This window comes from Gorilla gorilla, chromosome 1, assembly GCF_029281585.2.
Source record: "Gorilla gorilla gorilla isolate KB3781 chromosome 1, NHGRI_mGorGor1-v2.1_pri, whole genome shotgun sequence".
NCBI lineage: Eukaryota > Metazoa > Chordata > Mammalia > Primates > Hominidae > Gorilla > Gorilla gorilla.
In genome coordinates, this window is record NC_073224.2 from 122,062,781 (window position 1) to 122,134,869 (window position 72,089).

The 72,089-nt window shown below is 43.3% G+C and overlaps 1 non-coding gene across 1 annotated transcript; it reads right to left on the minus strand.

The window, feature by feature from the left end:
• Positions 1-23,948: 23,948 nt before the first annotated feature.
• Positions 23,949-24,070, minus strand: LOC115932368 (small nucleolar RNA SNORA40). The gene has a single exon (XR_004068656.1). It is a non-coding gene; the product is annotated as a small nucleolar RNA SNORA40 (small nucleolar RNA).
• Positions 24,071-72,089: the final 48,019 nt, after the last annotated feature.

Below are 72,089 nucleotides of genomic sequence, written 5' to 3' on the forward strand. Positions count from 1 at the left end.
TCTTAGGAAAAATCACACTTTCTGAGTCCCAGTTCTCTCAGATGTAATAAGAGAAGGTAGATAGAATGCTACCTAAGGGATTTTTTTTTTTGTCCTGACATTTTGTGATTTTTTTTTCACACAAAAATAGAGGATGATATTTTGTGAGTTTAGTATAACCACAAAACTTACAGATCTGCAGAACTTTAGTCTATATCCTCATCACCTTCCTATAGAGCCATGAGGAGATTCTTCTAACAACTCAATGTCTCTTCCTAGGTCAGTCTTTCTGGAGTGGTCCTTGGGCCTTTCAATACCCGAGTGGTCCTTCTAAAAGATACAACTAATGCCTTTTTCCCTTAAAAAAGTCTTAATTGGAAACGATTTACCACTTTTCCTCTTAACTATGGGTGGCATTTTTCTATTTCTTCACATGTCTAGTAATTTTTTTTTTTTTTTTTTTGAGACAGAGTCTTGCACTGTCGCTAGGCTGGAGTTCAGTGGCACGATCTTGGCTCACTGCAACCTCCACCTCCCAGGTTCAAGTGATTCTCCTACCTCAGCCTCCCGAGTAGCTGGGACTACAGGCATGCACTACCATGCCCAGCTAATTTTTGTATTTTTAGTAGATACAGGGTTTGTACAATTTTTGTATTTTTAGTAGATACAGGGTTTCACCATGTTGGCCAGGATGGTCTCGATCTCTTGACCTTGTGATCTGCCCACCTCGGCTCCCAAAGTACTGAGATGACAGGTGTGGGCCACCGCACCCGGCCTGTCCAGTAATTTTTTATCGTGTGCTAGATTTTGGTGGATGATACTTTGTAGGGAGCCTGGATTTTCTTGTCTTCCTTTAAACGGTGGTGAGCTTTGTTCTAGCAGACAGTTAAACTACTAGCACATCTTTTTGGTCCTGTTAGGCTTGGTTTTATTCTTTGTTAGGGCAGGTCTATTTCTGTTTTGAACTTAGTCTTAGGGCACGCCTCTTAACCCTAGAATGTGTTCCCTACTTTTAAAGTGTGGTCTTTCTTGTATCACCACTGAAATCCTGAAGTGCTCAGTGAGGTTTCTCCACTCTGCCTGGAACTCTAGAGTCTCCAATATTGCATCATCTCTAGAATTACTGTCCGCTCTCAGCTCTGCAACTGGTGATCTTTGCTAAGCAATGGTCTCACCCAGTACATATATACTTTAACCATGGATCAAGAATACTTATCCAGATTTCTGCCCCCATCCCCTAAAACACGTACACCATGTGCAGTTCCCTCTTCCTTCTTTCCCTGCCCCACACATCCCAGCTGCTTCAGCAGCCCAGAACTTCTCTTCTGCCACCTCAGTTCAGCTTGAGCTCTACCTCAAGAGCTCAAGGAAAGAAAACCTCCCTAGACAGAAAGCCAGGTTGATCATGTGACTTACCTTGTATGTTTCTCTTCTCTCAAAAATCACGGGGCCCTGCACTACCTGCCATCCAGTGCTTGAAAACATCATCTCATGTATCTTGTTTGATTTTATGATTGTTTTTGACAGAAGGGCAAGTCTAGTACTAGTTAGTCTGTCATCCATTGAGAACTAAATCCCCATATTTCACAGCAAGAAGTTTGTACATAACATCTAAAACTGAATATTTTTATTTTTTGAGACAAGGTCTCACTCTGTTGCCCAGGCTGGAGTGCAGTGGCACAAACATAGCTCACTGCAAACTCAACCTCCCTGGCTCAAGCAAGTCCTCCCACTTCAGCCTTCTGAGTAGCTGGGACTACAGGTACAGGCATGTGCCACCATGCCAGCTAATTTTTGACACGATCTCACCACGTTGCCCAGGCTGGTCTTGAACTCCCGGGCTCAGGTGATCCTCCCATCTTGGTCCCCCAAAGTGCTGGGATTACAGGCAGGAGCCAACACACCCAGCTAAAGCTGAATAATTAAGAAACAACCATATAGGCACATTTTCAATATATACAGGTAATCTGTAGACAATCCAATGCCAGAAATAGTCAAAAGTAATTCTGTCTACTTTGCAATGGGACTGGCTGGGGTGAGGGATGGGGCTGGGTTCAACTGCTTTTTTAAGAAAAAGTCCTTCTGTACAATTTGATTTTCTAAATCATGTGTAGGTATTATCCACTCTTGTTTATCTCTGTATAAAGCCCAACCAAACTCTTCAGTTTAGCATACAAGGCCCCTCACCCACTTCGTCCCTGCACTTCAAATTCCTCAACAGTGAACCTCTCCCCCTTTCCTTGACATGCCATGCTCATGGCAGGATGCCTTGGCTCTGCTTCGTTGACCCTACCCATTTATCTCATCATTTAGATCCCGAGGCCTTTCTCCTCATCGTGCTTTGGCCCTTGAGGGCAGTGGGAGCCCCGTGTTGGTGCTTGGCAGACGGCGTGCCAGGAGCGCTGCCGCCTTTCCATGTCTCTCTTAGTCATGTCACCTAAGAAATGGAGTGCATTTCCTCCATAAAGGAAATGGAGTGCATTTCCTCTCCATTTGTCAGCCTGGCTTGCTGGGTCTCACACATTCACTGCATTTTCTCATGGATAATCTAAGAAACAAAAACTGCTCAGTAGTCTACCTAATTCACAATGCATCTTCCTGGTAGAATAATCAAAATGAAATTTTAAAAAGTGAGAGTGGCAAAAAGTATACTTGATAAAATATTGTTTTTTAACCAAAAGATGTGTAAAATAATAAGATTCTAGGCTATATTGATTTATATAAAATTTGACCCAGGAAAGTCAAAGTTGGTAGAATTAAAGGCCTATGTACATCTATCACCATTAAAAAAGCTTTATTCAGTACAATTTGGTGTGAACAAAACAAACAGATCAACCAGTGAAACTGGTACTATACAATGCCAAAGGAAAGAAAAGAATAGATGGCAAAAATAATTCTGATAACATAAAAGTGAAAGTCAAAAAAATAGGAAACTATTGAATTGCCTTGCATTAGAAAATTGATGAAGGAAATAAATTGGCTCAACAGAATTTATGCTGAAAAATATTTTCTTAACAGGAAAATATCCCCAGGATGAAGATGATGGGTTTGTAACACCCACTGTGTTCTTCTATTTCTCTGCATTTTTGTTCAAGGCCATCCTTTTGTCTAGAAGATGCTCTTCTGACTTGGCCTCCTCCCAACTTCTACTCACCCCTTGGTGAACTCGTGTCATCTCCTCTATGAAGACTTCCCTGCAACCCAAGGCACCTTCTCTGTACCTTCTTTGCACTCCCACTATCCCTTGCACATCTTTTATGTGGCTTGACTGTGTTGTATTTTTTGTTTTTTTCGAGATACAACTTCCCTCTGTGGCCCAGGCTGGAGTGCAGTGGTGTGATCATAGCTCACTGCAGCCTCGCACTTGTGGGCTCAAGTGATCCTCCTGCCTCAGCCTCTAAAGTACTGGGATCACAGATGTGAGCCACTGTGCCTGGCTGATTGTGTTGTATTAAACATGCATCTGTCTATGAGCTTGAACTCTTCCATGTATCTTGATGTATTTGGTTTTTGATCACCAGTATCCAGCAGATTTTTTGGTTCAATACACATTTGTTCAATATGAGTAAGTTTTGTAAGAGGGGAGAAGAGGAGATGCACAAAGGTGACTAAGATATAGCTCCTGTCCTCAAGAAGTGCGTTATCTGGCAAGCAGATGGCCAAGGGAAGTTTTAAAAATGGCCACAGTGGGAGGCCATGAGAGGCCCTGTACCCAGGGACAGTGAGCTCAGAGCTGGCTGAGGGAATCTAGGATTTCTTTCTTAAAAAATACAGTGGGAAGTTGGCCAGATGCAGTGGCTTATGCCTGTAATCCCAGCACTTTGGGAGGCTGAGGTAGGAAGATCACTTGAGGCCAAGCATTTGAGACCAGTCCGGGCAACATAGAGAGACCCCCCACATCTATGTGAGCATGGTGGTGTGTGTCTGAAGGCTTAACTATTTGGGGTCCTGGCAGGTTGAGTCTGCAGTGAGCCATGATCATCACTGAACTCCAGTCTGGGCAACAGAGCAAGACCCTGTCTCAAAAAAACAAAAAAAAAAAAAAAAAAAAGAAAGAAAGAAAGAAAAGAAAAAAATGGTTTTTCCCTTGCATTATAACTTTTAAAAAATGAAAAATTTAGACAAAATAGAAAATCACTCATATTTCTATCACATAATGTAACTATTTTTTTAAACTTCTTTCTCTGTAAGTTTTGGGGATTGAAAAAAACTTTTTATTTTGAAATGATTATAAATTCACAGAAAGCTGCAAGAACAGTACAGAGATGTCCTGTGTACCCTTCACTCAATTTTCCCCAATGGTGACATCTTACATGTGTATAATACAGCCTCAAAGCCAGGGAAATGACATTGGTCCAATCCCCAGATCTTATTCAGATTCCACCAGTTTTACATGATAGAGCTTTTTGCTAACAGAGTTATAATGGGCTTATATGTGTGGTCCATATCTTATTTCTTGAATTAACTTTATCTCATGCAGCTTTTTAAACATTATTGCATAAATCATTTATAAGGTCTACATAATGAACATTCACCCACCTCAAGTAGCAGTTGGCTAAGTTTGTCCCCCCTTTCTGATGTTTCCATTACTTCCAGTTACACTGTTAGGAACAATGCTTCTGTATTTTATATTCTTCTTATATACATCTATGTTTTATATTCTTAGAATAAATTATCTAAAGAAGAAAGGAAGGAGATACAGGATGATAAATGCTTAACGGGGCTATGTAATACTTTTTTCTTAAGATAGGAAAGAATTAAACATACATTGGTTTTGGGTCTGACCAAGTACAGAGGGAGCAGTGGAAGATACAGGGGAGAGGTCTTCTGACTGGAAAACACATAGGAGGGGATGGGGACATGGGAGGCTGAGAGCATTCATGTCCTCAATTTTTTACCCTTCCCTGTCTGCAAGCCCTTTGCCGTGTAACTTTGGAGTTCTTCCCATAAAAGCACAGTATTTATTTCCCTACTCTGCAGGGCTTGCTTTGGCATGCAGAATGAAGCAAAGGGTCAGTGTGCCAGTTCTGAGCCTAGGCCTCAAGGGGCATTGAGCGTTTCCAGGGCTCTCTCTTGAGCCTCTGTCATAGATGTGAAAATGCACCCGAGCCAGCCTGTTGGAGGTGAGAGACCAGGGAGCAGTGCGGGATCTCCCCAGCTGCCTCTGCCAAGGGTGGCCTAGATCAGCCAACAGCCCGCAGCCCCTCACACGTGATGTGTCCAGCCCAAATCAGCAAAGCTGCCTGACTGACCCGAAGCACAGAAGTGGTAAAGTTTATTATTGTAAGTCATTGAGGTACAGATGACTTTTTACCTGGGAACTTTGCAGCAGAAGCTGACTGATACATGGTGCTCAGGATAGAGGTAGAGGGAAAGAAGGAAAAGAGGTTTCAGATCTAGGTAAGTCCAGGCATTACAGAAAGAGCTGCTTTTCTGTGGATGTGGTTGTGTTCTTTGCAAAGACTATTTCTTTTCTGCCTCTGATGGTGGGTGGGCGGAGGATGACCATGCATCTTAAATGAGCCACTTAAACTGAGGAATTAAACTCTTTTTTTTTTTTTTAAGATGGAGTCTTGTTCTGTCACCCATGCTGGAGTGCAGTGGTGTGATCACAGCTCACTGCAAGCTCCACCTCCCAGGTTCAAGCAATTCTCCTGTCTCAGCCTCCCGAGTGTTTGGGACTATAGGCATGCGCCACCACACTCAGCTAATTTCTGTATTTTTAGTAGAGACAGGGTTTCACCATATTGATCAGGCTGGTCTCAACCTCTTGACCTCAGGTGATCCGTCTGCCTCGGCCTCCCAAAGTGCTGGGATTACAGGCGTGAGCCACCACGCCTAGCTAGGAATTAAACTCTTAAAGTTTTCTGTCTCAGCTACCAGGGCCAAGATGTAAGAAAAGGGAAGTTAGACTTTTGTTTAAAGAAAGCATGAGACAGGCCACCCTATGAACCAGGGCTGCCATAGACAGTGATGCAGGCTGTGCCCTGCACAAGGGCTCCTGGCCAGGGGCAGTGTGAGATGCATTCAGTGCAATGAAGCATGGATAGGAAGAACATGTCTGCATCAAAGTGCAACTTATACTCTGTGTACCAAAAAGAGTTTCACTGATAAGAATGAGGGGAAAATAGCACCTACAATTAGATACAGAATTTCCTCAGTATCAAAAAGCTAAGTTGTTTCTTTTCTGAAGCCCTTGATATACAATAAAAATAAATCTTATGCCCCACAGATAACGCTGGTTTAGTTTCGGTATCTTGGTGCCACCAGGAGCTGCATGCTCTCTTTTTGAAATGATGATAGTAGGTAAAAAGTAAGGAGTCTCTCCTGTTTCTCTTTACAGGATGGTTTTCCTGCTCTGTTAAGTGGCGCTCATCCTTCAGCTCCACACTCAAGGGGCAAGGACTCCTGTGGTTAAATATTCTGAGATCAATGCCACAGAGGGAAGCCACTCAAAGGGAAAGTCTTGGGCCTCTGGGTGTGGGGCAGGACTTTCTCGAGTTCCCATGAGTCAGAGAGTCTCAGGAAGGGAAGGATCAGCAGAGTCATTCGGACCACCCTTTCATTTAACAAATGAGGAAAAAGAAGCCAGAGGGGGAAGGGACTGGCCCAGGGTCACGTAGCTCATAAACGACACAGCGGCAATGAAAACCCAGAGACTTTTACTTCTCTCCCTTCATTCTTTTTCTCCCATTCTCATCAAACCCGAAGAACAGGAATGGATGGTTGTTATAATACTGGGCCAGGAGGAGAGGCTTTAAATCAGAGTCCAAGGCAAAGTCCCTTTCAGAAAGCTCTGCTGGCCTGAGAGCCTTCCTCAGTGCTTTGCCCACGTGGCACCTCATGCCTCAGTGTACTCTGGTTATATCTCAGGTCCCCCTGACCAGGAGAAATCTCCTGGAACAGTCAGAGGCAGGTCACACCTGAGGCCGAACGCCCTGGGCCCAGGGTTAGGATTCACAGAATTGCGTGCTGAAACCTCCCAACAGTGGTTGAACTCTGGGTTCTGACACATGAGTGGATCAGGACCGACTGGGTCTAGATTTCTAAAATGCCTTCTGAAATGCTGCTTTTCCAGCAGTGGCAGAGAGCAGGGTGAGCAGTGGGGACAATATAGGGAGGGGAAGACTGTGCTCTCAGACACCAGGACAGCCAGCCCAAATACACACCAGAGCCTGGGCCTGGTGGGTTCTAGTCCTGCCCTGTGTAACTTGCTGTGCAGCTTTGGGCAGATCCCCTCCCCTATCTGGTCCATGGCCTCCCAATCTGTGACATGAAGGCGTGGACCGGATGGTCACTGAGGCCCCTCCCAGCTTGGCCATATGTCCAGGCTTGAACCATGTGTAGACTCAAAGCAATTAGCCAAGAAGAGGAGTCTCCAGACACTTCCTCTTGCTCCACCCTGCCTCTGTGTCTGGTTCCTCTCCTGGCATTTTCTATTTTCTGCTCTGTCTGGACAGAAGGGCTTGCTTGGCTCTGTCTGTCTTCCAGCCTTCCCTAGGAAATTGTCTTTGCTTGGAGCACAATGACGCACAGGGGTGCCCCCTGCCGCTCAGCTCTGTGCCATGGGCTCCCAAGGGCTACAGAACAATGGGGTGGAGGGGGAGCCTTTGGGTCAAAGTCTTGGGCAGCTGCCAGGCAGAAGGGAAGGGTAGAGGCTGGCCCTGGTGCAGGGTCACAGAGCTCTCCCTTCTCTCTCTGCACTTTCTCCTTGGCCTGGGTAAGCAGAAGGTCCTGGATGCTGCAGCCACAGAGGTGGGAGGCAGAACAGCAGGGACCTGAGAAGGATAGGAGTGACTCTTCAAGAATGAGGTCTGGAGACCAGAGCAGGAAGCCCTCAGAATAGAGAGAACATGGGCAAGGTGGTCAGCAGGCTGGTGGGCAGCCCCGCTCAGATCCCTCCCCTAGAGCAGAATGGTTACAAAACCTGGGTATGGGGGCCTATTCTGGAGTGGCCTGGCCCAAACAGCAAGTTGTTGTGAACCCCCATATTTTAATTTAAAAATCCAGTGCCTGTCACATGATGGACGCTCAGTAAATGTTTACTGAATTAATGTGAATCCTGCATTCTACTGCATCATCTGTATAATTCCTGATTTTCGAGCTCTTGAGGGCTTCTCGTACCCCCAGCTCACTGCCTTGTACCCTCTGAGAAGCAGGGCTGGGATGGAGAGAGTTCTGCATGTGTTGTCGGGCACCCTGAGCCATCGCTGGGCCAAGCCATTGTACCTGCCAGGGCTCTGGTTTTCCCATCTGTGAGACAGGATAGAGAGGCAGGACCGCAGGCCTCAGCCAGCTCGGGAATGGCAACTGCTGGCACTCCAGCGTGCATCAGTATGTCTGAGATAGCCGGCGAACGGAGCACTGGGGCAATGTTTGAAGGGAAACTGAACCTCACTAGGGTGAAGCTTGTGCCAAAGCAGCAGGAAAGCGTGTTCCATACTCTGTGCCACCTCTGATTGTGTCTTGAATATTCCATGCTTTTATGTTTCTGGGTATGACCAGAAGCTTGGAAAAAGTTCCTTGCATTGTGACCCATATGTATATCTGTGTTTAAAAAAATGCTGAAGTCTGCATCATGCTTTTCAGATTTGTTAATTCATTTGATTATTCATTCGTTTATTCATTCATTCAAAAAACATTCATTGAACACCACAATGTGGCAGATGGTAGGGTCCCTCACTGGGAGGAGACACTCAGTGAAATAAACAGACAATTACACTGCAATGCACAAAGTGCTATAATGATGGCATGAACAAAGTGTTTAGGATGGTTTGCAATGGCACTCACCTTTTCCTCTGGAGCACAGAGTATGTCCATGTGCTCATCACCATCACTCTCTGAAGAGGGGACAGTGTCTATGGAGGAGGACCCTGAGGCTCAGAGAGGTTAAGTGACTCACACAAGATCACACAGTCCTTATCTTCTGATGCTAAACCCAGTGCTCAAGGGATTACTTTGTATGTTACCCCACAGCTATGGATATAATGTTATGACTCGCCTCCTTTTGGGGTTCTTTTAGTGAATCACTATTGCTTTATTAAGTCTCTTTTGTCCTGCTAAAAAAAAAATTTGTAAAACTATCTGCTTGACCACTTTCTTTATGAAACTGGTCAGTCTGATGGGCTTGTGTTAACCTTTAAGAAAATGAAAATATTTTAAGATTTTCTTTTTTGGCCCTATCTTGGGCTGGACAGTCATTCCCATCTCTTCCCTCCACAGAGAGCCATGGTGTTTAGACCATCCAGGAGAAACCTCCCTAGGTTTGTGAGCTGTTGGGATCATTGTTACCACTGTGGGTCCCTTCTCAGCCTCCTATGTATCAAACTGACTTTGCTTTCCTTTCAACCTTCCAGAAATTAGACCCACAAAACATAGAGATGGGTCACATAAGTCAAAACGGAGGCAGAGGCTGGTGAAACCCTTTACCCTCTGACAACAGTGTTCTTCGGGATTCTTGAGAACAGGTGAACACATTTGAATTGAGCCCTGACTATTCTGTGACTCTGTCCCTGTCCTTGAACCTCTCTGAGCTTCCATGAGCTCATCTGTCATAGAGATATATCAACAGTCACACAGATCACAAAAAGATGCCAGGGTTTACAAAGCAATTTGTAAAAAGTGACCTCCTTGATGAATGGAGGGTGCCCAGCAGGCTTCTTTAGGGTGTGTGAGCAAGGCAGCATGAATATTGGAAAGAGTCTGGACTTTGAAGTGAGAAGATCCAACTTCAGACTCTGAAGCTGCCTTTTATGAGCTATGTGACTTTGAGCAAGTTTCCAACAGCCCTAAGACTCAGCAGCAAAACTAGGATGATGATGGCACCTTCCCCATCCACCTTACCCCCAAGTTGTTAAGAGAATAAAAGCAGCTGAAGCCCTGCTAACCAGGCAATCTGGGCTGCATGCTGGTCAGTGCCAGGACCAGGGTTGAGTTTCTCCTTCAGCAACCGCAGTCCTCCCAGAGGATGGGAGTCTTGTGTGCTTCAGACAATAAGATCCTGCCAAGACAAGAAAAGGAAGCTGACAATTTCTCCGTTCTTTCAGCTGTCTCTCGAGCTCCCTCCACAGGCCCACATCACCCCACTAGCCTTCTACACTCCCAAAACACTTTTCAGAAGGGCTTGTCTCCCTTCCTTCTGGCACAGCACCAATGCTCTGTCTAGTCCGGAGGTGGACTTGCTGCTTCACACTCTAGAAAATGCGGGGCTGTTGAGTGACAGTGGCACCCACCACGGGAGTCCCACTTTTTTACCCTACAAAGCTTATCTGGGCGGATGCCAGGTTCCTAGGTTTGGGTTCCCTCCACTATGAGGGGCTCAGCCCACTTGGAGTCAAAAGGAAACAGCCCAGCTACCGACTTGCATAGGAGACCCTCTGGGAAGGTTTGCTGGTGGAAAGACCATCTCTGGCTGCTCCTCGAGTGTTGCCGGGGTGTACTCTGCTCTGCCTGCAGGCCTCCCCAGCCCAGGAGGACCCATTCCACCTGTTGGAGATTTGCTGGCTACCTCCAGGTGGCCAACGAGGGTGTGGCAACTTCACAAATAAGGAAAACCAGGATAAGAGGCAATGTTTGCCTCTGTGAAACAAGTTTGCGATAGTTTTGTGATAATTCTGATTAGGCTGTTCCAAAACCATTGTTTTGCCAACAGCAGCTCTCCTCCATTTTTTTCTTTCTTTCTTTTTTTCTTTTTAGAAATCAAAGGCCATGACTGTTCACCTTTCCTTTGAAGTATTATGTCTATTTGCTTATTTGATTCAGATAGGTTGAGAACCATATGGCTCTCCTTTTTAAGTAAAATTTTCCTTCTTTAAGCCACCGATCCATAGGAAACAAACATCTGTGGAATAAAACAAAGTACCCCATACAATGAATATTGACTAAATAGAAAATAGGCATTCGTATTTGAACGCAAGATACATAAGTTATATCAGTAATCATTGACCATAAGCTGACTGTCAACATAACCTGAGGTGGTAAATGCTCCACCAGTGCTCAGGTTGTCTCCAGAAATTCCATCAGGTCTTCTAGGAAGATGGCATTTTCTGTGTGGTATAACCATTCTTAAAAATATTTAACATAAGTACCCACATAATGTTTTTCTGACATATATTGCAAAAATAATTTTGGGAGAAAATCCATAAGCATGTCACATAATATTATACAGAATACAGTTGAGAAAAGTTGCCTACAAGAGCAAAAGCAAAGGCAGATTTTGTGGGTTCCAGGTACCAGGGTACACATCTAGCCCAGCTTAGGACAGTGGAAGACAGTCAGAAATGTCCAGACCCCTGCCAAATTATTGAAGACTTGAGCTCTGAGGGTCTGCAAACCTGTGGAAGATGTCCCCTTCCACTGGAGGGAATGACAAGGCCAGAGCAATCAGTTCAAGCAGCTCCCCACACTTCGGGTTTCTGCCTATAATTCAAACCACAGGAGAGGCACGACTTCACTTTTTCTCTTTCCTCACTTTTGTTCTCATCTGAGAGGGCACTGAAACCCTCAGCCTTCCTTCAGTCAGTCCGGTACAGAGCTGGACCTGACTCAAAAGGCTATCAGTCTGTCTCACACTACAACACCAAGGACAGCCACTGATTGAATACTTCAGTGACAAAGAACTCAGTGTTCTGGGCAACCATCTATTTTATTTTCACATCACTCAAAATAGTTGGTCCTTATATTGAGCTAAAATTGGCCTCCCTGAAATTTTAGCCGTTGGTTCCAATTTCTTTCTGGGAAGCTATGCAGAATACAGTGTATGCCTTCTTTCACATGACTGCCCTTACAAATAGATGAGGATAGGTCTCCCGCCAAAGCATCCAGTTCCTTCAACTTAGGGAAGAGTGTTTATTAGTGATCTGGGGGATTTGGGCCCCACTCCAGAATCCTATTAAAACTGTGGATCATCTCCCCAGAAAGATGCACACACATCTGCATACACCCCCTTTTGCAAACATCCTTCCCCTTCTGAGCCCACCCATGGATCTCTTTAAATGCCAATGGACCCTCGGTAGGCACTTTGCATTGGAACTCTAAAACCAGATGCCGGAGGTGGAAGGGAACTTAACGGCCCAATCTCCTCACTTCAGAGATAAGGACTCCGTCTGTAGGCACTTTGCTCCTGGCTTGCTGGCCCCAGCATCAGGCCTTGGCTGCAATCGAATGGTAGTAGAGCCTTCAGTAGTGCAGGGTAGCAAAAGAAGTATGAGAGCTGTTTTGGTGTTTCCTCCCCAAGTCGGGAGATCAATTAGTGCAACAACTCTGGCCTGTCTCCATCTCATTACTTGGGGCTTCCCCAGGGAAGGGAGTGACTGAACTTGCTTGCTGAATCTGGGCAGAACAAATCTGGTTTGCTTAGCTGCTTTCCACCTGCCTCCTTGGGAGTGAGTTTCCCCCTAACCCCTACAGGCCATGCGACTCCCCTCTTTCTCTTCATTCCTAAGTCTTACCTAGGCGGGACCCTCTGACTGAGATTTGTCCATAAAAATGTTGATCCTCTAGCTCCCATCAGCTGCTCCTTGGCTTTCCTTCTCAGTGTTTCCTGAACTCAATCAGAAGACAGGTGCTCTCCCCATCAGTCTCCTCTTAGAAATGTGGAATTGTGGCCAGGAGCGGTGGCTCACGCCTATAATCCCAGCACTTTGGGAGGCCAAGGTGGGTGGATCACCTGAGGTCAGGAGTTCGAGACCAGCCTGGCTAACATGGTGAAACCACATCTCTACTAAAAATACAAAAATTAGCCGGGCGTGGTGCCGGGCACCTGTAGTCCCAGCTACTCAGGAGGCTGAGGCAGGAGAATCGCTTGAACCCAGGAGGCGGAGGTTGCCGTGAGCCGAGATCACGCCACTGCCCTTCAACCTGAGCAACAGAGTGGGACTCTGTCTCAAAAAAGAAAAAAGAAAAAAAAAAAAGAAAGATGGAATTGTACAGGACACACTGTTTTGTAAGCTGCCTTAGAGATATTTTTTGCTGGCCGGGCGCGGTGGCTCACGCCTGTGATCCCAGCACTTTGGGAGGCTGAGGCAGGCAGATCACGAGGTCAGGAGATCAAGACCATCCTGGCTAATGCGGTGAAACCCCGTCTGTACTAAAAATACAAAAAATTAGCCAGGCATGGTGGCTGGCGCCCATAGTCCCAGCTACTCAGGAGGCTGAGGCAGGAGAATGGCGTGAACCCGGGAGGCGGAGCTTGCAGTGAGCCGAGATCGCGCCACTGCACTCCAGCCTGAGCGACAGAGCGAGACTCTGCCTCAAAAAAAAAAAAAAAAAAAAAAAGACAAATATTTTTTGCTTAACAATATACTGTGAATCTTCTCCATGTCATTAAATATTCTGGATTTTGGAGGAGATTCTAGAGGCAGAGAGGGAGAGAAAGAGATAGAGAGACACAGAGACACAGGAGACAGAGAGAAAAAGGAAGGATGTGAAGGAAGAAAGAGGAGGAGGAAGGACCGCAAAAGAAGAAAGATATAGAGACATAAGAGAGACAGACAGAAGTGAGGGCGAGAGAGAGGGAAGAATCTGGAGTCTGAGGGGAAGCTGAATCATAAATAGGAGGGGTGGGGAGGCAAGGATCAGAACAGCAGATGGGCTTTGGCCACTGGGTAGCTCAGGGATCTTTTGCTGCCCCTTCCACACACTGACAATTACCACACTTGCTGCATTCCCCAAGGGCCATCTTGAGGGGCTGCTCAGTCTCTGATAAGCCCAGAGGTGATGTGACTCCCTGGGGAGCAGCATGCATGGATGGCAAGTTGGCAGGGAAGTCAGATGCAGGCCAGCACTCCAGTGCCTCTCGTGTGACACAGCTTCTTGACCCTCTAGTGTCCTGGTTATCCTCCAGGGATGACAACTATTTTGGCAGTGACCTCATAGAATGTGATTTTTATCTTTAAGCGTCCATAGATTTCTCAACTTAAACTGTGTCATTTTTGTTTTACAAAAGTATTCTGCAAGTTACCCTGGCACCTCTTCTTCTTGAGACGGCTCCCCTATCCCAGGCCTTGTAACCCCAGCCTGGGGTGACTCTCTTCTTTGCTCTGTAGCACCCAGCCTCTCCTCTGTCACAGTTCTTATCACACTGCATTGAAATGATCTGAAAGCTCATTGCTGGCAGGGAGCTGGCATTATTCATCTCTGTCGCCCTGGAGCCCAGCTGGCAAATGATCTGATCAGGTGATTCTCAAACTGGGCCTAGCAGAGTCCCTGCACTTCCAAGGAGGTGGTATGTAAGGCGCCCCGGCAAAGGGAGGTGGTTTGGGGCACTGCTGGGGGGACCCCACGTCCCTAACCAGAGCACCTGTGCTTTTTCTGGTTATGTATTGAATTTCCAAGTGAGTTTTCACTTTCAAAAGAGTTTTCTTTTCTTTAAAACAAAAGTTTCAAGAATCACTAATCTCGTCTGTTTCCTTGGGTCATATGTATTGTATACATTCATGGGAAGTGCAGAGGAAAGTTTAATATCTGAGCACTAACCTGCTTTCTTCTTCCTTCTCTAGTCCCATTTTAGGGTTAACATTCCCACCTCCAACCCTCCCCTCTCATGGGGAAAAGGATTAGAAGAGGATTGAATACCGGTTGTAGAATGAAAATGTTGGTCCTCTGAAGAATTACATCAGTGACAAGAGGGGGATGTTTCTAAGGAACAGGGAATCCTTATGGCCAAATTACTTTACCTTTATTCTCTCAAGTCAAAACCAAACTGATGAATGTGTGTAAGTGCTATAGGTGACACCAGGGTGCACACTATATCGCCTGTCCTGGTACCTTTCAGTTAACTTGGGAAGGTAAGACTTACTACTTGAACAACCAGGATTGTAAATGTTTGTGAGGCAGGCTACAGCTGCAAAATTTCCCTGTACACTGTGCAAGTAAAAACAGAACTGCATGGTGGAAAGAATAACTCTGAGTCCCGATGCCTGGATTCTGGTCTCTGGGTCCAATTTACAACTGTGTGTTCTCAAATACGTTATTAACCCCTGAGTCTCAGATTCATTCCCAAACAGTTCTTTATTCTGATTATCAAATAAGATAGTATATGTGAACTGAACATCTTTTATAAACTATAAAGACCGGTTAGAAATGATTATTATTGGTGATAATGAACCTGAACCTGAAGATGGGGGTGGGACCATCTTATCATACCAGCAGCAGAGGGCCCCTTGTCCAGGAGAAAGGAGGCCTCAGGGATTTCAGAAATTTCCTTTGTCCGGTAGCTTTGGTCTTATTCTCCCCACTGAAAAGAAGTAGGTTCTCTTATTTATAACTCCAGAACTGTGGAATCTCTGGTCTGATTGACCTATGTAGATTGCACGTGCTGATAAGGAATGAAAATCCAAGCAAGCATGGACCAGCTTGGCCTCTTTCCAGTAAGGTCCTGCCGTGGGTTGGCGCTTAATTGCCCCTGGTGTCTATTATGGACTGGTTGCAGAGTGACCAATAGCTTAAATGGAGGAGTGTGCTGGGGGCTGGCACCAGCCAGACACCTTGGGTGGGACTGTGAGGGCCAAGGCTATTTCCTGATTAGAACACCCTCTTGTCCCCCACCAGCCCCTGACCCCTCCATCTCAGGGAAGCAGATAAACTGAGGTGCAAGGGTGACAAGAAGGTTGCTAAGCAGTTTGCAGCTGAACTGTGGAAGCAGAAGCAGACATGCAAAGGAAACCATGGCCCAGAGAAGTGACATGGCAGCTACAAAATGGCCAAACCCAAACTAGACCCATTCCTTCGGTTCTAAGTCCAGAATCCTTCCCATGGCATCCTCTGCTTTCACCTCTCCAAAGGGGACATGTATATTTGCTCTTCACACCCTGCCCTTCCTGCTCATTCATTCCCTTCTCTAAATGCTGAGGATGCCTTACCCAGGCTTCAGGATGATCACGTCTGTAATGTAAGTTACTAGAAAAAAGTGCTCACAGGCCATCAGTGTTGACTTACGTTATTTTTATAATTAAATATGTACATATATAAAACTAGGTATAAATTCCTAAACCATACAACTCTAAGACTAAAATAAATATACAGATTAAATATCATCCAACGATCACAACAATAAAGTTAAGTGTCTCTAATCTAACTTAATGAAGGAGGTGGTTTCGCTGAAAGATGATTGCCTCTCATAAAATGACAGCCATAGTTCAAGTTCTTCAGCATCCAGCTCGCCATGTACTATGTACTAGTCAGCTCCATTTTAATAACTGCAAAAGTGCGGTACAGTAATATCACGTGGCCTTCACATGGAACAAACTCATTATTTCTGTATTGCATCTGCCCCTGTGCTTTACTCAGTTGTTCGTGCCAATGAAAGTGCTGCTACTTATTGCCAAATGCCAAGGACAGGTTTGAAGTGCAGTCCTGAATTGTAAGATGTCATCTGGAATTCAGATAATGTTTATACTTTAACTTAGCATAGTAATGAGAACAATGAATATAAAGATTCTCCATGAAGAGCTCATGGATCCCTTAGAATATGTTTACAGGTGGCTGTTTTGTCCCGGGACTTTGGTGGAGAAAAAGAAAAGCTCTTTGTGAGATGGCAGGTGGGGATTTTGCTCCACACTGCTCCCTCATGGTGGCCTCCTCCTCAACCACACAGTCGCTAGTGTCTACCTACCCAGCATAGTTCTAGAGGCATGTCAGTCAGTGCCTAAGAGGGGAAGGGGAGAGAGGATAGCAACAGGGAATCTTGACATGGCTGGGCTGAGCGTCTTGGGCAACAGGATGAGAATGTGGGTGAGGTAACTTAGGTCTTGGTTAAGTCTGAGTTCTTTATCTCACATGCTCCTCCTTCTTTGCCTCCCACAGCCACTTCTACAGGTACCATGGCTATTGTTGAAAAGTGGCACAGTGTCAGTCCTTGAGGAGGAGTCTCAGACCCTGGGAGGGGGGATGTAGCCCCTCTCAGAGTCAGTGATTGGGACTCCCAAGGCAGAAGCAGCAAGTGGAGTGGGCCCACAGGAGGTGGGCTGCCCCTGGGCTCCCTCCGAAGCTGGAGACGGGATGCCTGCCCCAGGAGCAGGGTTTGGACTACAAGGCCATCTGGAGAGCTCAGGATTCTCCAGCCCCCATCTCTGCCCATGTTAAACTGTTGGCCTCGACCCTGGTAACGTCACCAGCATTCACAGTAGCTTCAGGAGGCTCTTTTCAAATACCTAAGGGCTGGAATCATAGGCTCTTCACTACTATGTCCCCTCTCAAGATAGCAAAATCCTACCCTTTCATAAAGACCCTGCTAAAATGCTGTTTGGAATCACACAGACCAGCATTCAAATCCAAATTCTACCACTTACTCATCGAGCCATGTTTCTTAATGCTTCTGGGTCTCTCTTACCATTAAAGTGAAAGGAATAGTGCCTTTTGCTCAGACTTACGGTGAGAACAAAATAAGATAAGGTTTTTAAGATGCACAACCCAATGCCTGGCACATGAGGCTTTTGATGATTATAAGGCCCTGGTGCCCTCCTCAGGGCCATGGCAGGTCACGTCCTTGTTGAGTCAAATACTTTTGAAACCCCCTGGATGTTTACAAGCTTCCATTCTAGGGCTCTCCAGGGCTAACCGCAACTAGCTATGGCCACACTGCTGGCTCCATGACCTTGCCTACACCAGTCACCATTCATTGGCCCTATCACTGGATCCTCAGAAGATGCTGCCACTCTTCCCTGAACAAGGACAGTCCTAGGTTTTATACCGTGACTTTCATTTTTTTCATTCAGAGGACTTTCCCATGCCCCGAGCTGCCTGTGTAAGCTGCGTATTTGGCCCCTCTCTGGTGTGTGTTATGCTCCAGCCTGGAGCTGTGGTGAAGCCAGGAGCTATTCTGAGATCTTTCCGCTATTTCAGGCTCTAGCTTAGACGTGGGGAGAGAATCCAGCACTCTCTGCCCATGTCTCAGCCACAACTTCCAAGACTGGTCCTTTTATGTTTCTGACACCCTCAGATCCAAAATAGCCCTGACCTGGAGGTGGTGCCTGGGACCAGCTGAGATGTAGCAGTGACGTGCACGTGCCATCCAGCTTGCAGCTAGGCTAGAGAGAGTTCTGGAAGAGTCAGGTCTTGGGGGGTGGGAAGAACTGAGCTCCAGAGAAGCAGCCAGGGTTACACCCTCACCCCACAAGCTGGCAGGCTTTTGGGGGCTGGGGGCCGCTCCATGTGGAGCAGCAGCTGCTTCCAGTCCTGGCCAGATAAAGGGGGAGTGCATTTTCTGCCTGCTGACTTCTCAGGTTGTATACATCTTCCTGGGCTAGCTAGCATTCATTCATCTATTCCACATATTACTGAGTGCCTGCTATATGCCAGTCACTGTTTAGGCTCTGGGGTATAACTGTGGTCAAAACAGACAAAAATCCTTGCTCTTGTGGAGCTTACAAGTAACAAAAATCATAATAAATAAATTGAATTGGCCAATCTAGCTTGCAAAGCACTTTTCCATGCCATTTCTTGGTAGAACATCCAATTGAATACTCCGTGCTAACACAATGTGTGTGGTTCTCTGCTTGGTTGTCCTCAGTTCATCTTTCCAGCAATCCCCTGAGTTAGACAGCACTCCATTTTACTGACAACGGAACAAAGACTCCAGAAGAGACAGTAAATTCTGTGAGGTCCACACAGCCAGGAAGTGAATCTTAACCCAAATATGTCTGACTTGAGGGCCCAAGCAAGATCTTAACCACTGTGCACAGAGAAGCTGGTGGCACCCACTTGCAAATATAGAGGCTCAGTGAGATGCAGAGTTTGGAGAAGGCAAGTTCGTCTGTTGTTCCAAGGAATGATGAAACTTCACAGGTAGAAGAAAGTTAACTTGGAGGTTGCCAAAGACAGGACTCCTTCTACCTCAGCCTGGGTGGATGAAGAACTGGACACTGCTGAAGCACTTTTGGGCTTTAGGGCACTTCCTGCATGTGGGGCAGCCAATACCAGGGCTGAACACTGTGATGACTTGATGGTCCTTCCTGTTTTAGAAGGAACTGTCTGCTCCAACCTGTCCACCTGGCAGGCCCCTCGGGGACTCCCTTCCTTCAAACAACCCTACGCAACTTGGCTCTGATTTGCTTCTTTGTCACCCCAGTAAACAGCATACCTCAGAGAGGGTGCGGCTGCCTCCTCTGCATTCTCACAGCTTCCAGCCGCACATTTGACACAGTGCTTATCTCCCTGTGTGGGAACATCCCTGCCTCATGCCTGCCTGTGCCACTCCACAGTACAGTGCTGGCACATGCGAGGTGCTCAGCCCATGGTTATTGAGTGGCTGATGAAGGAATGGATAATATCTAGCCATTTTCAGTTGCATGGAGAGACTGGGCCAGTTATTCTTTGGCTGCAGCTGCCTCAAAAAGAGAAATGGTCCTCTTTCCTCTTTCCTACAGTCTGGGTCATGATGTTAATGTGGCCTGTGGCTTTCAACAAATATTTGTGGCTTCAGAGTCTCCTTGTTTGAAGGCATTTCTGGAGGCTTTGGCTGGCACTATAATTCCTGAACTGACAATTGGTGTGAGATGGCTGGAGGCTGAAGGAAGCTGGGATGTTGTGGTGTCTTAATCGTAAACTGCCCAACCGCCAAATAAATGGATCATTTCTGGGAGGTCTAGAAGGACATACAATGAGATCCCTTAATGCCATGGAAGATGCCAGGACAATGCACATGTCCATGGTTCTCTGGCTGGGTCCTTCTTCTCTGAAGCTGCTGCTGTCCCAGAAGATCAACCTGTGACAATCCACAGCCTGCCTGTCATTTGGATGGCCCCTGCAATCAGCTCTACAGGAAGGCTTTTCTATGTTTTTCTAACTGCTTCTGTTATTAAAAGACCTACAGTGTCCCACAAGATTACTGTTCAAATGGCTCTCCAGGGACCCTCCCTTAGCATGGAACTTCTTGCCACAAAGGGAAAATAACCAAGCAAAAAATACCTATGGATTCCTCAACACCTGACTTTGGTTGGGTAATCTTTCTTTAAATCGCTATTCCTTCCCAACCCAATAAAATCCTATTTTTTATCTACAGTGCCTACTTTAGGTTAATTCCCATTTAACTTGTGGCCTGAGGGCTAAAAAAGGCAAACAGATTTTTTTTTTTTTTTTTTTTTTTTTTGGTTTAGAACGGAATTTTTAGAAAAACAATGTTTTAAGGCAGTGTATGCATTTTCCAGTTTCACAGTTGCTACCAGCCTCTGCCACATTGTACAGAGAGTGTGAGAAGCACTGCAGTGATTGCTGGTGTGGTGTGAGGCCAGACCTCATGGGTCTGAGTTCAGGAAGCTCCCTCTTACTAGCTGTGCACCTTGACCTCTCTGTACTCCAGCTTCATCTATAAAATGGGCATCATCGTTGTCATTATCATTATCATCATCATGGTACCTGTCTCACAGGTTTGTTGGGAGGATTAATACATCCAAGTGTTTAGGGTATACAGTGAATATTTATTTGGATGCCTGCTGTAAGCCAGGCCATATTAGGGACAGGGGATACATGAGGGAACAAAACAGACAAATCTCTGCCCTTATGGCACCTGTAGCCTGGTGGAGGCATGGGAGAGACAGATTATTTAGTAAGCATCGTGATAAATGCTACGGAAAAAGACGAAGCAGGAAAGTAAGGGGACAGTGCTTGGGTGCAGTTAAAATAGGGTGGTCAGGGGGGACTCACTGAGGAGATGACCCTCCAGGAAAGACTGGAGGGAGGTGAAGAGTGAGCCACCTGGAGAACCCAGGGAGGAAGAGTGTTGAGCCAGATGGAACAGCAGCCACAAAAGTTTCGAGACAGCCCATCACGTTGGAGAAAATGTCAACTATTTTATTGTGACCTGCGAGGTCCCCAAAGGCATTTGAGTTTATGACAGTGCTATCAACTTTTGTTGAAAGTGGCTGTGGAAACTGATCTTGTGACTCTGGTCTTGATTGGCTGAAGGCTGAGGGCATACAGAGAGAGCATGAGCAGTGCAAGAGAGACAGTCGAGAGTCAAGCATCTCCTCTTGAAGGCAGAGACCATGGCCCCCAGCCTGTGCTCGGCTGATACCATCTATAACTGTTAGTGCGTGTGTGTGTGTATGCTTGAAGGCAATCTTGTCCTGGCCTGCAGGGGCTGGAAGAGAGTCAAGAATAGTGATGGAGAGGGATGGGGTTGAAATAAATCAAAGACATCAGGAGGCTTTGTTTTAGGGCCCCATGTTTCTAGTGGTGCTGATGATTCTAGGCCAACAGTTGGTAGCTTTAAAGGGAGTTTTGTTTCCAGGTCATTAGAAGCAGTCAATTGGTTTAACTGCAAGGCCAGCTCCTAATTTGATGCACATCTAAGCAGATTGGAGACATTTTTGCCAGAGTTGCTATTTTAGCAGGCAACAATTTGTGTGCCCACCAGGAAACCAGGTTTGGTATGAAAATAGAGACTTCCCCTGGCATCTAACATTCAGGAGTCAGCAGTAGCTGGCTTTCTAACCGTGTTGCTTCTTGTGTGGAAAACAAGGCTGAAAAATGGGTGGGGAGAGAACGGTGGCTGCCAAGGACGTGTGCTATTTCCAGACACGAGGAAGAATAACACTCTGGTTGAGCTGTCAAGTAAAATGAGGATAACAACACCTGCCTCACGTGGTTATGGTCAGGATTACATGGGATGGCCTACATAAAAGTGCCAGGCACATCACAGGTGTAGGGAAATATCAGTTCCTTTCTTTGTCTCCTCTGGACCCCACAAGACAGCTCCCTGGAGACGATTTTCTCCCTTCCACTAAATCAGGATAGAGAAGAGGGTTTCCTCCCTGTGAGATGTAAGCCCTGGGGGGTAAAGTATGGAGAGAAGAAATCCAGCAGGAGACAACAGTGGGGTATGTGGAGTCCTTAGATAGGCCACTGTCTAAGGCAGGCAGCTGGACCCCATCCTGAGAATGAAACTGTCATGGGAGCTCCAGGTGGGTACAGCCACCCCAGCCCTCCTAGGGGTGCTCTCTGCCCACTGCTGGTTGGCCCCACCAAGCGCAGGCAGCACAGTGAAACCAGACACAGCACAGTCTCAAGTATGCAACTGCCAGGTATGACAATCACAAGTCACAGCTGGCAGGTGGATTGGTGTGATGGCTGCTCATGTTTTCTGATCTCTCAATTTTGTTCTTGTTTTCAAAAAGTAACCCATCAGGTTTAAGGTTCACACAACCTGTGTAACTTTGATTGCAAATACCAAGACCTCACCTCAATAAGCAAAACAAGGAATTTATTCGTCTAAGAATCCTAAGACATGTAGAACAACCAAGCCTCAAGGATGTGGCTAGAACAAGAGACTCAGATGCCACCTATTATTTTGTTCTGTTTATCTCTGCCTGTCCCTTCATCACTGCAATCCAGCTTTCTGGAAACATGACTGGCTATAGCTTCCCCTATGAGAGGGAGTCTGGCCTTGATTTCCTCAAGGTCCGGTTAAAAATTCCTGGGGAAGAAGTTCATTGGTTCAGCATGAGTCAGAGACCATCCCTGGGTCAGTTAGCTGAGGCCAGTGGGGTGGGGACATGCAAGAATCAGGACACTCTTGCCTTACTATGGGGCTGAGAGCAAGCAGGGTAGACAGTTCTATGGATGTCCACAGCTTGTATCTAACCTGGACATCAGATGTTTTACAAGTGTTAGTAGCCACCTAAGGGCTGATGTCACTGTCACTTCTTCAGCAGGGCACAACCCACATCTTTAGATGGCTGGAAAAAGATCCTGGGCTAGGAGGCTTCCTGGGGGAGAAAGGAGGTGTGGGGCTTCAGGTGCACAGGCAGCCTCCCCTTCAGGTGTCTTTTTACTCCTGTCCCTCCCAGTGTCCCACTCACACACCCCACTCTGTTGTGCCAGGTGTTCCTGTGGGTCGTCCTTGCAGAGTGAGCAGCAGAGCATTGGTGTGTGCTCGCATTTCAGACGCTTTGGCTGGCAGAGTTCTTTCCCTGTTATTCCATTCCCATGCCACCCTTCCTCCTCTACCAGCATGTCCTTCCTTGTGGAAAAATAGCTCTTCTAGTAGTAGAAACTGATCCTGGGTCTAAGGGCAAAAGGGGCAGAAGGGAGGTTTATTGGAATGATTCTGGAGTATCTCACAACCCAAGGGGGCTGTGGGAAGGTCAGAGCAGGGCCGCTGTAGGGCCTCTGTGGTGGGAGTTCACGAACTCCATGGTGCTGCTGATCACACGACTCAGCTTCCACTGAGTCAGGCCCCTTGCTGCTCAGAGCTATGCTTCTCCTTCCTGGGGAGGGAGTCGAGGGGCCCCAGTTTGGTCAGTTATGTGCCCTGGATCAGCCAGCTAGTGAGATGTCTGGCATATTAGATACCTGAAGTGAATAATTTTGTAACACCTCCCCAACAAAGTTATTTTCATTGATAATCATGAAATACAGTTAATGTATGCATCAGTATAGCTGATGATGATGCCAAGAAAGAAATGCAAACAGTGAAAAAACAATTTATTAAACTGTGTATATACAGTGATGCTAATAAAATATAAATAAACAATATGATACAAAATAATTATTACAGTATAATAAAGGGAAAAGTAATGAAATAATACTTTTATTACATTAATTTTTTGGAGAAAAAATAAATTTAGACTTGTGTATTGTTCTGTCACAGTAATGAATGATAATATATCACAATTTTCATTTTCAGGCTGTAACTTTTGCAAACTTGTAAATAATTTTATCAAAATTAATCTTTGCCTATTTATCCTCAATAGTCAATATAATAAGGTATGTCACTCTATCTTTGCTCATACTTCTTATTAATTTTAATTTAAAAAATTCATCTGAAGTAACATATAAGTAAATAGAAAAAGTTTTAAACAGAAGGATAAGTTTAGCAGAGACTCACAGAAATCTCATTTTACAAGAAGTTCTAGAAATTACAATGCCATCCATGTTTTCATGTCTCAGGGAATGAGTCTAGTAGCTTTCAAATGCTGACACAGTTGAAAAATTTCTAAAAAAATTAGAAAATTCATCGTTTAAAAAATTGTAATATCTCTTTTATATGTATCAAAACCCTTACTAAACAATGAGTTCTGGGTTGCAAAAGAGGATTTATTTTTTGCACTTCTCTATAAGTCTTTGTTCACAGTTAAACAAAAACACAAGTGCAGTCATATGTTTTATTACTATTAGTTAAAACTTCCAAAATTTTTGTTCTGCAAAAATTAGAGTTACGAACAACTTAACAGCAACCTCTCCCCACACCAAATAATCCCATTAAAAATGGGCAAAAGACCCAAGTAGACATTTCTCAAAAGAAGACATACAAATGGCCAACAGGTATTTGAAAAAATGTTCAACATCACTAATCATCAGGGAAATCTAAATCAAAACCACAATGAGACACCACCTCACCTCAGTTAGAATGGCTATTATAAAAAAAGACAAAAAATAACAAATACGGATGAGGATGCAAAGAAAAGGGAACTCTTATACACTGTGAGTAGAAATGTAAATTAGTATAGCCACTATGGAAAATGGTATGGAGTTTACTCAAAAAACTAAAAATAGTACTACCATACAATCCAGCATTCCTACTACTGGGTATTTGGCCAAAAGAAAGCAAATCCAAAAGAAAGTATATCAAAAGGATACCAGCACACCATGTGTATTCTAGCACTATTCACAAAAGCCAAGATATGGAATCAATGTAAGTGTTTATTGATGAATGAAGGGGTAAAAGAAAATGTGGTATATATATACAATGAAATGCTATTCAGCCATAAAAAGGAATGAAATCCTGTCATTTGCAGCCACATGGATGGAACTGGAGGTCAACATATTAAGTGAAATAAGCCAGGCACAGAAAGACAAATATTTCATGTTCTCACTCATCTGTGGAAGCTAAAAAAGTTGATCTTATGGAGGTAGAGAGTAGAATGATGGTTACCAGAAGTTGGGAAGGGATGTTCAGGGGGAATGAAGAAAGGTTGGTTAATGAGCGTGAACACGTAGTTAGATAGAAGGAATAAGTTCTAATGTTCAATAGTTCTGTAGGGTGACTATAGTTAATACTAATTTATTGTATATTTTAAAATAGCTAGAAGAGAAGATGTGAAATAGTTCCAACATAAAGAAATGATACATTTTTGAGGTAATGAATATCTTAAATACCCTAATTTGGTCATTACATGTTGTATGCATGTATCAAAATATCACATGTACCCAATAAATATGTACAGTTATGTTTCAATAAAAATATCAGCATTCATGTCTGAATATTAGCAAATACTAACATTATTCTACCCATTGCTTTATATCAGGTGTCCAGTTCTTGGTGATAATGATCAAGACATTTATACATTGCTCTTTTGATTTTTGCTGGCAGCATAAGACCAGCATCTTTTGTCATTTCTCCTGGCATTCACAGAATGATGGAATCAAAGTAACTCAAATTCTGTTCCTTAACTTCTCTAATCACTAATATTATTGCTTATTTTGAATCTACTGTCTAGATGCAGGGGTATGTGGCACCATGGGGTTGGGCACGTGAAGTCAGCTTGAATGATTTTCAAACTGTCAGGAACTTATTCAAAACAAATGTGTGTGGCTGAGTTCGTGTGTATTGGGGCGTGACTGTATAACTGGGAGTTTGAATTAACTTCTAAGTAGAATGCAAGCTATAAAGGATAAGTAATAAAAAAGTGCTAATTTGAAGCTTACATGCATATTATTAAAACTCAGTAGTAACAAAGCAATGGTTTAGAACTTAGACCCACAAAAGGTTTTATTTGGGAAGGAGTGCCTTATCACTGACATTGTTTGGAATTGCCGGCACATGGTGATAATAAAAAGCAGACTGACTTCTAGTTGGCTTTATTATTGTTTTTAAATTCTCTACAGATTTCTTTATTGCCTTCCCCCAGGCAGACTGCTTTCCTTGCCCAGCCTTTGGTACACCACTGCATCCAGCTATTGTGGTGGTGGGAGCAGAGGATGCCACATAACACAGAAAAATGCTTCATGGGCTCATTCTGAGTTTCAGAGGCTGTACTCAGAGAAGAGGGCATCAGGTACCGGCTCCATGTGGTGACTATTACATTTTCCTTTTTAGCTGCTTAGCATTAAACACATACATACACACACACACACACACACACACACACACACACACACTATACACTTCTTCCCATATGTCCCAAGATGCTCCTATTCAACATGACCTGATAACCACAAATGCAATGAACTACAGTGCAACGTCACACCAACTACTGAATCCAAGGTTACACCACAGAGCCATTTTTTTCTAAATCTAGATAGCTGGGTAGTCTTCATTCCTTTTTTAGTTATATTGAGATCCCATCTGATATTCATCAGGCTATGGATTACTTAGTAAATGAAACCACTAATAACACACCCTATCCTCAAAATCTATGCCAACAGAATATCCCCAGTCTTAATGATATTCCTTAGCTAGTCTCTGTGTATAACTTCTTTCTTCTCTGCATTGATTCTGCATAACCCCATCTAGTCCATGAAGAGTTCAAATGCTGGCCGTACAGTGGGCATTGCTGAACAGAGGGAGCCCAGTGGGCTGGATTGCTAGTTTCTTCTGGTTGGTGGGAATGGGGGTGCAATGTGGGAACATTTCAGAGAGGCTAGAAGGCTTTCCCCAGTTCCTCTGACTCCTCCCATGGTATCTCAGTTTCCATCTCTAGGATTTTACTCTTTCCTGATCATGCTGTATCTACATATGAAACCTAGTTTATACATGCAAGTGGAGGTATAATTCAATACCTTAAAACATCAATTTCTAAATTTGGTTTTTTGTTATTTCAGGCTAGTAGCTCGTGGGATCATATTAAGACTTTGACTTTGATTTTACGCCTATAGGAGAGACTTACAGGACTAAGTTTGCTGTTCTTTTACATTAGGTTGTCCTGATACACTCAAAACAACCATCTAACCTGTGGTCTCAGCTTGTCTCCTTTCTTTCAAATTGTTTATGGTGCCAGCTACTGGGTCCCCCAATACCTTTTTCCCAGTTTCTAGTTGACCACAAGAAATTCATTTATTGCTGTTTTGCTACTTTTTAGCAAGCATTGCTAATTTCATATCTCCAAATATAGAGTAGATTACTGCCTTCCTTCACTTCCACCTTAATAAAATGACCCATTACATTTTTCTTGAAGGTCTAGAATTCACAGCATACTCTCTAGAAACAATTCATAAATTATTTATTTTTCCTCTTATTTGAAAACATTAGATACTGACTCTAGTTGGTTTTGGCAAAAAATAATGAGGCGAGGACATTTATTGAAAAAAATATAGGCCAGGCACAGTGGCTTACACCTGTAGTCCCAGCACTTTGAGATGCCAAGGCAGGAGGATCACTTGAGGCCAGGGGTTTGAGACCAGACTGGGTAACATAGCAAGACCCTGTCTCTACAAGAATAAAAATTTAAAAATTATCCAAGTATGGCGGTGTGCACCTGTAGTTTCAGCTACGTGCTACTTGGGAGGCTGAGGCAGCAGTATCACTTGAGACCAGGAGTTTGAGGTTATAGCACCATTGCACTCCACCCTGTGTGACAGAGCAAGATGCTATCTCTAAAAAAAGGAATACTAGGGCACCTATAGAGGGCAAATTATTGAATAAGCAACTAATCTATGGGAAGGACAGAAACCAGGGCCATGCTAAAGGCCTTAGTAGTGGGAATTTGTGACCCTTCTGTCTGGAACCCTGCTAGTAATGTGAATCAGCCTCAATGAAAATCAGGTTCAGTGTTTCTGAGGATAGAATTTGAAGTTGGCCCGGTTTAGAACTGGCATCTGACTACAGCCAGGGCAGGATTATGCAGTACAGAAAGGGTCTGCTGGGGGATGGAGGTAGTTGTGCAGCCTGTGTATCAGAGGTTGTACCAAGAGAAGGGGCAGTTCTTGTGAGACAGGCAGCTTCCCCAACAAGTATCCACTTCAGTTTGGGAAATGAAGGTTATTTCCTCTGCTTCCTTCAATCCTTTTGTCCTGCAATGTTTACCACTGTCTGTACACACTAGGACGCACTAGATAGCATCGACTGACTGATTAAAACATTTATTATCTGAAAATAGGAGATTATTAGACTAGGTTCAAGACCAACATGGCTTTTGGATAGGAAGATACTGGTGATTTGGTAAGGGAGAAAAGAAAACAAGTAGTTGATTCTAAAATCCAGAAGTGATAATTAACAAAAAAATTATCAATTTGTGTGACTCTGAGGCTTTTCCTGGCATCCTTAGCTCCGAAAGAGCCCTCTGCTCTCTGAACTTCCACTCTTCTCACCCACATTGCTCATTTGACTCTGAGCATGGTTATCTGCCGTGCCCTGTACATTCCTACATAGAAGTTCTATCTCCCAAACCACACTACAGGATCCCCAGGGAGAGAATCCATGTCTTACATTTATTTTTTTGAGATTCTCAATATATTTTAGTATCACTTAGGGCAGTTTTTATTCCCTGGCCTCTTGATTCTCCATTTGTACATGTTTATTTTCACAGGTGAGTTTTAGACTCTCTTTATCATATTAGCATATTCTTACAGTTTTTGTATCTCTAGTACCAAGCTGTTATCCTCTCATACACTAAACAGGTAATTAATGTACTTTGCTGAGGACAATATGATAAGCCATACAGAGGGATTTGTCATAGACATAAATGGGAGAATTAAGTTTTTCTATTCATACCTTTTTAATTTAAAAAATGTTAACTTGGCATAGCAATGACTGTGTAAAATTGATATTCCATTTAGAACAAGATTTAAATCATTACACAGGTAGAATTGGTTCTGTTTTTTATTCACCATTAATAAACACCAATTTCTGGTTTCCTTCCCTTCCTCCCTTCCTTCCCTTCTCTCTTTTGTCTCTTTCTGTCCCCTTCCTTCCTTCCTTTCTTTCTTTTCTCTTCCTTCCTTCCTTTCTTTTTTCTTCCTTTCTTCCTTTCTCTTTCTTTCTTTCTTTCTTTCTTTCTTTCTTTCTCTCTCTCTCTCTTTCTTTCTTTCTTTTCTTTCTTTCTTTCTTCTTTTTCTGTCTCTCTTTTCTTTCTTCCTTTTCCCTTCCCTTTTCCCTTTCCTTTCCTTTCCTTTCCTTTCCTTTCCTTTCCTTTCCTTTCCTTTCTCAGAGTATTGCTCTGTTGCCCAGGCTGGAGTGGTGCAGTGGTGCAATGCAATCGGCTCACTGCAACCTCCACCTCCTGGGTTCTAGCAATTTTCTTGCCTCAGGCTCCCAAGTAGCTGGGACTATTGTGCCACCACGCCCAGCTAATTTTTGTATTTTTAGTAGAGACAGGGTTTCATCATGTTGGCCAGGCTAGTCTCAAACTCCTGGCCTCAAGTGATCAATCAGCCTGCCTCGTCCTCCCAAAGTGTAGGGATTACAGGCATGAGCCACCATGCCCAGCCAATTTCTGGTTTTCTTTCAAGCTCATGCAGATAACACATTTCTAACTCTAAATGAGATAATGTCTATAAGAGATCTAGCAAGCTCCTTTGTACAGAGTAGGTACTCAGCAAATACCAACTAAAATATAGTGATTATAAAAATAACTCACAGTGAATCATTTTTAGGCTAACCCTTTCATTTAAGGCCCTTTGGAGCTCTTTAACATTTGGATTCCTGAAATCCTTTATAAGAAACTTTTATTTAGCCTAGTGGGTCTCAAAGGCTTGAGGCAGGGCTTGACCAGTAATCAGAACCCTCCTGGAGGTATTTTTTCTGATTCCTTTCCCCACCTTTTCCTTTCACTCTTTTGAGAATCAACAAGAATTATGTTCTCTCTCAGGTGCTCCATGTGGAAAAATATATTGAGATCACTTAGCCTTGTCTTTTCTTTCTGTCTTTTTCTAAACGAGAAACACTTAAAACTATATGTTTATGATTTACCCGAGGAAAGGCTGTCTTTTTTTTTTTTTTGCCTCTTTCCTGCTGTCAGATAAAAGCAGAACTGGAGAGAAAAATTATGTTGCAGGCAACATAGTCAAAATAGTTCCAGAGCTGTGTTGCTAACCCAGCTTAAAGTTTCTCTTTGCCCCAGACTTTTTTCTTCTAAGAAAAGTCTCTATTCTAAGAGACTTGCTCTTCTTAGAATAGCACTGGCAGACGTAGAGCAGTTTACAGCTTGCCTTTTTATAAAGACAGCCCATTTTCAAGAGGAAGAATAAGGAAGGAAAGGTCTAAAGGCAGTGTCTGGGCTCAGATCGCATATTCCTACCTCCTAGCTGTATGATCTCTCTCGGCCTCAGTTTTCCATCTGTAAATGGAGATAATACTAGCTTCTATTTTATAGGGTTATTAAGAATTTAAAAAGCACTTGGCACATAATAAATACTCAATATATATTAGTTCACATTATTTTATTTTTATTTGAGACAGAGTCCCGCTCTGTCACCTAGGCCAGCGGAGTGCAGTGGCACGATCATAGTTCACTGCAGCCTTGAACTCCTGGGCTCAAGCAATCCCCCCACCTCAGCCTTCCTAGTAGCTGGAATCACAGGCATGAGCCATCATGCTCAGCTAATTAATTTTTTTTTTTTAATAGAGACAGGGTCTCACTATGTTGCCCAGGCTAGTCTCAACTCAAACTCCTGGGCTCAAGCGATCTTCCCATCTCTGCCTCCCAAAATGCTGGGATTACAGGCATAAGCCAACACACCTGGCTGCTCTCATTATTTTTAATGGACATCTAATTATTGAAAACTTGCTATGTGCCAGCCACTGTGTGTGTATGTGTGTGTGTGTGTGTGTGTGTGCACGCACATAGTATATGTACAGATACCCACATACTATGTACTATTTATTTATTGTGAGTCTGCCCTAATCTTCATGGAGGAAGTTTCTTAGCCTGTTTTACTCACTGCTGTATTCTTGTACCTGGAACAATGCCTGAGACATAGCAGGCATCCCAAAATATTATTATATTATATATATATATGTGCATATACACACATTTATATTCACACGCATACAATTATATATACACACATATATCTATATATACACCCATATGATTACACACATACACATACATAATTAAAAATGTATTTTCTTGCCAGAAATCTTGGTACTAAACTAGGAGTCCAATTAGCTAGCCAAGAGCAGATTATGAGAGATTTGGTTAGCACAATCCAATTTCAGGAAATATCTTAGTATATAAATCCTGAGGTTTCAAGAAGGTAGAGAAGAGGTTAACACAGCAACTCTGACGGAATCGAAGAGGAGGGAGTGGGAAGTTGTTTCCAGTGAGATGATGCTGAGGGAGGAAGAGAGACAGGGGAAGCTGCCAGGCCAGAACTGGGGAATCTGGGTTGTTAGAGTGTTGGTGCTGATTGGCTGATTGGTGGCGGTCACAACTACCCTGATTCCTCCCTCCAGCGGGGCTGCCCTGGGTTCTCACAGAGTTTGTTTGGGAAGGGGGTGAAGGCGGGTTTGCACCCTTTGCTGGTCATTTCCAGGGCTTTCTCTGGACCCTGCATCTAGTGAAGCAGTAGCTACTTCTCTCTAGCCATCCAAAAGTTGCTTTTCTATTTACGTAAGTTTGCTCTGTTTCCCAGAGCTCTGGGAATTGCTTTAAATGACAATTTCTGGACATTGTAAGTCCTTTGCTGAGTCACTGCTGAAGAACTTTCCGGCAAAGTAGTCTGAGACTCCACTGACTAAGGCAACAGGCTACGGCACTAGAGCCCTAGCAACAGGCCCAAACTAAACAGAAATGGATTTTGAGGCTGCTAAGTGCTTAATATGGGGGAGAAAAATCCCAGGTATCCCTGACAGCTGAGCCACCCACTCTCAACCTGGAACAGCCTTCCTCCATGTCCTTTACTCCCAGGAGTCACAGGCTGCAGAGACCTCCAGCTGCAGGGCTCCCCTAATGCTCTCAGTTTCTCCTGGGGCTTCCAGGAGAGCAGAACCCCCACTGGCCTGCCCATCCACTTCTCCATCCTGGTGTCCCTGGAGACAGTCTACGCATAAATGCTCAAACCAAAGAATGTGAGGGGCTGGCATGGATCACTTAATGTGCTATCTGCTCTTTGGAGAAACAGCAGAGATCCACATAAAATGTAGCTTAGCAATCACATACTAAGCCAGTAGATCTCTAATAATGTTAGTCCGCCTCATTTGGGAATTTTTGAGGCTTAGGAGTATTCAGCATAATTCCATTCGTTTAGCAAATTGATGATGTAGAAAGAGAGATTCCTATCCACTTAAACAGTAAACTACTTTGGCAGCAAGCTTTCATACAATAACAATTATAAGCAAATTACAAATGGTTTTATCTATTTGGCAATGGTGAGCCTTTAAAATGAGCTCATTTATGTAAGCATTCATTCATTAAAAACATAGTGAGAGCTTGCTATGTGGAAAGCTGCTAGGCAAGTGGGGAAGGCTGATCTCCATTAGAAGGAATGAATATTTACTTTGCTGCGCATAATGTTGGGTGCTTTTCCAATCTTAGCATTTAATCTTTGCAACAACTTCATGAGGTAGGCATGGAAAAGACTGGTATTTGTTCCCCCATATTCATTCTTAGCTTTATTTTGGTAACAGAACTTTCCTACGCTGAGTTTTGGTAGTATATGTGGCTTCCCAGTTATTGCTGAATAGGATGACTGAAGAATCAGAGGCCTAGGATTGCTAAGCCTTTCTCAGCCTCCCTTGTAGCTAAGTGTGGTCATATCATTCTAGTCAATAGGATTTGAACAAAAGTGACTGTGCAACTTTAGGGGTGAAGTCCTTATAAAAGGAGCTATTTTCTCTTTGCTTGCCTTCCTGGGAACTAGAAAGAGATATGGTTGTGGAGCTGATGAGTAAGCTTTAGTTTATCTGGACAATGGCAGAGCAATGAACAAAAAGAAGCTGGGGCCATGGATGGCTTCGGAGCATAGAGTCTCCTGTCTGTCCTCATCTGTCTGTCCATCTCCTTGTCATTATGTGAAAGAACAAAGGTCTTATCTGAGTCTTTCTCTTTAGGGGATCTCCTTGCTTCATAAGCCTAATTTCTACAGTTCTAATATGGTAATAAGAAAGCTATCCTAATGATGAAAAATGTAAAGAAGTTAGGCAAATGTTCTGAAATCTCTAAGGAATTATATGGCAGAGCCCAGACTCAGACTCAGGTCTGCTGTGTTCTGCTACATCATGTCACCTTCCTTAAAATAAGCAGACAGACACAGTGTGAACCCCCTGGGTTTCTCAAGAAAAGGAGTTCTGCTGTTGCTGCCATGAGATTTTAGTGGTTCATCTTTCAAAACGTCTACCAGAAGGGGGAGGCTGCCACCTTTATTGAATACCTACTGTGTACCAGGAACCCTGTTGTGCACTTTACGTGTGGCATTGCACTGAAGACACAAATGCTGCTCTCAAACTACGCAAAATGACATGTACTTAAATAGTTCCACATGAGAGACAGAGAGTGCTAAGTGAGTGCAGAGGAAGGAGAGGATGTACCTGGCTGTGTGGGACTGGGAACAGCTTCAAGAAGGAGGTGGCACTGGATTTGAGTCTTGCAGAATAGGTAGTATTTGGGGGACAAAGCATTGCAAGTAGAGAAAACACCATGAGCAAAGGATGAGGAGCAGGAGAGCACTAGAAGCAGGTCCTTAGCATGTCCAGAATGTAAGCTCCCTGATGAGAGCAGGTAGGTGACAAGGACAGGTAGGCTGATGTCAGATGAGGGAGGGCCTGGAGTGGCAGGTTAGAGAGTTCAGACTTCATGTATGGGGTTGAGGGATGCCTGTAGAATTCTGAATAAGATGTTGGAAAAATCAGAGCTTCAGAGTTGATGAGCATTTCTAAGCCATGACTGTGTCCAAGGCGCTGGACAAAGATGAATCTACCAGTAATGGGGACAACAGAGTGGAGGAGGACAGACAGGAAACCAGAAGGCCAGCGAGGAAGCTAACTCTGAAGCAGCAGCAGGAGAGAGGGGTGGGGACGACAGAAGAGATGTTGCAAGGGCAGGACTGACAGCACTTGGCAGCCTCCTGGGTGTGGGAGGTAAGGGAGCAAGAGGAACCCAAGATAACACAGAGGTTTGTTTTTGTCTAGAAGCTTGAAGGAGAGAAAAATTACTTAAAGATATTCTGGCTAGCTGTTTTCTTAATTAACACACGGAATGGGAAGTTTTACAATAAGCTAAAAAGTCCTCTCTTTTCTAAGGAATAGTTTATAATTAGATATATAAAAGGTATGGTTACAGCACATTCTCTTTCTCTGAAGATAAAAGCGTAGGCAGAGAATTAGGATTAATTATCCTCTGTGGAGACTAAAGCAGCTCCATCTTGGATGCTAACCTGCCAGGTTGACTTCTGATTAACCCCAGTTCCAGGAATGCCTTTTAGAGCTCCAGTTTATCTATTGTTCTTTGTGTAAGAACATCTACACATCTTTTCTTTCTTTCTTTTTCTAAAAGAGAAACACTTAAAAGAGTTTCTTTTCTAAAAGAGAAAACACCTTAAAGCCTGCCCTTAGGGCAAGTCCCTACTCGTTCCCTCTGAGGCAAGTGTGCCCCTCCCCTGTGGTATATAATCCCTGGGTCTGGTGGGTAATGGTAGGGGGATCCACCATCTTGTCTTGTGGTCAAACAAGACACAGACATGGCTTCTGTTCATTACATCCCTACTAAATGTTTCTTTCTAAGAAACTGGATTTGTCAGCCTCTTTCTTTGGCCTATCAGCTAGAAGACCACAACAACGTTATCAAAGCCCTAGTGTGTGACTCTGGTTGATATATATAATTTTAACTGTCAGATAACTTTTTTTTTTTTTTTTTGAGACGGAGTCTCGCTCTGTCCCCCAGGCTGGAGGGCAGTGGCGCGATCTCAGCTCACTGCAAGCTCCGCCTCCTGGGTTCACGCCATTCTCCTGCCTCAGCCTCCCGAGTAGCTGGGACTACAGGCGCCCGCCACCAGGCCCGGCTAATTTTTAGTATTTTTAGTAGAGACGGGGTTTCACCGTGTTAGCCAGGATGGTCTCGATCTCCTGACCTCGTGATCCACCCGCCTCGGCCTCCCAAAGTGCTGGGATTACAGGCGTGAGCCCACTGCGCCCGGCCCAGATAACTTTTTAATTTGCAAATTTATTCAAAGTTTGAAAATACCTTGGAGAGTCTTAGAAATCTCAGAAATTAGTGATTGGGATATCTCTATATTCATGATATCTATAGGTTTCCTGCATATCCACTCAGAAGGCTTCTGAAAATAGGGGTAATATGAGAAGTTAATAATTGTTACGTCTGGCTTCCCCTTTCTTTGCCTTTCTCTCTTATATCTTCAATCATCTTTTTTCACTGGACACGGATAACTCTTTGGGAAGTGCTAAACTCTCACAGTAAAGTCAAATCAGAGTTAAAGGCAAATGTTTAACCAATCATGTTCAAATACAAGCTAGCATATGAAGAATTTTAGGCTCAAAGACTCAAATCCTCTGCATTCCTGAGAAATCTCAGTTTCTTATTCTGGGAAATGTTTTCACATTGCACTTTGCTGCCACAGCCAAATGGGTATATCTTTTTGAATTTTTATTACTAAAAGGGTTAAATTGGGATTTAGATTAGATTTAAATTAGGAAACTGAAAGAAAACATTTTGTATCCATGCATTTAAAAAAAATCCACCCATAAAAAGAGAGCTAGGTGTCCGTTTCTGATGTGGGGGCAGTGTTCTTGTGGAGGTAATGTAAGGCTAGGTTTGTCCACTTCATTTCTTGCTTTTTGACAGATTCTGTGGTGCTGCTGTTGCCTTGTTCAGGTTCAGAAAACTCACTCAGTGGTGTTGCAACATCCTCATAAGGCAGCTTGTCTTACAGTCAGTCATTCTCAATCAAACCCAAGATCCCCCATCTCTCTGTACCTCACTATCCAGTCTCCTGAAACCTTGATTTTTATCAGATGGGCACCTTGCTCAGCACAGCACCCACTTCCACTGGGCCAATTTTGGTTGACTTTTGTCCCCTCTCATTCTTCCTCCACTGTCTTACATCTTGGCCCCTGTATGAAAGCTATGGTGAGACCAGAGCTGGGGCCCCATCTTTCCTTAGTGAGGACCAGCAGAGCTGTGAGCTCTTGTGTGGGTTGGGGTGCATTGGGTGGCAGGAGTGGGAAGCAGTTGGCATCTTTTTGGGGTCTCATTATTCACCCAGCAATAGTTATTTTATATCAACTGTTTAGTAAGCACTGTCTTGGGGGCACAAAGATAAATTCAAAATAGACTTATCTTCAAAGATCTCATAGTCTGTGGAGGAGACAGACAGAAACAGATGATTACAACCCAGTGTGGAGGAAGAGCAAGGGAGGCTAGAACCAGGGAATAAAGGGAACAGAGGCAAAGGGCAGCTGAGCCCTGATGGTAAATGGAAAAAGCCACCCTGACTCCTTCCAGATCACACCCATCAGTATTGTCAGTATCTTCATTCTCCACGGTGTTTGACTCTTGATAAACCTCCTTCTATTTTTAATTAATTTTGTTTTAATTAAAATATTCAAATTATAAGGTATTTCAAGCATGCATCAAAATAGTGAAAATAATATAAGAGATGGCACCTCAAGTGGTGGTTTTGTGTGACTGTTAAGAGCACAGACTCTAGAACTGAACTGCCTAGGTTCAAATCCCAACACTCCCTCCTACCACTGAGTGACGGTTGGACAGGTTATTGTCCCTTCGTGCACCTTAGCTTCCTCCTCTGTCAAATAGGGGCAAAAACACTCATCTGGGAGACTGAGCAGTGCTGGCACACAGTCAGCATGTAGAAGCATTAGTTTTTATGCTTTCCAGCAGGCAGCATAGCACAGTTTTGTAGTCAAGCTGCTGGCATATAAGTCCCATCCAGTGCCACACCACCTGTGAACAGTATAATATTGAGTAAGTTATTTAAGCTTTCTGTGCTTTGATTCCCTTGCCTATATGAGTCTAAATTATATTAGAATAACCTCATAGGATTGCTTTAAAGGATTGAGTGCATTCATACCTGTAAAGCTTCCACAACAGTTCTGGCATACAGTAAGCTCCCAACAAATATTAGCTGTTATTATGAAACAGAAACTCTTTACCTTCACTGAGCTTTAACAGGTGAGAACATTTTGTCATATTTGCTTCAGATCTGTTTTTCAATGGGATAAAATTACAATTAACATGGAACGTCCATCTTCCCTCCCAATGCCCTCTGCTCATTGCCAGAGCTCTCCACTCTGACAGTGTTTCTTTCCTATCCATACTTTCTTCTCTCCCATTGTCTCTCTCTCTATATAATATAGATGTATTGTATATTAATATAGATAGATGTACATTCATAAATAATGCATAGACTATTTTTATGTTCTCAGCTTTTTGTAAGTGTTGTCACGCTGTATATGTTCATCTGCAACTTGGCTTCTCCCTTTTTTCCAACTTAGTTTCTGAGACTTACCTATGTTTATTCATCTTCACTACTGTGTTGTACTTCATTGGATAAATAAACTAGAGTTAATTGATCCATTCTCACAGGATGGACAGTTACGTTGTTTCCAGTTGCTGCTATCTGTATAGCAGACTATACTGCATCAAGCATCTTTGTGTGCACACCCTCTTTGAAGCACTCTGATTCCAGGGCTCTCATGTTTTGTTTCGCTTTTAATTATTCTTTTCATATTTGACTGTTTCTGTAAGAGTCTGGTAAGTGTCTTCGGTCTTAGAATGTTGAGGATTGTGCCAGATAAATTATATGCATTGTCTTAACTAATCCTCACTGTGATTCTGTAAAGTAGGTGGTAGAGTAGAATGATGAAAAGCGGGAATCCTGGGCTAAATACCTGGATTCAAATTTCAGCTCCTTCATACACAAACTGTAAGGTTTTGAGAAAAATCACTTAATATCTTGGGCCTCAGCTTTCCTTTCTATAAAATAGAGTGATAATTGTATCTCTTCATAGGGTTGTGGGAGGAGTGAGTGAATTACTGCATATAAAACACTCAGAAAAGTGGGTGGCACATAATGAATGCTATGTAGGTGTTATAATTAGTTTTAACTCTCTTTTCACCGTAGGGGAAACAGAAATGCAGAGAAGATAAGCCATGTTTCCAAAGAAATCCAGCTAAGTTAGCCCTACTGAGGCATGGACTGGAAGGTAGGCACATCTGACATTGCAAGCTTACAAACCCACGCCTTCTCACCACACAGCTTCCTCTCTCTATGGAGCTTTGCATTCATGCAATCTCTGTCTCCTCAGTACAAGACTCCGCCTAGGAGACCTGGAGGCAAGAGCCAAGTTTCCTTGTAGACCATCCCTCTCTCTGAAGCTCCAGCCGGACCTCCAGTGGGATCAGGAACTTCTCGTTGGGCTATCACATGGGCGACCTGACTGGCCCTGTCCTTCCACTCATGGCAGCCACAGTGATCTGTTAAAATGTGAGTCAGTTCCTGTCACTTGTCTGCTGGAAACTCTCCACTGGTTTTCCATCACACTTATAAGGAAACCCAAATTCCAGACTCTGAGGTACAAGGCCTTCAGGATGTGCTCCCTGGCTTCCTGTTGACCTTATCTCCTCCCCTTACTTTAGCCACAAGGGCCTCTTTGTGTCCTTGAACTTGGCACTTGATTTTATTTGGGGTTCTTTTGCATCTGCTGTTCCTTCCGCCTAGATCCCCTTGATTCAGATCTTCACATGTTACTCACTCCCTCATTTCACTCAGGTCTCTGCTCCAATGTCACATTCTGCAAGAAATCTTCTCTGAACACCAAAAATGATCTCTTATTTTTGCTTCCTGACCAACCAGAGCTGACACTGCCCATAGCTCTAGAGCAGATCTTTCAGATACTGGATCTTTGGGAGGTCCTAGAGACCTGGGAAAGAGTCTAGTATGGCCACAGTGGAGGGCGGGGAGGGGGCAGGGGAAAAGGGAATGGAGGATGACGTGGGGTAGCAGCTATTTACCACCTGGTAGAGGTGACCTCAGTATTTTCATCAGTATGGCTACATCAGTACACACAACTGTATCACTAGGGCCTAGAGCTGTGCCAGGCGGACAGCAGGCAGTCAACAAATATTTGTTTAATTAAGTAAAAAGGAAAAATGGACAGAAAAAGCAACATTTCAAGGTAAGGAAGTCCAAACAGGTAGCCTGAGGCACAAGGACGAAAGGTAGAGAGGTGTGCCTGGCTATGGGGGGGGTTGATGTTGGAAGCTGGGGGAGTGGAGAAGAACCAGTCTCTCCTCTTCAGGGGTCACTTCTTCTTATATACCTCAGGGAAAAGAGGTTGTCCTTTAGAAGGTGCTCTTCTGGTCTGCTGTGGCTGCACTGACTCTGCTGTTGAGGTTGGTCTGCTCCTCCCGTGATCTGGTTCAGCTCCACACAGGCGGTAGGCAGCAGACAGAAAATGTGAGGTAGGCTCCCTGCTCTGTTCCCCACTCCACCCCACAAGGCTGGCTTCACCAACATGCCACAGCAGTTATACAGGGCCCTGTGCTCAGAAGGGCCCCACATATGGTTTAATGCTTTGCTGTTGCTGTTTTGAAATTCTTGATTTTTGCACAGGCATTTCCATTTTGCACTTGGCCCTGTGCATTATGTAGCTGTGCATTATGAGTGTGCCATTCCATAAGACAAGAAAACAGCCTGCCTAAGTTAACCCCCAGCCCACAAACAAACTAAGGTTTCTCATTATCAGGGAAACAGCCAAGCCCTGGGCCTGCCTGTGTAAGAAAGTGAAGCCCATCACCTAGCTTTAGACCTTCTGGTGGCCACACAAAATTGGCAGAAGCTTTGAAGAGCTGCTTTTCCGTATCTCAGGCGGGCCTCCTCATTTTGTCCTCAGGCAGCATTGAAGCAGTAGGAGGATATAGAACTCTCCAGTATAACAAGCGACCTCCCAGAGGCCTAGGTGGGTAGAACATATGGAGGGAGGGGATGGCCTGTGCGCATGCACACACATGCATGCATGCCTCAGGTTTTTGTTTTTGACTTTTTCTTTTTTTTTTAATTTTGTGTTTGTCACTGATTGGCTAAAGATGTCCTGACAACTGAATTCTGGTCTCCCAGTTTGGGAAGCTCAAAGAGTTTCCTCACAGACGTTGGACTTTGCCTCCCAAGACCTGGGGTAAGGTAGGAGACAAAAGGATGACTGAGTTTAAGACTGGGCTGAGCAGAGTTCCAATACCTGCAAGTTCTTGTGGTTTTCCTGGGACTATGAAGTCCCTACAGACAAGGTCTATCTTGCAGTTGTCTCAATACAACTAATTACTTTTTTTTTTTCTAAGTTGTGGTTTATTAATTTTTGGTCAAATTTCTTTTTTAAAAAAAGTATATATTTTATTATACTTTAAGTTCTATGGTACATGTGCACAAAGTGCAGCTTTGTTACATATGTATACATGTGCCATGTTGGTGTGCTGCACCTATTAACTCGTCATTTAACATTAGGTATATCTCCTAATGCTATCCCTCCCTGCTTCCCCCACCCCACAACAGGCCCTGGTGCATGATGTTCCCCTTTCTGTATCCAAGTGTTCTCATTATTCATTTCCCACCTATGAGTGAGAACATGCAGTGTTTGGTTTTCTGTCCTTGCAATAGTTTGCTGAGAATGATCATTTCCAGCTTCATCCATGTCCCTACAAAGGACATGAACTCATCATTTTTTATGGCTGCATAGTATTCCATGGTGTATATGTGCCACATTTTCTTAATCCAGTCTATCATTGCTGGACATTTGGGTTGGTTCCAAGTCTTTGCTATTGTGAGTAGTGCCACAATAAACATATGTGTGCATGTGTCTTTATAGCAGCATGATTTATAATCCTTTGGGTATACACCCAGTAATGGGATGGCTGGGTCAAATGGTATTTCTAGTTCTAGATCACTGAGGAATCACCACACTGTCCTCCACAATGGTTGAACTAGTTTACAGTTCCACCAACAGTGTAAAAGTATTCCTGTTTCTCCATATCCTCTCCAGCACCTGTTGTTTCCTGACTTTTTAATGATCACCATTCTAACTGGTGTGAGATGGTATCTCATTGTGGTTTTGATTTGCATTTCTCTGATGGCCAGTGATGATGTGCATTTTTTCATGTGTTTTTTGGCTGCATAAATGTCTCCTTTTGAGAAGTGTCTCTTCATATCCTTCACCCACTTTTTGATGGGGTTGTTTGTTTTTTTCTTGTAAATTTGTTTGAGTTCTTTGCAGATTCTGGATATTAGCCATTTGTCAGATGAGTAGGTTGCAAAAATTTTCTCCCATTCTGTAGCCTGCCTGTTCACTCTGATGGTAGTTTCTTTGCTGTGCAGAAGCTCTTTAGTTTGATTAGATTCCATTTGTCAATTTTGGCTTTTGTTGCCATTGCTTTTGGTGTTTTAGACATGAAGTCCTTGCCCATGCCTATGTCCTGAATGGTATTGCCTAGGTTTTCGTCTAGGGTTTTTATGGTTTTAGGTCTAACATTTAAGTCTTTAATCCATCTTGAATTAATTTTTGTCTAAGGTGTAAGGAAGGGATCCAGTTTCAGCTTTCTACATATGGCTAGCCAGTTTTCCCAGTAGCATTTGTTAAATAGGGAATCCTTTCCCCATTTCTTGTTTTTGTCAGGTTTGTCAAAGATCAGATAGTTGTAGATATGTGGTGTTATTTCTGAGGGCTCTGTTCTGTTCCATTGGTCTATGTCTCTGTTTTTGTACCAGTACCATGCTGTTTTGGTTACTGTAGCCCTGTAGTATAGTTTGAAGTCAGGTGGCGTGATGCCTCCAGCTTTGTTCTTTTGGCTTAGGATTGACTTGGCAATGCGGGCTCTTTTTTGGTTCCATATGAACTTTAAAGTAGTTTTTTCCAATTCTGTGAAGAAAGTCATTGGTAGCTTGATGGGGATGTTAACCAGTTAATTAATCCACCAGCCCATTCAACAACTACTCTCAGAGTCCCGGCTATGTGGTGGGCATGTTTTCAGCCTGTGAGGATATACACCCTGAGGAGCACTTCTCCTCTGGGTTTCAGTCTGGGCCTCTAGCTCTCTTCCTTGACCTCAAACTCAGATACACTCAATGTGGGCTCATGTGCCACGGCCCCTGACTGGGTCCCACCCAGAGTTCCCTCAACTGAGTGAATAGCACCATTGCACAGAGAGGCCACTTAGAGTGGCAGAGAGCATGGGTGCCAGACTTGCTGTCTATGGTGAGGACTGGCCATGCCCCCTACTCACTGTGCCTTAGTTTCCTCATAGGGTAGAGTGACACATACTAGCTATTATTACCAACTATCCAGGTACTTAAGCCAGAAAATCGGGAGTCCTATTTGATTCCTCCTTCTGCTCCAACCCTGATCCCAAGTCTTGTTATATTACCTTCTAAATGGTTGAGGAATCCATTCAGTGCTCTCTTCATCATTAAAGTCCTGGTCCAAGCCACCATCATCTGCCAACTGGACTATTACACTTGTCCACTATTTAGTCATTCCGTTTCCACCCTTGTCTGTTCCCTTCTCCACACTACAGCTAAACTGGTCTTTCCAAAACATCGATCTCATCATGTCACCCTGCCAACAAGACCTTCAGGGTTTCCAGCCTCTGCTCACACCACACTCTTCCCACTCCCTTCGCTCTCTGCTCTGCCAACAGGGGCACCAGTGACATTTTGGGCCAGATAATTCTTTGTGGTGAGGGATTGTCCTGTAGGCTGTAGGATGTTTAGTAGCATCTCTAGCTTCTACCTGGTAGATACCAATGGCAACCCGTCCCCTAAGTTGTGACAAAAAAAAAAAATCTCCAAATATGACTGAATGTCACTGTTGTCAGATGTCCCCTGAGGTGAAATCACCCCCATTAAGAACCGTTGCTGTAAAGTGCTGTCTTCACTCCTGAAATAAGGGAACAGACGCCTCCTTTTGCCAACAGCACTCTCCAGGCCCTGCCCCTCTTCCTAATTCACCGCTTCTTGGCCTCACTCCAATGTCCACTCCATCATCACTTCCTGAGGGAAGTTTCTCTAATACCCCCGCCTTGCTGGTACCCCTGTTATAAGCTCACCTAGCATTGGGTACTTCTCCTGTGTTTTACTTATTAGCTGGTAATCAAAATAAATGATTACTAACATATTTGTAGTTTTACTTGTACTTGTGTGATTATTTGATTAACATCTGCCTCAGCCAGCAACAGACTGTAAGCTCCATGAGGGCAGGGACTGCATCTGTTTTCCTCATAATTGGATCTCCAGGATACAATGTATCTAGCCTAGTACCTGACACACAGTAAGTAATCAATCAATATTTGTTGAACTAATAAATACATGAAGATGCACCCCTGCCCTCATGTTATTGCTTTCTAGGGGAAGAGATAGGTAAGGAAACAAGCATAACACAAAATTTTGTGATGAAGTAATTATACACTGGGAGTCCATGGAGCACCTAACAGTTTTGAGGAGGTCTGAGATGCTCCTGGAGGAGTTTGTATTCTAGTTCCTGGCAGGAGATCTGAAGCATATTTAAGAATTAAGTGAATGGGGGGTGGGAGGTGGAAGAGGAAACTGGAGAGAGTAGGAGGCTCCAGGCAGAAGGATCAGCTTCGTCAAAGACTAAGAAGTGAGACTGCATGGTCCTCAAATCCCTTCTTCTCTTACTCTTCTGCCTTCTTTCCAATTCCCATTTGTCCCAGGCTAAGGCCTTGCTTAAGTGATCTCTGTCAGAAGGATGGAGTGAAAGCAGGAAGAGAGTCCCTTCTGGCTCACAAGCAGGGTGGCCAACCATCACAGTTTGCCTGGGACTGTCCTGGCTTTAGCACTGAAGGGTTCATGTCCTGGAAAACCTGTGGTCCCTGGATAAACAGGAAAAGTTGGTCACCCTGCTCAGAGGGTTTGTTCTGGTCACCCAAGTCACCTGGAAGGAGAAACAGGGCATCTGAGTGTCTTGGAATGATCCCTGGGCTGGGGCCAGGACACCTGGGTTTAAGTCCCAGCTCTGTCCCACACCAGCCTTGTAATTCTGAGGAAGTTGTGTCTCTAGCCTCCCTATATTGACAACATTTGCTTATTTTCTATATTCTGTATGCTCTGGAATTTGGGGCTTCGATCCTAGAGAGATTTCTAGGGCTAGCTAATCCTCAGAGTAAGCAAATGGCTCCCCGTGGAGCATGCTTTTGATATGCAAACCAGCCAATCCAGAGCCTGCACCCCCAACCCTCTCCTTTATCAAACGCTCACACACCAATGCAGTATCTCCCCTGCCCTAAACCACCCCAGGGCCAGGTCCTGGACAACTAGGGATCACGCCTATAGCCCAGAACCTACTGAAATTATCCAAACTACCCAAAGCTGAACTTAATCAGCATAGTTGCAGTACCTTGCCCATTCCTTCCCACAGGAACCCCAGTAAAGGCCCTGAGCCATGCATACTCTCCTCTCCCCTCCCCACTTCTGCCTCCTGACTGACCCAGTGCTTCCTGGGGTGGCCTGCATGGCACGCCGTACCTCCTGTTCTAGAGGCCTGTGAGTATAAACTTTTCCCTCCCTGACAATCATTTCCATTTCTTACCATGCCTGATTAAAACAAACTCCAGGTCCATTTTATCACACTCCTCCCTGCCGTTATTGGCCCTCCTGCCTCACGGGGTAGTTGCAAGGGCCTAATAAGATAATGTTTATAAAAATGCTTTGTCAGCTTTCAAGGATAAGGTATTTTTATGATCATTCCTTTCTGCATCATTTAGGTTTGAAAATGCTGGAAATCCCCACAGGGTCCTGATGAGGATGCAGGGAGACCGTTCTTAGGAGGCTGATCCAGGTCACCGCCTTGGGCCCCTCTCCACTGTGAGCAATCCGTCTGCCAGGCAGTAGTGGCCAAGGCCCATTTGGACAGCAGCCTCCTGGACTCCTGGTCTGGCCGCCTCTTCTCCAGCTTGCACCTCCTTTTCCTTTCACTGGGGGAACAAACACATTTAGAGTTTAGAGGAATGGAACTACTCCATGAAATGCTTGTCTGCAGGAGAAAAGCTTCCCATTCCTTTGGAGAGCATGCACGCCACAAAGCAGGTCTCCCCAAAGTATTCCTCCAAGAAAAACATATGGGAGCTGTTAAAGCCAAGAGGCCAGCACCCTGGGTGGGACCCTCCTCATAAAAGCAGGAGCCTGCATCCTCTCTTCTAAATCTCTTCCTGGAAACCATCCTCTTTTCTTCCAGCTGAGGGCTGTTTATTCTGGTTTACCTCCCGGCTGTGTGGTTCACATCCATGCGGCCAACACAAAGGCAGTGTATGACCCGTGACTACCTCTCAGGCACCCAGGCTGTGAAATAAAGTTTTGAGCAGGCTGTGGGCAGTTATGTGGTTCTGTGGCTTCAGTGAGTGCTAAGTGGGCATGACAGTAGCTCGAAGGGCCTTGGGATAGAGGTGCCAGAGAAAACACAGGATGCCTGAATATTGCACAGGACATACTTATACACAAAAGTATTTGCTATGTATCTGAAATTCAAATTTAACTGTGCTTCCTGCATTTTTGTTTGCTAAATCTGGTAACCCTAACTTAGGAGCCCATTTCTGAATCTATTTTTTTTACTTCCCGCATAGAACAGGCCCATGTCCTTCATTTCCTGTGGAGATTTCTGGGTCTAGTCTTTTGTTCCTGTCCCCTGCTGCACGGGTCATAGACTCCCAGGCATCACCAGGTGGGCTCCAGAAGTAACTTGCTCTGAGGTCTATAACTAATTAGCTCTCTACTTAATGGGCAGATGAAAGAGCTCAGTGTGGGATTGGAGGGTGATCAAACTGGCGAATCTTGCAAAGCCTTGAAGAGAACACTTGTACACACAGAAAACATGAGTGTGGGTGGGTTAAGTGATGTCCAGGGCCTTGGGCAGGCAGTGGCCTGCTGCTGTGTTGCTGGAGGGGAAGGGTTAGACACCAGCCCTTCTGCAACGCATCTTTGGCTTTGGGGTCTTGACAACTGCCATGTGGAGCCTCCGGTATTAATTGTATCCAGGAATTTGCAAGGGCCCTGGAGAAAAGGTGTCGGGGTTACAACCTCTTTTTCTAGACTTCCGCAATAATTAAGGCTTGTGTGAACTAGGTGGCCTTGGTGAAGGCCTGACAATAGAAAAGGCAGTGAGGGACCCCAAGAGGAAACACTGCACAAAGAAGGAGGTGGGAAGGAGCAGAGCTCATGAAGGAGAGTGCCTCTCCTAGGCACAGTGTGCAGCTGATATGGGGGACCACGTGGACCATGGCCCAATTAGGGAATCCTGTGGGGCGAACAGAAAAAGGCTACATGTGTGAACAAAAAGAGTTGTGCCATTATGACTTGCACATGTAGGGCCCGAGTGGGTTTTCTGTTAGGCACCCTCCTTGCAGGCTGGCTTCTCTCCTTCCTTGAGGAGCACCAAGATCGGGCGGACAAATAAACATACAGGCAGCTGTGGGGACAGCAGGCTGGGTGGTCCCAGCTCAGTCAGTCCTTATCTCTGGAGATCGCCCAAGACCTTGGCACATGCTCAGCCATACCTGCAGGTTGGAAGTAGCCGAGTTGGAGACACGTAGTTCAGAGCGTGGTGGTCCTAAGGTCAGCCCACTCTGCGAATCTGAGTCCCTTCTCTTCCAGCAGGTGGCAGCAGGAGAGCAAAAAGAAGGACTGAGGCTGGGATAAGTGGCACAGATGGGGTGTGGGGTGGGGGGTGTTGCAGTGTGCCTGTACGCATGCAATTTTTAGGAACATTTGTGGACGACAACCTGTGCAAATGCCTGAGCTTCAATTTAGTAGGTGGGGGCTCAGAGTTATTACAATTTGGTTATTAAAGGAAATGGGGCCTTATTTTATAGTCAAAGGTTAGTGAGGTCAAGACTTTTAGAAGATATGTATCTCCAAGGAGCTGTCCATTGGGATACAAGTTGACACCAGATTGGACTTCTTTTGATTAAACTTCTTTCAACACCAGATTAAATTTTTTCCAAATGGAAAACCTTGCTCAATGTTGTCAGTTCTTGTCTTTTATAACTGTTCAATTCATAAGGAAGAAGGAAAGAGGAGTGGGGTCAGGAGCTACTTTTAAAAGGCACGCCTTTCCCTGGGTGGGCACAGCTCTATCCCAGTTTTGAAGAGTGGAGTGCAAGCTGGATTCCAGCTCCTGTTGTCTTCCCAGCTGTGTGCCCCAGTACAACCCTACGTTTTCAAGAAGAATGCTCTAGAGCATAGATGCCATCGTTCTGTCATGGCATTGTTATAGTAACAGAATTGGTGAACACTTGCTATATACCAGGCACTAATCTAAGCACTTTACATATGTCTCATCTGGTCCTCACAGCAGCTCTTCAGAGATGAGGAGACGGAGCAACCAGCCAAGGTTAACACAGAAATGGTAGAGCTGAGTGTGTTGTCCTAACCACCTGCTGTCCTGCTAGACACGGAAAGATTCGCAGCAACAGAGCAGGGAAAATGGGTCAAATGTAGGCCAAAAATGAGAACTAAGAGATTTGTGAGAATATTCAAGCAAGGCAAGGAGAAAATAAGAGAAGGAAAGTAAAGTATAGCCACAAGCAAAAGTGGTAACAAAATGCTTGATATGAAGTCCTATTTACCGTGATAAGCCACATGGATAGTTAGTTATGAGCTTTTTTGTAATCAACAGGAAAAGGAAAATCACAATTTTCAAGATTCCCAGTGTCTCTAAGGTATAAAGCCCAAGTAATTGGAGAGAAGCACAACTATTTGTGGAACTAAGATAAAAATGAATTGCCTCTAGTCAGTTTTTGAAGAGCCACTTGTCCAGGGTCTCACAGCTGCTCGGCCAGAATTTGAACCCCAACCACATAGTTCCAGAGCCCACATTCTCAGACATAGCCCCCAATACTGCCTCTGGGCTGGAGCTGGTGTTCTCAATAACTGTTGAGTGGATAAGTGAATCACCATTGGAATTGGAACAGGAGTTCAGGAGCTTCTGGAGCAATCAGGCTGTTGCTAGATGCTATGACATTCACTCTTATCTAGGGGCTGTTTATAAATTACATATCAGGGACTACCTGTATTAACAATAACCTTATCACACTCCCAAACTCCAAAGAAAACTAACATCTAAATGCATTCCCTTAAAGAAGCAGCACAAATGGCTACAGTGTGTCACCCTTTTCTTCTGTAGAGTCTGAGAATTTGCTTGAAATCAACCTGATATGAATGGAATTTCTCACAGGAGTTCCACAAAGACTCAATCAGTCTCCCTCTCTCTCAACCTCTCTCTTTCCCTAAGACCTAGATGAAAACAAGGCTTGAAATCAGATATTGGGCTGCTCTTCCTGATGTAGACAGGGAATATTATTATAAGTATAAAACTGCTTATAAAATTCTTACAGTAATTGGAAAGAAATTGGAAACATTAACAGCTAAATCCCAGTTCAGCTCACACTTCATTAAATAAAATATCCCTCAAACGTGATAATCATTCGAAGAGGACCTGACTCAGCACAGTTGAGCAGAAGCAAATTGAAGGCCAGTGGGAAGGAAGCAGATGGCCTCAAATCCATAAAAGTCCCCAAAGCTCTATAATCAGGCTTATTTTTCACCAAATGGTATCTAAAATCTGTGTAACACCTCTTAAACTGAATGTCTGAAACAAATACACATTAAGAGTCTGCTACAGTCTAGCAGCATTTTGTTTCTTTCACACACATTCTGTCCTTTGGGACCTACAATAACCCTGGGAGTTAGGTTGGCAGGTGTAATTATCCATGTTTTATAGTTAAGAACACAGGCTTGGAAAGACAAAGGGACTTACTGGAGGTTATAAGTGAGTGGGGACCCTCTTGAGAACCAAAGGGACCCAGAACTCAAACCTGGATCTTCTGAGCTCTCATACTCCAACCTCTGATATCCACTGAGAGGCCTCTAGCCTGTGAAGGCAAAAGGGATGTCAGGTACCAACTGAGCTCCTCTCCACAGCTTCCAATACACCTGCTTTTCCTGCTATGAAGATAAGGAAAGTTAGAATATTACCATGTCAAGACTTGGCAACTTACGCTGCTTCCCAGGCCATGTGTTTTAGCACTTTCCTCCTCCTGCTGACATGGCATCAATGCACCCAGGAGGCCCCACTCTTATTCTGCAGACATGGAGGGGCTAAGAGGCAGCTGGCTGCTACCCAGAGGCATGTTCGTGCTCTAAGAGGTTCTGCCTCCTGCTGCCTATGTGCTTGTGGAAGCTTTGCAAACTCTCCTGGGGCTAATATGAGGGTCTAAAAGAGAAAATGTACAAAAAGAACCTAGCACTCCTTCTAGCATGAAAAGTTTTAGTGATTCTTTCCGTTTCATTCATTGATTCAGTCATCCATTCCTTTAGCAATTTTTGTTGAGCATTCACTATGTGCTAAGCCTTGTTCCCAGTAGTAAAGATACAGCAGTGGCCAAAAAAGACAAAAATCCTTGTCTTTAAGGAGATTACATTCTGGGGCAGAAATAGATAATTTAAAATAAAAAATTAAATAAATCATGGCAGTGTGTAAGAAATATAAGGAAGAAAAATTAGGTGATATGATAGAGAATTGTTGATTCTGGACACCTCTCCAAAGAGGTGACATTTAAACTGAATTCTGGAAGACAACAGGGGCCAACTATGCAACAAGCCTAGAAAAGAGCTGGCCAACCATAGGGAAGTTCAAGTGCAGGGGCCTGAGGTGGTAAGGACCTTAGACTCCCTAGGAGCTGCTGAAAGGCCAGTGCGGCTGGAGTGGAGTAAGTGAGGAAGCGAGTGTCAGGAAACGAGGTTGGAGGCCGAAGCAGAAGCCAGATTGTGCAAGCCTCAGGGGCCATGGTAAGGAGTTTGGGCAGCCTGAAGGAAGGGAGGGAGCCCCTATGTTGATAGCCCTGGAAAGGGCGGGCCAGAGGAGAGGCATCAAGTGTGAGGCCCATGTGGGAGGGTGTGTGTGTGTGTGTGTGTGTGAGAGAGAGAGAGAGAGAGAGAGAAACACTGAAAAACGTACACTTAAAATGCAAAAAACAATAATGACTCAAACTGCAGAGAGAGATAGATAAGCCAAAAATTATAGGTGGAGATTTTAACATATCCCTCTGAGAAAGTGGTAGAGTGAACAGATAAAAATTATAAAATATAGAGATATAGAAGATCTGAAAATATAATAAATAAGTGTATATGCATATTATTTTTAGTATACATATTGTTTTTGAGTACACATAAAACATGAAAAACTGTCCATGTACTAAGTAGTTAAGGAAGCCTCAATAAATAAAATGAATCAGTATCATTCAGACTATGTTCTCTAACGTATGAAAGAAAATTAGAAATAAGTAACAAAAGGATTTTATTTTTAAAAACCTACATGTCTGAAACTAAACAGCATCACTTGGGTTAAAAAACTAACTCATGAAAGAAATGGCAAAATAATTAGAACCAAATGACAATGAAAACACTGTGGAATTTAGAGGAAAATGTGTAGTTTAAAATACATTTATCAGGATACAAGACAGATCAAAAACAAATGAGCTAAGCCACCAACTCAAAAATTTAGAAAAGAAGCAATAGAGAAAAACTCAGAAATGAGACAATAGGAAATAATAAAAACCAAGACAGAAGTCAGTGAAATAGAGAGTTACAATTATAATAACCAAGAAGAAGATTAATAAAACTAAAACCTGGTTCTTTCAAAAGATTAATAAGATAGGTCACTGTCAAGACAGTTCAAGAAATAAAGACAATACACAAACACAATACAGAAAAGTAAATAAAGATATAACAGAAAATTCAAAGTGCATTATGAAGACATAGAATGGATGAAAAATGGCAGAGAGGAGGCAGCACTAACCTGTAGCTCCCACTTGGACGAACAGAGTAGTGTGTGGAGACTCACATCATAAACTTTTGCTCCAAGAACTACTGCAGAAATATACCAGGAAAGCAGAGAGAGTCCACAGACCCTTTGAAGAGAGTGGATTGCTGCTACAGGCCCCTGGAGACAGCCAAAAAACTGTGAATGCCCAAAGTGTGAAAGGGGGATCATCCACCTCCAAACACACCCTCACTGGGGAACCTGAATGTCCAGATCACAGAATGATTTGACCTTACCTGGAGCTGAGACAAATTTAGAGAGCTGAGCAAAATACTGGGGCAAAAGAAGCAGTAGGAAGAGCCCTGTGGGAAATCTTGGTCCCCACGGCAGCCATTTCTGACTTTGTCTCACAAGGGTCCTTCAGGAGGGCTGCCAGAGGAACAGGGAAAAGACCACAAGGAGAAGGAAACTTCTAGCTGAGCTTTGTAACAATTTTGACTAAGCATGAAGTTTCCTGGCCAGAACCTGGGGGAGGGGGCAAATTGGGAGTTCAGGCACAGTACAGAAGTTGTGGCAGGTAGGGAGGCACAAAACCTGACAGACCTGCTTGCTTTCTCAGCTGGGAGGTGGGTAGCCTGGGGCAAGTTTGCAGCCATGCTCACTTACTGCCTGGAAATAAACTCAGTGTTGTTGTTGGGGTGGAGACAGTGGAAGTGAGACCAGCCTTTTGGACTGCATGGGAGCTGGGTGAGTGCTGTAACTGCTGGCTTCCCCTCACTTCCCTGCTGACCTGCATGATGCAGCAGAGGCTCCCATAATCCACCTGGGAACATAACTCCATTGGCCTGAGAATCACACCCCATTCCCCAGAGCAGCCTCGGTAAGCCTCACCCAAGGAGAATCTGAGCTCAGACACACCTAACCCTGAACCCATGATATGGTTTGGCTGTGTCCCCACCCAAATCTCATCTCGAATTCCCATGTGCTGTGGAGGGACCCAGTGAAAGGTAATTGAATCATGGGGCTGTTCTCGTGATAGTGAATAAGTCTCGTGAGATCTGATGGTTTTATAAGGGGGAGGTTCCCTGCACAAGCTCTCTCTTTGCCTGCTGCCATCCATGTAAGATGTGACTTGCTCCTCCTTGCCTTCCACCAAGATTGTGAGGCTTCCCCAGCCATGTGTCCCCAGCCATGTGGAACTGTGAGTTCTCCACTAAACCTCTTTCCTTTGTAAATTGTCCAGTGTCAGGTATGTCTTTATCAGCAGCATGAAAATGGACTAATACAGTAAATTGGTACCAGTAGAGTGGGGTGCTGCTGAAAAGATACCTGAAAATGTGGAAGCAACTTTGAAACTGGGTAACAGGCAGAGGTTGGAACAGTTTGGAGGGCTCAGAAGAAGACAGGAAAATGTGGGAAATTTTGGAACTTCCTATAGACTTGTTGAATGGCTTCGACCAAAATGCTGATAGCGATATGGACAATGAAATACACGTTGAGGTGGTCTCAGATGGAGATGAGGAACTTCTTGGGAACAGAAGTAAAGGTGACTCTTGCTATGTTTTAGCAAAGAGACTGGTGGCATTTTGCCCCTGCCCTAGAGATTTGTGGAACTTTGAACTTGAGAGAGATGATTTAGGGTATCTGGTGGAAGAAATTTCTAAGCAGCAAAGCATTCAAGAGGTGACTTTGGTGCTGTTAAAGGCATTCCATTTTAAAAGAGAAAGAGAGCATAAGAGTTTGGAAAATTTGCAGCCTGACAATGCGATACAAGAGAAAATCCCATTTTCTGAGGAAAAATTCAAGCCGGCTGTAGAAATTTGCATAAGTAATGAAGAGATGAACGTTAATCCTCAAAACAATGGGGAAAATACCTCTGGGCATATCACAGATCTTCACAGCAGCCTCTCCTATCACAGGCCCAGAGACCTAGGAGGAAAAAGTGGTTTTGTGGGCCAGGCCCAGGGTCCTCATGCTGTGTGCAGTGTAGGGACTTGGTGCCCTGCATTACAGCTGATCCAGCCCTGGCTGAAAGGGACCAAAGTAGAGCTCGGGCCAGGGCTTCAGAGGTTGCAAACCTCAAGCCTTGGCAGCTTCCATGTGGTTTCAAGCTTGCCAGGGCACAGAAGTCAAGAATTGGAGTTTGGAAACCTCCATCTAGATTTCAGAGGGTGTATGGAAACACCTGGATGCCCAGACAGAAGTTTGCTGCAGGGGCAGGGCCCTCATGGAGAACCTCTGCTAGGGCAGTGTGGAAGGGAAATGTGGGGTTGGAGCCACCACCCAGAGTCCCTAGTGGGGCACCACCTAACAGAGCTGTGAGAAGAGGGCCACTGTCCTCCAGACCCCAGAATGGTAGATCCACTGACAGCTTGCACCATGCACCTGGAAAAGCCACAGACCCTCAACACCAGGCCATGAAAGCAGCTGGAAGGGAGGCTGTACCCTGCAAAGCCACAGGGGTGGAGCTGCCCAAACCATGGGATCCCACCTTTTGCATCAGTGTGACCTGGATGTGAGACATGGAGTCAAAGGAGATCGTTTTGGAGCTTTAAGATTTGACCACCCTGCTGGATTTTGAACTTGCATGGGACCTTAGCCCCTTAGTATTGTCCAATTTCTCCCATTAGAATGTCTGCATTTACCCAGTGCCTGTACCCCCACTGTATCTAGGAAGTAACTAACTTGCTTTTGATTTTACAGGCTCATAGGCAGAAGAGACTTGCATTGTCTCAGAAATGACTTTGAACAGTGGACTTTTGAGTTAATGCTGAAATGAGTTGAGACTTTGGGGGACTGTTGGGAAGGCATGATTGGTTTTGAAATGTGAGGACATGAGATTTGGGAGGGGCCAGGGGTAGAATTATATGGTTTGGCTGTGTCCCCACCCAAATCTCATCTTGAATTCCCATGTGTTGTGGGAGGGACCTAGTGAAAGGTAATTGAATCATGGGGCCAGGTCTTTCCTGTGCTGTTGTCATATTAGTGAATAAGTCTCATGATATCTGATGGTTTTATAAGGGAGAGTTTCCCTGCACAAGCTCTCTCTTTGCCTGCTGCCATACATGTAAGATGTGACTTGCTCCTCCATGCCTTCTGCCATGATTGTGAGGCTTCCCCAGCCACAATGAACTGTGAGTTCTCCACTAAACCTCTTTCCTCTGTAAATTGCCCAGAGTCAGGTATGTCTTTCTTAGCAGCATGAAAACAGACTGATACACCCCACCTGATGGTCTTTCTCTATTTGCTCTGTTAGCCAAAGACAAAGGAGATAATCTCCTGGGAGCTCTATGGCCCCACCCACTGATTCTCCCTATACTACCACAACTGATGCAGTCTTTTTTTAATATTATTATTATACTTTAAGTTCTAGGGTACATGTGCACAATGTGCAGGTTTGTCACATATGTATGCATGTGCTATGTTGGTGTGCTGCACCCATTAACTCATCATTTACATTAGGTATATCTCCTAAGGCTATCCCTCCCCCCCTCCCACCCCACGACAGGCCCCAGTGTGTGATGTTCCCCTTCCTGTGTTCCAGTGTTCTCATTGTTCAATTCCCACCTATGAGTGAGAATATGTGGTGTTTTGTTTTTTGTCCTTGTGATAGTTTGCTGAGAATGATGGTTTCCAGCTTCCTCCATGTCCCTACAAAGACATGAACTCATCCTTTTTTATGGCTGCATAGTATTCCATGGTGTATATTTGCCACATTTTCTTAATCCAGTCTATCATTGATGGACATTTGGATTGGTTCCAAGTCTTTGTTATTGTGAGTAGTGCCACAATAAACATATGTGTGATGCACTCTTTAAAGTGCCACCTCCTGGCTGGAGGCCAACCAACACAAAACTAACTCAATAAACAAAACTACAACCAAGGACCCTCACAGAGTCCACTTCACTCCACTGCCACTTCCACCAGAGCAGGTGCTGGTATCCACAACTGAGAGACCTGAAGACAGTTCACATCACAGGACTCTTTGAAGACACCCCTAGCACCAACCTGGGGCCCAGTAGCTCCTCTGGGTGGCTACATCCAGAAAAGAAAAAACAATCACTGCAGTTTGGCTCTCAGGAAGCCACTTCCCTAGGGGAAGGAAGAGAGCACCACATCAAAGGGGCACCTGGTGAGACAAAAGAATCTGAACAGCAGCCCTTGAGCCCCAAACTTTCCTCTGACATAGTCTACCCAAATGAGAAGGAACCAGAAAAAACGACTCTGGTAATATGACAAAACAATGATCTTTAACACCCCAAAAAGATTACACTAGCTAACAAGAAATGGATCCAAACCAAGAAGAATTATCTGAATTGCCAGGAAAAGAATACAGAAGGTTGATTATTAAGTTAATCAAGGAGGCACCAGAGAAAGGTGAAGTCTAACTTAATGAAATAAAAAAAAATGATACGAGATATGTAGGAAAAAATCTTCAGTGAAATAGGCAGTGTAAATAAAAAACAATCACAACTTCTGGAAAGGAGGGACACACTTAGAGGAATGCAAAATACACTGGAAAGTCTCAGCAATAGAATTGAACAAGTAGAAGAAAGAACTTCAGAGCTCAAAGACAAGGCTTTTGAATTAACTCAATCCAATGCAGACAGAGTAAAAAAGAATTTTAAAAAATAAAGCCTCCAGGAAGTTTGAGATTATGTTAAATGACCAAGCCTAAAAATAATTGATGTTCTCAAGGAATAAATCTAAAAGCTTGGAAAACACATTTAAGGGAATAATTCAGGAAAAATGCCCCAGCCTTGCTAGAAATCTAGACATCCAACTACAAGAACCTCAAAAATACCTGGAAAATTTATTTCAAAAAGATCATCACCTAGGCACATAGTCATCAGGTTATCTACAGTCAAGAGGGAGGAAAGACTCTTAAGAGCTGTGAGGCAAAAGCATCAGGTAACCTATAAAGGAAAACCTGTCAGATTAACAGTAGATATCTCAGCAGAAGCCCTACAAGTTGAGAGGGATTGGGGCCCTATATTTAGCCTCCTTAAACAAAATAGTTATCACCCAAGAATTTTGTATCCAGTAAAACTAAGCTTCATAAATGAAGGAAAGATATAGTTTTTTCAGACAAACATGTGCTGACATAATTCACCGCTACCAAGTCAGTACTACAAGAACTGCTAAAAGGAGCTCTAAATTTTGAAACAAATCCTGGAAATACATCAAAACAGAATCTCTTTAAAGCATAAATCTCACAGAACCTATAAAACAAAAATAAATTTTAAAAAAATCTATGTATACGGGTCATACATAGCAGGATGAATGGAATGGTACCTTACATCTCAATACTAATGTTGAATGTAAATGGCCTAAATGCTCCACTTAAAATATATGGAATTGCAGAATGGAGAAGAATTTCACTGACCAACTATCTGCTGCCTTCAAGAGACTCGCCTAACACATATGGACTCACATAAACTTAAGGTAAAGGGGTGGAAAAAGACATTCCATGCAAATGGACATCAAAAGTGAGCAGAAGTAGCTATTCTTATATACAGACTAAACAAACTTTAAAGCAACAGCAGTTAAAAAAGACAAAGAGGGTGGAGCCAAGATGGCAGAATAGGAACAGCTCTGGTCTACAGCTCCCAGCCTGAGCGACACAGAAGACAGGTGATTTCTGCATTTCCATCTGAGGTACCGGGTTCATCTCACTAGGGAGTGCCAGACAGTGGGTGCAGGACAGTGGGTGCAGGGCACCATGCACGAGCCAAAGCAGGGCAAGGCATTGCCTTACTCAGGAAGCACAAGGGGTCAGGGAGTTCACTTTCCTAGTCAAAGAAAGGGGTGACAGACAGCACCTGGAAAATCGGGTCACTCCCACCCTAATACAGTGCTTTTCCAATGGGCTTAAAAAACGGCACACCAGGAGATTATATCCCACACATGGCTCGGAGGGTCCTACCCATGGAGTCTCGCTGATTGCTAGCACAGCAGTCTGAGATCAAACTGTGAGGTGGCAGTGAGACTGGGGGAGGGGCGCCTGCCATTGCCCAGGCTTGATTAGGTAAACAAAGCAGCTGGGAAGCTCGAACTGGGTGGAGCCCACCACAGCTCAAGGAGGCCTGCCTGCCTCTGTAGGCCCCACCTCTGGGGGCAGGGCACAGACAAACAAAAAGACAGCAGTAATCTCTGCAGACTTAAATGTCCCTGTCTGACAGCTTTGAAGAGAGTAGTGGTTTTCCCAGCATGCAGCTGGAGATCTGAGAACGGGCAGACTGCCCCCTCAAGTGGGTCCTTGACCCCTGAGCAGCATAACTGGGAGGCACCCCCCAGTAGGGGCAGACAGACATCTCACACGGCCGGGTACTCCTCTGAGACAAAACTTCCAGAGGAACGATTAGGCAGCAGCATTTGCGGTTCACCAAGATCCACTGTTCTATAGCCACCGCTGTTCTGCAGTCACTGCTGCTGATACCCAGGCAAACAGGGTCTGGAGTGGACCTCTAGCAAACTCCAACAGACCTGCAGCTGAGGGTCCTGTCTGTTCAAAGGAAAACTAACAAACAGAAAGGACATCCACACCAAAAACCGTTCTGTACGTCACCATCATCAGAGACCAAAGGTGGATAAAACCACAAAGATTGGGAAAAAACAGAGCAGAAAAACTGGAAACTCTAAAAAGCAGAGCACCTCTCCTCCTCCAAAGGAACGCAGCTCCTCACCAGCAATGGAACAAAGCTGGATGGAGAATGACTTTGATGAGCTGAAAGAAGAAGGCTTCAGACGATCAAACTACTCCAAGCTACAGGAGGAAATTCAAACCAATGGCAAAGAAGTTAAAAACTGTGAAAAAAAATTAGACGAATGGATAACTAGAATAACCAATGCAGAGAAGTCCTTAAAGGAGCTGATGGAGCTGAAAGCCGAGGCTCAAGAACTACATGAAGAATGCAGAAGCCTCAGGAGCCGATTCGATCAACTGGAAGAAAGGGTATCAGTGATGGAAGATGAAATGAATGAAATGAAGTGAGACGGGAAGTTTAGAGAAAAAGGAATAAAAAGAAACGAACAAAGCCTCCAAGAAATATGGGACTATGTGAAAAGACCAAATCTACATCTGATTGGTGTACCTGAAAGTGACGGGGAGAATGGAACCAAGTTGGAAAACACTCTGCAGGATATTATCCAGGAGCACTTCCCCAATCTAGCAAGGCAGGCCAACATTCAGATTCAGGAAATACAGAGAATGCCACAAAGATACTCCTCGAGAAGAGCAACTCCAAGACACATAATTGTCAGATTCACCAAAGTTGAAATGAAGGAAAAAATGTTAAGGGCAGCCAGAGAGAAAGGTTGGGTTACCCACAAAGGCAAGCCCATCAGACTAACAGCGGATCTCTCGGCAGAAACTCTACAAGCCAGAAGAGAGTGGGGGCCAATATTCAACATTCTTAAAGAAAAGAATTTTCAACCCAGAATTTCATATTCAGCCAAACTAAGCTTCATAAGCAAAGGAGAAATAAAATCCTTTACAGACAAGCAAATGCTGAGAGATTTTGTCACCACCAGGCCTGCCCTAAAAGAGCTCCTGAAGGAAGCACTAAACATGGAAAGGAACAACTGGTACCAGCCACTGCAAAAACATGCCAAAATGTAAAGACCATCAAGGCTAGGAAGAAACTGCATCAACCAACGAGCAAAATAACCAGCTAACATCATAATGACAGGACCAAATACACACATAACAATATTAACTTTAAATGTAAATGGGCTAAATGCTCCAATTAAAAGACACAGACTGGCAAATTGGATAAAGAGTCAAGACCCATCAGTGTGCTGTATTCAGGAAACCCATCTCACGTGCAGAGACACACATAGGCTCAAAATAAAGGGATGGAGGAAGATCCACCACGCAAACGGAAAACAAAAGAAGGCAGGGGTTGCAATCCTAGTCTCAGATAAAACAGACTTTAAACCAACAAAGATCAAAAGAGACAAAGAAGGCCATTACATAATGGTAAAGGGATCAATTCAACAAGAAGAGCTAACTATCCTAAATATATATGCACCCAATACAGGAGCACCCAGATTCATAAAGCAAGTCCTTAGTGACCTACAATGAGACTTAGACTATAACACAATAATAATGGGAGACTTTAACACCCCACTGTCAACATTAGACAGATCAACGAGACAGAAAGTTAAAAAGGATATCCAGCAATTGAACTCAGCTCTGCATCAAGTGGACCTAATAGACATCTACAGAACTCTCCACCCCAAATCAACAGAATATACATTTTTTTCAGCACCACACCACACCTATTCCAAAATTGACCACATAGTTGGAAGTAAAGTACTCCTCAGCAAAAGTAAAAGAACAGAAATTATAACAAACTGTCTCTCAGACCACAGTGCAATCAAACTAGAACTCAGGACTAAGAAACTCACTCAAAACTGCTGAACTACATGGAAACTGAGCAACCTGCTCCTGAATGACTACTGGGTACATAACAAAGTGAAGGCAGAAATAAACATGTTCTTTGAAACCAACGAGAACAAAGGCACAACATACCAGAATCTCTGGGACACATTCAAAGCAGTGTGTAGAGGGAAATTTATAGCAGTAAATGCCCACAAGAGAAAGCAGGAAAGATCCAAAATTGACACCCTAACATCACAATTAAAAGAAATAGAAAAGCAAGAGCAATCACATTCAAAAGCTAGCAGAAGGCAAGAAATAACTAAAATCAGAGCAGAACTGAAGGAAATAGAGACACAAAAAACCCTTAAAAAAATTAATGAATCCAGCAGCTGGTTTTTTGAAAGCATCAACAAAATCAATAGACTGCTAGCAAGACTAATAAAGAAGAAAAGAGAGAAGAATCAAATAGACGCAATAAAAAATGATAAAGGGGATATCACCACCGATCCCACAGAAATACAAACTACCATCAGAGAATACTACAAACACCTCTACGCAAATAAACTAGAAAATCTAGAAGAAATGGATAAATTCCTCGACACATATACCCTCCCAAGACTAAACCAGGAAGAAGTTGAATCTCTGAATAGACCAATAACAGGCTCTGAAATTGTGGCAATAATCAATAGCTTACCAACCAAAAACAGTCCAGGACCAGATGGATTCACAGCCGAATTCTACCAGAGGTACAAGGAGGAGCTGGTACCATTTCTTCTGAAACTATTCCAATCAATAGAAAAAGAGGGAATCCTCCCTAACTCATTTTATGAGGCCAGCATCATCCTGATACCAAAGCCTGGCAGAGACACAACCAAAAAAGAGAATTTTAGACCAATATCCTTGATGAACATTGATGCAAAAATCCTCAATAAAATTCTGGCAAACCGAATCCAGCAGCACATCAAAAAGCTTATCCACCATGATCAAGTGGGCTTCATCCCTGGGATGCAAGGCTGGTTCAACATATGCAAATCAATAAATGTAATCCAGCATATAAACAGAACCAAAGGCAAAAAACACATGATTATCTCAATAGATGCAGAAATGGCCTTTGACAAAATTCAACAACCCTTCATGCTAAAAACTCTCAATAAATTAGGTATTGATGGGACGTATTTCAAAGTAATAAGAGCTATCTATGACAAACCCACAGACAATATCATACTGAATGGGCAAAAACTGGAAGCATTCCCTTTGATAACTGGCACAAGACAGGGATGCCCTCTCTCACCACTCCTATTCAACATAGTGTTGGAAGTTCTGGCCAGGGCAATCAGGCAGGAGAAGGAAATAAAGGGTATTCAATTAGGAAAAGAGGAAGTCAAATTGTCCCTGTTTGCAGATGACATGATTGTATATCTAGAAAACCCCATTGTCTCAGCCCAAAATCTCCTTAAGCTGATAAGCGACTTCAGCAAAGTCTCAGGATACAAAATCAATGTACAATAATCACAAGCATTCGTATACACCAATAACAGACAAACAGAGAGCCAAATCATGAGTGAACTCCCATTCACAATTCCTTCAAAGAGAATAAAATACCTAGGAATCCAACTTACAAGGGATGTGAAGGACCTCTTCAAGGAGAACTACAAACCACTGCTCAATGAAATAAAAGAGGATACAAACAAATGGAAGAACATTCCATGCTCATGGGTAGGAAGAATCAATATCGTGAAAATGGCCATACTGCCCAAGGTAATTTATAGATTCAATGCCATCCCCATCAAGCTACCAATGACTTTCTTCACAGAATTGGAAAAAACTACTTTAAAGTTCATATGGAACCAAAAAAGAGCCCACATGGCCAAGTCAATCCTAAGCCATAAGAACAAAGCCAGAGGCATCACGCCTCCTGACTTCGAACTATACTACAAGGCTACAGTAACCAAAACAGCGTGGTACTGGTACCAAAACAGAGATATAGATCAATGGAACAGAACAGAGCCCTCAGAAATAATGCCACATATCTACAATCATCCGATCTTTGACAAACCTCACAAAAACAAGAAATGGGGAAAGGATTCCCTATTTAATAAATGGTGCTGGGAAAACTGGCTAGCCATATGTAGAAAGCTGAAACTGGATCCCTTCCTTACACCTTAGACAAAAATTAATTCAAGATGGATTAAAGACTTAAATGTTAGACCTAAAACCATAAAAACCCTAGAAGAAAACCTAGGCAATACCATTCAGGACATAGGCATGGGCAAGGACTTCATGTCTAAAACACCAAAAGCAATGGCAACAAAAGCCAAAATTGACAAATGGGATCTCATTAAACTAAAGAGCTTCTGCACAGCAAAAGAAACTACCATCAGAGTGAACAGGCAACCTACAAAATGGGAGAAAATTTTCGCAACCTACTCATCTGACAAAGGGCTAATATCCAGAATCTACAATGAACTCAAACAAATTTACAAGAAAAAAACAAACAACCCCATCAAAAAGTGGGTGGAAGAATATGAACAGACACTTCTCAAAAGAAGACATTTATGCAGCCAAAAGACACATGAAAAAATGCTCATCATCACTGGCCATCAGACAAATGCAAATCAAAACCACAATGAGATACCATCTCACACCAGTTAGAATGGCGATCATTAAAAAGTCAGGAAACAACAGGTGCTGGAGAGGATGTGGAGAAATAGGAACACTTTTACATTGTTGGTGGGACTGTAAACTAGTTCAACCATTGTGGAAGTCAGTGTGGCGATTCCTCAGGGATCTAGAACTAGAAATACCATTTGACCCAGCCATCCCATTACTGGGTATATACCCAAAGGATTATAAATCATGCTGCTATAAAGACACATGCATACGTATGTTTATTGTGGCACTATTCACAATAGCAAAGACTTGGAACCAACCCAAATGTCCATCGGTGATAGACTGGATTAAGAAAATGTGGCGCATATACACCATGGAATACTATGCAGCCATAAAAAATGATGAGTTCATGTCCTTTGTAGGGACATGGATGAAGCTGGAAACCATCATTCTCAGCAAAGTATCGCAAGGACAGAAAACCAAACACCGCATCTTCTCACTCATTGGTGGGAATCGAACAATGAGAACACTTGGACACAGGAAGAGGAACATCACACTCCGGGGACTGTTGTGGGGTGGGGGGAAGGGGGAGGGATAGCATTAGGAGAGATACTTAATGCTAAATGACGAGTTAATGGGTGCAGCACACTAACATGGCACATGTATACATATGTAACAAACCTGCACATTGTGCACATGTACCCTAAAACTTAAAGTATAATAATAAAAAAGAAAGAAAGAAAAAAAAAGACAAAGAGGGACATTATATAATGATAAAAGGCCTTGTCCAACACGAAAATATCACAATGCTAAATACATATGCACCTAACACTGGAGCTCCCAAATTTATGAAACAATTACTACTAGATGTAAGAAATGAGATAGACCAGCAATTCAATAACAGTGGAAGACTTCAATACTCCACTGATAGCACTAGACAGGTCATCAAGACAGAAAGTCAACAAAGAAACAATGGATTTAAACTATATCCCAGAACAAATGGCCTTAACAGATATTTACAGAACATTCTACCCAACAACCACAGAATATACATTCTACTAATAAGCATATGGAACTTTCTCCAAGATAGAGCATATGATAGGCCACAAAACAAGTCTCAGTACATTTAAGAAAACCGAAATTATATCAAGTGCTCTCTCAAACAAGAGTGGAATAAAACTGGAAATCAACTTTAAAAGAAACCTTCAAAACCATGCAAATACCTAGAAATTAAATAACCTGCTCCTAAATGATCATTGTAAACCATGAAATCAAGATGGAAATTAAAAAATTATTTGAACTGAACAATTGTGACACAACCTATCAAAACCTCTGGGATACAGCAAAGGTGGTGCTAAGAAGAAAGTTCATAGCTTTAAATGTCTACATCAATAAGTCTGAAAGAACACAAATAGACAATCTAAGGTCACACCTCAAGGAACTAGAGAAACAAGAACAAACCAAACCCAAGCCCAGCAGAAGAAAATAAATAACAAATAACAGAGCAGAAATAAATGAAATTGAAACCAAAAAATAACACAAAAGATAAGTGAAATCAAAAGCTGTTTCTTTGAAAACATAAAATTGATAGACCATTATTGAGATTAACCAAGAAAAGAAGAGGGAAGATCCAAATAACCTCAATTAGAAACAAAACTATTGGGAGATATTACAACCAATACTACAGAAATACGAAAGTTCATTCAAGGCTCTTATGAACACTTCTAGTTTATGTGCATAAACTAGAAAACCTAGAGGAGATGGATAAATTCCTAGAAATATTCAACCCTCCTAGATTAAACCAAGAAGAAATAGAAACTCTGAACGACCAATAACAAGCAGTGAGATTAATTAACATGGTAATCAAAAAATTGCCAACCAAAAAAAGTCTGGGACCAGATAGATTCATGGTTGAATTCTATCAGACATTCAAAGAATTGCTACCAATCCTGTTGACACTATTTCACAAGATCGAGAAAGAGGGAATCCTCCTTAAATTATTCAATGAAGCTAATATCATCCTAATACCAAAACCAGGAAAGGACACAACCAAAAAAGAAAACTACAGACCAATATCCCTGATGAACATAGATGCAAAAATCCTTAACAAGATACTAGCTAACCGAATGAAACAGCATATCAAAAAGATAATCCACCATGGTCAAGTGGGTTTCATACCAGCGATTCAGAGATGGTTTAACATGTGCAAATCAATAAATGTGATACAAAAATCATACCATCATCTCAATAGATGCAGAAAGGCATTTGACAAAATCCAGCATCCCTTTATGATTAAAACCCTCAGTAAAATCAGCATAGAAAGGACATAGCTTAAAGTAATAAAAGCCATCTAAGACAAATGCACAGCCAACATAATACTGAACTGGGAAAGCACTCCCCCTGAGTACTGGAACAAAACAAGGATGCCAATTCTTACCACTTCTATTCAACATAGTACTGGAAGTCCTAGCCAAAGCAATGAGACAAGATAAATAAATAAATGTCTTCCAAATCAGTAAAGGGGAAGTCAAACTGTTGCTGTTTGCTGATGATATGATCATATACCTAGAAAGTCCTAAAGACTCCTCCAAAAAGCTCCTAGAACTGATAAATGAATTTAGCAAAGTTTCAAGATACAAGATTAATGTACACAAATCAGTAGCTCTGCTATACACCAAAAGTGACCAAGCAGAGAAACAAATCAAGAACTCAGTCACTTTTACAATAGCTGCAAAACAAAACAAAACAAACAAAACAAAACTTAGGAAAATACCTAATCAAGGAAGTGAAAGACCTCTACTAGGAAAACTACAAAAACTGTTGAAAGAAATCATAGATGATACAAACAAATGGAAACACATCCCATGCTCACGGATGGGTAGAATCAATATTGTGAAAATGCCCATACTGCAAAAGCAATCTATAAATTCAATGCAATTCCCATCAAAATACCACCATCATTCTTCACAGAACTAGAAAAAACAATCCTAAAATTCATATGGAACCAAAAAAAAGTCTGCATCACCAAAGCAATACTAGGCAAAAAGAACAAATCTGGAGGCATCCCACTACCCAACTTCAAACTATACTGTAGGGGCATAGTCACCAAAACAGCATGGTACTGGTATAAAAACAGGCACATAGACCAATGGAACAGAATAGAGAACTCAGAAATAAAGCCAAATACTTACAGCCAACTGATCTTTAACAAAAGAAACAAAAATATAAAGTGGGGAAAAGACACCATATTTAACAAATGATGCTGAGATCATTGGCAAGCCACATGTAGAAGAATGAAACTGGATCATTATCTGTCACCTTATACAAAAATCAACTCAAGATAGATCAAAGACTTAAATCTAAGACCAGAAACCACAAAAATTCTAGAAGGTAACATTGGAAAACCCGTTCTAGACATTGGCTTGAGCAAAGACTTCATGACCAAGAACCCAAAAGCAAATGCAACAAAAACAAAGGTAAATAGATGTGACTAAATTAAACTAGAAAGCTTTGGCACAGCAAAAGAAATAATCAGCAAAGTAAACAGACAACCCACAGAGTGGGAGAAAATCTTTGCAATCTATTCATCCAACAGGGGACTAATATCCATAATATACAAGGAACCCAAACAAATAAGCAAGGAAAAAACAAACAATCCCATCAAAACGTGGGCTGAGGATAGACAATCCTCAAAAGAAGATATACAAATGGCCAACAAATGTATGAAAAAATGCTCAATATTGCTAATGATTAGAGAAATGCTAATCAAAACCACAATGTGATACCACCTTACTCCTGTAAGAATTGCCATAATCAAAAAATAAAAAAATATATATGTTGGCATGGCTGTGGTGAACAGGGAACATTTCTACACTGCTGATGGGAATGTAAACTAGTACAACCACTATGGAAAACAGTGCAGAGATTCCTTAAAGAACTAAAAGTAGAACTACCATTTGATCCAGCAATCCCACTAGTGGGTATCTACCCAGAGGAAAAGAAGTCATTATACAGAAAAGATACTTGCACACCCATGTTTATAGCAGCACAACTTACAATTGCAAAAATATGGAACCAGCCCAAGTGACCATCAATCAACAAGTGGATAAAAACATTATGGTATATATATACCATAGAATACTATGCAGCCATAAAAAGGAACAAAATAATGACATTTGCAGCAACCTGGATGGAATCGGAGACCATTATTCTAAGTAAAGTAACTCAAGAATAGAAAACTAAACATCATATGTTCTCACTCATAAGTGGGAGCTAAGCTATGAGGATGCAAAGGCATAAGAACGATACAATGGACTTTGAGGACTCAGGGGGAGAGTGGGAGGGGGGTGAGGGATAAAAGACTACACATTGGGTACAGTGTACACTGCTTGGTTGACGGGTGCACCAAATCTCAGAAATCACCACTAAATAACTTATTCATGTAACCAAACACTACCTCTTCCCCAAAAATCTATTGAAATAAAAAAATTTTTTAAAAAGTGCATAATGGAAACTTTATGATAATAAGCTTGAAAGCCTATATGAAATGAAAACATTTCTAGAAAAACAAGAAACACAAAAATTGATAGAAGGAGAAACTGAAATTTGAATAGACCAATAAACACTAAATAAAATGAAATGTAATCAAAGATCTCTCTGTCTAAAAATCCGTAGGCCTAGGTGATGGTTTTCTATATGAATTTTACCAAATTCCCAGAGGGCAGATAATTTCTATCTTAGATGAGTTCCGGAATATAGAAAAAGAATGAAAATTCTTCTACCTTGAGGATTGTGTGTTCTTGTTTTCAAAACTGGATAAGAAAGTTCAGGAAAAAATATTGGGCTATTCCACTTTGAATATAGATGTGTAAATCTAAATAAAATATTTGTTAAACAAATCCAATAGTGTATTAGGAAAAAAGTACATGATAATCATAAAATATGAGGAATGCAAGAATAGTTCAACGTTAGAAAACTCTCTCAATATAATTTTCTATATTATGAAAGGAGACAATTACTTGATTATCTCAATGGTGCAGAAAAACACACTTGTTAAAACTCACCACTTGTTTGTTGAAAACTCTTCAAGTAATAGGAAGAGAATTTCCTCAACTTGACAGACATACCAAACCTTAATGTTATATATACCAATATATGATATAGTATATTTGTATAAAATAGTAACATTGTACTTAATTGAGAAACTTCAGCTGCATCTTCTTTGCGATCAAGAATAAGACAAGAGGCCAACTGTCAACCACTGTTTAAGATATAACTGGAGGCCCTTGCCAACAATTTTAAGAAAGAAAAAGAAATAACAGATATACAGTGGAAGGGAAGAAATGAAACTGCCACTCTGCAGATAATTTGATTTCCTACAGAGAAAAACTAACAAAATCAACAAATATTAAAACTTATATGACAGCAAGACTCAGATAAAAGATCACCTTGTAAAAATCAGTAGCATTTTTGATCATAAAAACAAAAATAACAAGGTAGCTTTGTGGTCCAGGAGCAGGGAAGTGTCTTGCTCAAACCGATAATTATAGACTTACACAACATGAAAATTAGGATTAACTCTACCCTCTGATCCTGAGGTCAAACCATCCAACGGGCAAATAAATATGGCTGAAAAGGGGACAAGGAGAGAGTGCAAGCTGGAGGGAACTATTGGACCAAGGGAGAATTTTAAGATGGGAGAGATACAAGGGCATGTTACACTGATAGGGATGATGTAGTAGAAAAGGAGAGATTAATGATGGGGAAGAAAGAGAAAGGATTAACTAAGGGCCAGGATGAGAGGGGATGGGATCCACAGCCCAAATGGTAATGGTCTTTTGGCAGAAGAGACACATTTTCATTTCTAACAGAGAGGGGAGAAGGTGCTGGCACAAGAGCAGCAAAACCTTGGTAGTGGAGACAGAAGGACAGAGCTCAGTTCTAGAGACTTCCATTTGTTCAATAAAATGTGAGTTGGAGTCGTCAGCTGAGAGTGGGTATGAGGAGATGCTGGGAAGAAGGGGTGGGAGTTTCGAGGTCAGAAATTAAGGCATGAAATAGTCTTAGGTGATATGATACACCACTCAGACTGGCTTTGTGAACAGAGAGCCTTGCCCTGGCAAGTGCTCAGTAAGAGCTTGTTGAATGACTGACAGCCGAGGCTGGGCAGAGTGTTTAGGGAGCTTGGGCTTGGAGGACAGAAGCAAAAGAGCACCAGATTTGGGGGCCAGAGACCTGGTTTATGGATCTGGTTCCTCCATGTCTCTTCTGTGGGTTCCTGTGAACTTCTTGGCATGAAAGTTGACCATAAGAACTGGGTCATTCTTGTCATACCCAACTAAAACAGAGTTGAGATGCCAGTGGGGGTAAGCACTCAGGGTACAAAACATTGATCCAACAATGTAATTCTCTGCAAGCCTGACTGCAGAAACTGCTTTTTGTAACCTGAAACCAGCTTTATCTACAGCTTCTGAGATAGCCTGCTTCTTGCTATCTCAGATAGATAGGACTAATTTTGCCCACAGTGGTTGCTCACCAAGTGGAGCTTACCATCTCTCCAAACCCTTGCTAGTGCCAATGAACTTTCTTAAAGGGCAATACACAACATTTCTCCTTTCTATAAAACCTCTAACTTTCTCTTTGTTCTTTGGGTATACCAAAGACAATCGAGGCTCATGTATGCCCCAAATTGCAATTCTTTCTTCCCAAATAAAACAGTATATTTAGAGATTCATCTCTACATTTTTATTGTGTAGACACTGAGCTTCAGTTTTTCTCATCTGGAAAATGGGAATGATGTTGCCCACTGCCTTCACCTCACAGAGCTGATGTGCAGATTATGGGCTATTTTCTGCTTGTCACCCCCTCCAGATCCTTTCTCACCCTTTTCTGCGCTGCTCTGTGTCTTGCAGGGCTGATTTCCATGGGCTGCAGTTCCTGGGTTCCTTTGCCCTCTGGCTTCCCTTTGGGCTCTGCTGGTTGGAGGCCCCAGCAGCAGATGGGAGAGCAGAAGAGGACACAGCAGGCAGAGCACTCAATGCCCCAACTCCTCCCGGCCTGGCTGCAGTTCTGGCAGTGCCATGTTCCTCTGCAGCCACGACTCCTGTTAGGCAGCCCCTTTTCCATGGTACTAGTTTTCATGGGCTCAGCTAATACTCTTGCCTCCATTTGCCCATTCAGGCCTATGGGGTTAATAGCCCCTCCTGCTGCTCTCGTCCCTGGGCATCTCCTGTGACCCTGCCCAGATTTCTGTGAATAGTCCCTTCATTAAACTCTCGTCGGTCTCCTTTGAGGGTGCCATCCATTCCTGCCAGGCCTTGAATACAAGGACCGAGGACAGAAAGATAGTCCAGGTGCTGAGCAAGGTGAGATGCGTGGAGCCAGGGAGAGAGAGAACATGCACAAGGGGAAGGGATCAGCTGTAAAATCTGGCATGCTCTAACTCGAGAAGGAAGATTCTGCTGCTTCCCCATGGCCTTGACCTCTCCTCACCATCAACTAGCGAGAATGTTCTGTTCTCTAGGGGCAGAGAAGGCCCAGATTCACACCGAGGTATTAGGAGGTCGCAGAAACCAAGCCTCCATAGTTCCACTGTACAGAGAGCTCGGGGCACAGGTAATGGTAGATCCTGCTCTTGGGCTCAAAGTGTTTTTAGAAGCCACTGACCTAAGCAAAGTTGCTCATTTTTCCAATAAAAAAATGGGCTACATATTCTTGCCAAGGACAGAGCAACAAACCAACCATTGATAAGGGCAAGAAAAATCATTGATGAGACTAGCCACTCAATACATAAGTAGGTCTGCAGTTACAAGCCTATTTGATGCTGCCAGTTAGTAGCAATCCCTTCTGTTTATTCAGCATACCCTTTTAGGTTATGTCGAGTTCAGGGTCCCAGCTCTGTCATGTGCTGGGCAAGTCCTCTTCACCTCTGTTCATCCCCATTCCTTCCTTTACCAAGTGAGGAGCTTGAAGGCCATTTTGGTAACCTCACCCTGCTTGCCCTTGTTCTTTTCCCTGCATCCCCCAAATAAGCCCACTGGGCCAGTCACTGGACCAGGCCTGACAGTGTCTGGGTTTATGGTCTCTTCTTCCTCACCCTTGTGTCTCCCACACTGATGCCCACTGGGGCCGGCAGACCCAGCACCCAGGGGTTCTGACATGAGCACTGCACCCCTTTGTCTTTCTGCCTCTCCTCCGTTGCAGCCAGCCAGACCCCAAATTGGTCCCCCTAGAGCAAGGCCTGTGTATTGGAATCAGGTAGACCTGATTTGTTCAAAGTTAACTCTGCCTCTGAGCCTCAGTCACCTTAGCAGTCAAGTGTAGGGCATCATAGCCACCCCCAGGCTTGCTCTGGAGTGTCTAGCAAAATGTCTAGCATCCAGAAGGCAACTGATGAAGGAGAGGACCTCCTTTCCTTCATGCTGCGGGTCCTTCTGCTGTCTGGAAGCCTGAGTGCTAGGCCCTGCCCCCTGGATGAACATGCTGGTGAGCACAGTGATAGCCTCAGTCACCTGAGCAGTCAAGTGTAGGGCATCATAGCTGCCCCCAGGCTTGCTCTGGAGTGTCTAGCAAAATGTCTAGCATCCAGAAGGCAACTGATGGAGGAGAGGACCTCCTTTCCTTCATGCTGCGGGTCCTTCTGCTGTCCGGAAGCCTGAGTGCTAGGCCCCGCCCCTTGGATGAACATGCTGGTGAGCACAGTGAAAGTGTCCTCACTGCATGATCTCTGGACCTCCCTGCCTCTCTCTCAGAGGATGACCACTGTACCTAGGTTAGGCTCATCCTCCACCCTGGCTCAAGCTTCCTTCCCCCTGTGCCTTCCTGTCTTCAACCTAAGCCTGCTGGAGTAACAATATCTTGGAGGCCCCAAATTCCACATTTCTTTGTTCACATGAGATAATGCAACTCTGCTTTGAGAGCTATAAAATGACTGCAAATATTTTGTAATCATTGATGACACAGGGTGGGATGCTTGATATTCTACAAAACTATATATATGGCATGTAAAGATGCAGTTTAATTCTGCATACATTTGACCTAGAGTTAATATACTAGCTATAATAATCTTCGAAGTCTAATAACAAATTATTTTATTGGACTATTTAGAATATTAAAAGATGTTTAGACAGGATTTGGATGGCCCAGTTCTCTTTAAAAAGCTATCCAAGGATGTTTGACCTGTTTTCATTTGATAAAATTTCCTAGCAGTGAACAGACATTAAAAGTCATACCAGAGTCTCACATTAGAATTTGCTCCTGTGACTCCCTTTCAGGAGAGGAATTCAAACAGGGAGGGGCCAATGTGACGAGCAGCATTCCTCTTTCACTTTCATTTTGTGCTGTTTACTTTATAAAAGTTAGTGTCTACAGAGGCTAGGAGTTTGTCCGTGCTATTTTTATTCTTTTCTTTGTTTCCTGTATTTTAAAACATTAGGAATGCTATGTATTTTTAATAGTTGGTTGAGGTGTAATAATAAAACATACCTGTTTGATGAGTTTCAGCACATGAACACATCACCAAAACCATCACCATAATCAAAATAATGAACATATTCATCCCCCAGGCCCCCAATACCCACAAATTTCCTTGTTCCCCTTGGTAATACCTCCTTTTCACCCACCCTGACCCTCACATTTCAAACAACCACTGATCTGCTTTCTGTCACTATGTGTTATTTTGCATTTTCTAGAATTTTATGTGAATGGAAGCACACAGTGTGTATTCTTTTCTGTCTGGCTTCTTTCAGTTAGCCTAATTATTTTAAGATTCATTCCTGCTGTTGAATGTATCACAATGGTTTGTTCCTTTTTATTGCTGAAGAGTATCCCATTTTAGGAATATACCAGATTTGTTTCCAGTTTGGGGTTATTAAAGATTATTATAAATAAAGCTATGAACATCCACATATAAACCTTTATGTAGACTTTCTCTAGGGTAAATACCTAGGAATGGAATGGTTAGATCATGTGGTCAGTATATGTTTAACTCTTAAAAAGCCAAAATGTTTTCCAAAGTGACTGTACCATTTCACATTCCCACCAGCAATGTGTGAGAATTCCAGTTCCTCCATGTCTTTACCAACACGTGATATGGCCAGTGTTCTTAATTTTAAACATTCTGATAGGTACATAGTAGTGTCTTATTGTGGTTTTAATTTGCTTTCCCCTCACGGTGTGCAATAAAGTATCTTTTTATGTGCTTATTTGCTATCCATTATCTTTTTTGATAAAATACTTGTTCAAATCTTTTGCCTATTTTAAAAATTTTGTTTTCTTATTATTGAGTTTTAGAGTTCCTTTTATATCTGGATACAAGTCCTTTATTAGGTATGTGATTTTCAAATATTTTCTCCCAGTCTGTGGCTTTTTATTCTTTTAGTAGTGTCTTTTGAAGAGCAGACCTGACTGACTTTGACAAAGTCGGTTTCCTTTGTTGTTGTATCCAAG